Below are 72,089 nucleotides of genomic sequence, written 5' to 3'. Positions count from 1 at the left end.
GGTGGATTTGGTTTGGGGATCGGTGGATTTGATTTCGCGGCGGATGTCTTCGATTGATTTGGAGATGAAGGATGATTCGGCGAGGAGATGGAGGCGCATGGATTTGATGAGATCGTCGAGGGTTCGTTGGAAGAGATTGTCCATGATGGAAGAAGATGAAGAACCCGCCATTAGGGTCTAGCGAGGAGGAAGAAGAAGATGATGAAGAAAGGATTGTTCAGACCGGTGAACCGGTGAACCGGTGGTGATACTGATATCTGTTGTTTGTTGATACTTCCGGGAGAACTTGGATTTTGAAAATGGGCCAATTGATTTTTGGGCCAAAGAAAACTAGTAAGGGAATAACATAATACACCCATATGTCTTCTAAGAGATCTCTGACGAGAAAATGTGTTTACGCATGTGCACTTTCGAAGATACATTTTTTTTAATAAAAGGTGATTTCGGATGTCCATATCTGAAAAGATGTATGGGATAGTAGAAACATAATCCTTATAATCAAAGCAACAAAGCATATATTCATCATAAATAATCGAAATTACCTAGATAGTTCAACAAAAACTTAACGTTACAAATTGTTATAAACGGGTAGTTGAAGACGGCGCAACACTTTGATAACATCTTCTCCTTCCGTGTCAAGTGAAGGTGAACGATACTCAAGCTCGACCACCTTCCTATTTTCTAGATATTGCAAGAGAGAGTTCAATATCAGAATCAACTCGGCGAACGGGGTGTCGTCCGAGAACCTAAATTGAAGCGCCATGGTGTAACCACTGTTGAAGTAGACAAAAACAAGGTGAGGATAAATTTGAGTCATTTTTTTTATTGTGGCTTGTGATATTGATGAAAAGCTTTAGAGACCATATTTATAGACTTTTTTGGAGTAATATGCACCCGAGAAATTTTATCTCGCTATCAGTGCATATTTTGGATATGTGTTGATGCTTTTTTTAATTATTGAAAGTTCCTTCGGATGTGCGTATCCGAATTATTGAAGTCAGCACCTCTATGAAGGGTCCAAGGCAGCAGTGAAGTATGCGACGATACTCGAGGACATGACTTCCTATTCCAAGCAACATGTATGCACTAGACAAAGAGAAGATGATAAACCAAGTGTACCCAGTCATTGAAGGAAATCGAGTTCAAGATAGTTCATCAGATATTTAGTGTTGATAAGATATTGTATTGGAAATGTTGAGTCATCTGAGGGTTAATTGACAGAGGTTTATGCCGAGAGAGAGCAAGCATTTCAGATCCAAGGAAATTCTAGTATAATGATTTAATGATGGAAGCTAAGAGGATTTACTTAGAAGGATAAATCAATACGGATTTGGGAGCAATGTAAAACTTGCAATACAATTATCGCAGGGAGTTTCATTTTGGAAAAATGCACAATGAGATCACTAAAGCTTCATTGATGTTAATATAGGAGCGTGAAGTCAGAGATTGTTCATATATGAAGATTTATAGAGTATGAGGTGAAGTGAATAATAGTTATACCTTGGTATTAAGAAAACATATGTTAGAATTGTCTTGGTTACAAGTATGTATGTTTGATTATATTGTGATGAAGTAAGTTGTGGAGTATCACACTCTTTATTTTGAGCAAATGAATTTGTTGTACTGAGAGTCTAATTCCGTGGAAAGCGACATAGATTAAGCAAAGCTTAAGTATAGAACTAAGTGTGGAACGTGGAATAGACTACATCACGCGAGCTCATAAGTAAACGACAGGGGCTGTCAATTGTAAGTCATCTAGATAAGTAACTCTTGTGAGATGAAGCATGTTGTGGATATTTGGTTCGAAAAGAATCTGAGACATTAAGGGAATATGAATGTCGAGATTGAACTCGAGGGTGTACTGTTAATTGACAGAGAAGTAGGAGTGGCTTATTGAAAATTTGGTTGTTGTTTATATTCTTAAGCATTGTTTGGATTGATTTATCATATAGTATGATGTTCATACCTTATTGGAACTAGGAATATCTCAAATCTCTTTTAGTATACCCTTGTAGATGTGGGAGGTTTAGAATGGAGTTGAAAGTTAAAGCGATTCGGATTGATAGTTTTGAAATTGGAATATTATAAGATGTAGTGCGTAGCCGACCATTTGTAGAAATGACAAAGAAGTTAACATTTGGGGAGTCAATCTAGTGAACCATACTAAGTGTGAGTAAGTCTTGGGTGTGTCACTGTTATTACTAATTAGAACCATAAAGAGTGAAGCTATAAGAGACTTGTTTAACAATGATCTCTTTGAGATCAGTTTAATATCTTGATATGTGATGGTGAGGCGTAAGCAGGTAAATCTTAGTATGACATTGTGGGTTTTCACTCAGATACATCGCTTCGAATGTAGACCCTTATGAGAGTAATATCTGATGTATACGATGCTACCATACTATATCAAAATATTTATAAGATATCCTTTTAGGAAGGATTGGGAACGAGGAATTTTGGAATTTAAGTATGTAATTCGGATTGTGAATGTATAAGGATTGGGAACGAGGACTTGTTTAACAATGATCTCTTTGAGATCAGTTTAATATCTTGATATGTGATGGTGAGGCGTAAGCAGGTAAATCTTAGTATGACATTGTGGGTTTTCACTCAGATACATCGCTTCGAATGTAGACCCTTATGAGAGTAATATCTGATGTATACGATGCTACCATACTATATCAAAATATTTATAAGATATCCTTTTAGGAAGGATTGGGAACGAGGAATTTTGGAATTTAAGTATGTAATTCGGATTGTGAATGTATAAGGACGCGAACTTGATTTATTTTTGTGGGATGAAGTTTAGTGATCAAGATGAATGAGTTGGTTAGGTAATGCCATGTTATTCCAAATGTGTAACTATGTGAGTGATTTGGGAAACTCACAATTTCATCATATATCCATTAAATCTCTTTAGGAGAATTATCTAGTTGACGACTCAAAGTTCCTTGAGGGTGATATTTTGTCAGTTGGTAGCAGTCTCGTGTCTGTGGGAGTAGAGAGTGGGTCAGAACCCTATTTCGTAGTCGCGTGACTCTTGTGTATCTATCTCTTGTCAAGTGTTGGTTATGCTCTCCACCGTCGGTAAGAATATTATTTTACTTGTGGATGATCAGTAAGGTTATAATACTGCTTTAGGGAAAATGTGAACCTCCTATAAATACTCATGATCTAGTCAGTAGATACTGTTGAATGGAAGAGCATAGTGAAGTTTCATGGAGTATTACAAAAGGAACTACTCGCAGAAGTAGAAGTGAGAAAATCGCGAACCTAGTGTATGATAAATTGTAGAGTAATGTGAGGGAAGTGAATCATTAGGCGTGGGCGTATGTAGTCGTATTATTAAGTGCAGTTGATAAGGATATCAATGTGAGAATTATGAAGCTTGTAGAATTGTTAGAGGATTTATGAGAGAAGAGTTAGCAGCATTATGTATAGTCAAATGGTTAGGTTATTTTATGAGGTTTTGGGAGGGTTGGTTGCTCCATTCGAATAAAGTATCGTGACTATAGTTTTGGTTAACGTAATACAAGAAAGGAAGTTGTGGGATCCAGAAGGATCCACAACCAAACAGTTCAAAGCGGTGTGTCAGAAGAGCTGAGTGGGAACATGGTTAGAAGTTAATAAGAGATTTAAATTAAGAGTATGATTGAGTTCAGGAAGTTGAGAGTTCACGAATGAAGGATATTTATCGGTGAAGAGAATATAGAAACATTGAGTATGTCAGAGGTTTGGACCGAAGCAAAGCCAAGTGTTGACCTAAGACGGTGATGTAAGAAGTGTTTTTTTCCTTGAGTGGAAGAAATTCGGGGACAGATTTCAATTTAAGGGGAGAGAATGTAATATCCCGTATATCCTTAAGTACTCTAAATGTTGTTAGTTCAGACCAATAGAGTAACCAATAAACTCATAAGAAACCAATCCTTATTAAAAGAGACTTACTTTTATTAATTAATATTTGAGACTGGCTTTTGGTAACATTAATAATTGGTCATTTTTGTTAGTTCATTAGTTTTATGATTGGCAACAATTTTGCAAAAGCATATTTTGACAAATGATTTTTTATAAAATCTTTTAAAATTAATAATGGAACCTGAAGTCACTAAGTTTTTACTTCATGATTTTATAATTTCACAATATTTTAGCGATATTATATATATATTGGTTTCTCTTTCTAGAATCCTTAATATTTATTTTAAATCATCATAGAAAAGGAAACCAATTCAGTTCATTAAAATCAACAAAATCAAAATTTAATGGTCATGATTCATTGTTCTCATTTCTCATAATAACTTTTTTATATAATATATTAACATTAGTAATAGTCACATCAATACCTTTTTACATTGCTATTTTATATTTTTTATATAATTTCAACGGATTAATTTTATATTATATTTTGAGAGACAAATAATATGTTTTGTATAATCTTTTGAAATTCATTCTGACCAAATAAAAAGTCCTTTGAAGGCATGGATAACAATGTTGTGTCCCAAGCACTACAAACTTTATTTTTAATAGGTTTAATTATAACTGTGATTTTCCTATTTTATCTTTTTACTTTGGTCCCTTATTTTTAACATCACGATTTTGTTTCTTCTTTTGAGTTTTTTTGTTAAAAAATGGACAAAAATATAGATTAATTTTTTTTTAAAAAAAAATAGAACAAAAATTGCACATAAAACTTAAAAAGATGATTTTTTTTTTTATATTTTAAACACAAAAACAAAAAGATGTCATTAAATAAAAGAGGACTACAATAGTGATTTTTAAATAGAAGGATCAAAATCAATAAAAAGACAAAATAGGGAGACTAAAATGGCAATTAAGCATTTTTAATATGATTGAATTAAAAAAGTATAGCGACAACTTGTTGTACGTTTGTCTTTCATTTATGTATACCCCTTGTGTATAAATATTAATATAAATTAACCAAAAAATGGTTCTTTTTGAATTTTCTATGTTCTTTTTATTAGGGGTCAATTTTTAAACTTAAAATATGACATCCAATTTTTGAATACTTGCATACTAAGTTACTAACTTAAAAATATATAAACTTTTAAAAATAAGTATTAACTTAAAAATAAAATAAATATAAAAAATCTCAATACTGGATTTCTGAAGTTAAGATTTTTGATGCAGATCTGAAGGGAATTCGAAGCAGATCTGATGTATTTCTGAACAGGATTGAAAGCAGATCTATTTGCATTTTCATTTTACATTCATAATATCTATGAAGTTTTTGTTTTGTAAAGTGTGTTATGTTGTTGTATTTTATTCTTAGGTGATGAATTGATTTGAAGCCATGAGAGGTGATTCAACTGCTTGAATGAAATGAAGACAACATATGGTTAGTTTTTGTTGATATTTAATTTTTTTTAAGGATCTATAGTTATAATTTTTTAATCTGTATAGTTTTTGAACTGATTTGAAGTTATGTTTGATAAGATTTTGATTTTTGTCTCATTGTTATTTTTTAATATCTATACTCTTATTGCAGCTTGAAAGTTCTCTAAAATTTTCAGATATTATATGGCCTTGAAAAGAGAACTCAAGTTCTAAAAACATAAGGTTTGTGAACTATTGGCTGGAAATCTGATAAGGTTTATTTTATATAATTATATTTTGCTGTTGAGCAATATAATTTGTTGTCTAAATGTTGTAAAATTGAATTTGAAGCTGACTTGCCACCTCTATGCATAATTATTGTTTGCTGAATTAGGACTTGCAAGTGTTGATATAATTTGTAGGAAGAGTTGTGCAATTTTTTTAACTTTGTGAAAGTTTTATCCTTTTCTCACCTTGAACCAGTGGATTTGTTTTTCACTTATTGTTTTGTAAGTTGAGCAAGAAATTTCTGAGGTTCATGTTATTAGTTTCTTATTTTCTATTATGACCATTTGATTTAAAGATTTCATGTTAGTAAATTGACATGTGGTATGATATGGTAGTTTTGTGTAGGTTAATAAATTGACTTATTATAATTTCTTTTGTTTCATATGTGAAATTATGTTTTTATTCTTTAGTAAGAAATTTTTTAATGTTTATAAATGATTATAAAGTGTGTTGTTTGAATTTTTCGGATAATTATAAATAATATTTTAACTTTATTTATTTGTGTGTTTTATGGATGATTTATTAGAGTTTATTAGTTTAAATATTGATAGGGAGTAAAATCAAATATTGATTGTTTGAAATTATATATAAACTTAGTGAAATGCTTTTGAATTTATGAGTTTTAATTTTATGATGTTAATTAAGTTTAAATAGCATTAAATTAATATTATTTCTATTTCTCAATTTTGTATTTTGTGATGTATTAATTATCATTAATAGAAAGATTTTGCTGTTAATATTCAACTTGCAATCTCTAATCTTCTAATTATCTTTGATGTTACAGGATTTAAAATAATTTAAGTTGCTGAAGAATTAATGAACTTAAGTTTTGGAGAATGGAGATAATTTATCATTTGTATTGTTTATGTTATTGTAATATTCTATCATATTTTATTGAATTTTTTATTTTTGTTATTTAGAAATTTAAAGATAAGGAATTATTTAATTTTTAATTGTCTTTAGATAATTTAGCAAAAAACGTAAGTTTAATTTAAAGGATTAAATTTCTTTAAATAATTTAATTTTTTTATAATAAGCTATTTATTCACAATTTATAAAAAATAAAAAATAAAAGTTCATTGTGTTTTAGAGCTGAAATATTTATGGCCCAATAACAAAAAATATTAGTGTTTTGGGTTTTTTTGGTCAAACAGACTCAAACAAAAATATAAAAAATTGTGATTTTAAGATTGGGCTCAACTATCCAAAATAAAACCGATTTTACTAACCGAACCCAGTTTAAACCGAACCCTAAAAAATCGATAATTAATTTGGTCGGAATTGGGCCAATAAATTGCACCCGAGAGTTAGGCTGGATTGGGGTTTTGGGCCCGAACCGATGTTCACCCCTAGTACTACTAATAGAGTGTTATGATTGTACTAGTACTATAGGGGGACGAAAAGACTCGTAGACCTGACAGATTTACTTTCAAATTACTCATTGAAGGTATCTTTATGGGATAGCCTAAAAATGTCATCATTAGAGAAAAGATGTCGGGCCATTATAATTTGGCCAGTTTGTACCAACAAAAAAGATATTATTTAGAAATTATTGAGAAGTGGTTATTGTCTTAAATTTGTACTCCCTCCGTGAGGGATGTCAACTTGCCTCCGTTAGTGGGGATTCTCCCTTTGGGGCCCAAAGACGGGGAATTTTCTCCCCACGGAGATGGGGATGGGGAACAAAGTCTCCCCGTAGACACTTCGGGGATGGGGGTGGCGTAAATATCCCCCGCCCCGTGGAGTCTCCGTCCCGCCTAAAATTGCATAATGTCCTTAATTTATGTATAATTTTAAATTATTATGTAAGTTTATTTTTCATTTCATATAATTAATCTTATACACAAATTTAAAATATATATGTATTGTTTGTAAAAGAGTGGGATCTAAATTATTATTTCAATATTTTTTTAGTTTGAAATTTTTGTGGTCATGACACTCAATATTAAAGATTAAATATTGTTAAAGCAATATATTTATCATAAAGGAATAATTTTTAAATTTTTTGTGGTTAGTTTTTAAAGCTTTTACTATTAATTTGATTTAAAATAATAAATAAAAAATCATGTTTATGAATTTCCGCATGAACCTTGGGGATCCGTGGGGACCCGCGGGGATCCGCGGAGACGGGGATGGGGGAGAAAATTCCCCCGTAGCGGGGACCCGAAGGGGGGATGGGGAATAAATTCGAGGGCGGGGATTGTGATGGGAATGTATCCCCCGTCCCCGCCCCGCCCCATTGACATCCCTTGCTCCGTCCCAAAATAAATGTCGTTTAAGGTTGTTACACACAGATTAAGAAAAGTAATGATTGAGTCAATAAAGATAACATTTTTACAAAATTACCCTTAATTACTATTGGGTGTTATATATTATCATATCTTGAAAAGAGTGTAGATAAGGGGTAAAGTTGATAAAAGTTAGTTAATATTGCATTGGGAAAGTAAAGAGACTATTATTTTGGGACAACTTTTTAGAGCTAAAAAGACACTTATTTTGGGACAGAGGGAGTATTTATATATCTGAACCTTGAAATTTAAGTTTCCAAATCAATTAGAATATCAATTAGTTGAAGCGTTTGGTTGTCTAATAATGGTGCAGAAAAGCTGATCTTGTGAATATGTGGTTCAGACTTCAGTCTATGAAATCAAGCATGATATCGAGGGATTTTTTAATCTCACAAATATGGAAATTTCATTTTGCACATATAATAAGCATAGAAGTTCACTAAGTGCAAAAAGCTTAACAAAAGTGTGCATGAATTAATAACCAAATCAAATTGAATTATATATATATAATTTGATTTGGATCTTAAAACTATTTTATTAAAATTGGTTTATTTTTTTAAAACCGATTTACATATGGATCAATTTGTTTTAAACCGATTTTAAAAAAAAAAAACAGTTTTAAGCTGGTTCTCTCAAAACCAATTTTCATTTTCTTTTAAAAAACAATTTTCATTTTCTTTTAAAAAACAATTTTCAAAACCAGTTTTTTTTAAAAATCAATTTTAAAACCAGTTACGTGCTTCAGTTAGTTCTTCCAAATAAATACAAATTTTAAATGTGATAGTGAGAAAATATGATAATGGTGTGATTGGGAACAAGTAAACTTCAAAGTTAAACTTTAACCAGTAACAAACCCGCATTTCTATGGGTTCTCATACGGGACGCGCATTTGTTTTAGATGTACATTTTTTTAAAAGAAAAATGTTTGATACCCGTGAAAAAATAATAATTAAATATATAGAAAAATGTCTGATACCATAAAAAAAATTGAATGTATAAAAAAATATCGGGTGCCAAAAAAACTGCATACACTAGTTCCATTGAGATAAGTTAAACGTTAAACATATAAAGGTGGATTCAACAGTTGCACATGATTGGAAACAAGCAGTGACAGTGACACTGACACTGACAGGGAAGGGATAAACAAAATTCACATTTGCATTAAAAGGATTAGAATCAATAAACTATCCTATCAATTCTTTTACTTTAGAATTACAACACTCCTCCACCTTTCTCACGCTACACTAACTTAAGTTTTCTTGTTCTTCAAAAATCACAAAATGTAAACCAAAATGGAAAGAACAAATAAAAGACAAAATCACATTGTATGATCATCAATTATAGCATACACTAGTCTGTTACTGTCACCAGTTATCATTAATCACTCTAAATCAAGCCATTACCAAATTTCTGTTTTAGATTTTGTGATGAGACGACGAAGAGGCCACTGGTGTAAAACTGCTGCAGGGCCGGAACACATCGGTAGTTGGTAGGGCTGGACAAAACTTGTTAAATCGGGACTAACCGACCGACCCTACCCTAATTAAATTTTTCGGATCGGATTATTACGGGTTCACAGGTCAAATGGGTTATTAATTCGGTTTTTAGTGGACTAAATCGGTTAGGTTCGGATGCAAATGTTGTCTCTAATATTTCTAAATCTGGATCTATTTTTTTATAAGAATGTATGATTAATTTTGAATTTATGAATTTTAATGTTGAAAGTAAAATCAAATATTGATTATAAGAAATTAGTAATGGTTTTAATACGTTGAATATGAGTTTTAATCTATAATTATAATTAAACTTAAATAGCATTAAAATTGTGGTTATTGTCACAAGTTTTTAATTTTTAATTACACTTAAATAGTCGTTGATTTAAAAGGATGAATTTTTACAAGATTTTGCATGAATCGTAGGAGGAAGAATGGATTTTTTTTAAAGTTTATTGTTTTTGTCATTTTTATCATTTCTTGTCTATTTCCTATTGGTTCTCTACATAAAGGACAAGTTGTCTTTTCTGCTAAACATGGTAATATACATGTTTTGTGAAATATATATCCACATTTTAACTTATGCAATGGTTCGTTATTTACAAACTCTTCTATACATATTGGACAAGCCACTTGAGTAAATGATGAATTAGAAGATTGACCGTATACAATTTTATTCAATACCACCTTAAATGTTGGTTGACTTTCTTCTAAAGGAGCTGCTTAATCATGTTCTACAAGTAATTTGACTTTGTTGTATTGTATATATAATGCTGTTTCTTTTGCTTGTTGTATTGTATATATAATGCTAAGACGCCTACAATATGTTTCTTTTGGATACAGCCTATGATGTTTCTTGCAATTAATTCTCTATAAATGGTGCTGAATATACTTTTGGCTGTAAAATTGGTTTTGTATATTAGCAGCGACTAGCAAGTTAGTCTATATTACAGATATAAATATACATAATCTGTATATTTATCACATAAGCAAAGTAGAATACAAACTCACCAATGAAGCTGAGATTTATGGAAGCGGAATTTGTTATTTGAGGGAAAACTCTTGTTATTATTATCATACAAGGAAGTGCTTATATACAAAGAGAAGGATATTACTTGTAGAACATGTAATCTCACTTAGTTAGATAACTAACTCTTTACTAACTCAAAGTTATGTAACCAATGCAAAGACGTCTTTACAAACACTCCTCTAGTATGAAAATATTAACTATCAGATTACAACATAGTGCAAGTCAACAAATTGACAGATGTGTACCGACTTTATAATGCATTCGACTGCATGCTATGTGTTAGATTAAGAATTTTGGTAAATTAGTAATGACACAAAAAATAATGTGGCAAGAAGAAGAATATCACAAGTTGAATGATCTTGATGTTGCATACTAATATATATCTCGACATAAAACACGCTTGCACGCACGCTTGCACGCGCACACATACTATATACTTTGGTTTCTCCCTTTTCTAATTAATTGCATTTATTTTGTACTATAGGAAGAATAGTGTGATGGGTTCTATTGTAGTGCTTTTTAATACTACATAAGAAACATATTTTTGGAACAAAGAAAGAAAATACATGAAATTTAACTCAAATTGAATCAAATTTTCATTTTCAAGTTCAATAAAAAATTAATTGAAATTGTTAAGTTGAGACCCTTATTTTCCACAAAAATAAATTACAAAATTAAAAACCAAAGGAAATTAGGGCAAGACCTACTGCCTGAGACCTATGAAAAAGTGTTAGATTTTAATAATTATGCTACTACTCTATATTTTATATTATGTCACTATGAAAGATAAATCCTCAAAAAACTAAAATATAGGGACTAAAATTCCAGATTTTAAAATAGGGAGATCAAAACTAAAAAAAATGATAACAGGGGTACCAAAATTGCAGTTAAGCCAAAAAAATATTGTTAGTTTTTATGAAAGACTAAAAAAGATGTTAAAATATTCTAATTTTAAAGTTGTGTAATTTGATATGGGCCTAATATAAGGCCCAATAAATGAGCATTGTAAATAAAACATTTGTGAAATTTGAATTTGGGCCAAACATTTGATATGAACCAACATGCTAACCGAAATAAACCGACTAAGTAAACCGAACCGCTCTAAACCAAACTCGAAAAAACCAACAGGTAAAACGGTCGGAAATAGGGTCCACTCTTTCCACCCGTGGGTTGGTCCGGTTTCAGGTTTTGGGCCCGAACCCGAACTGTTGTCCACCCCTAGTAATTGGTTTTCAAACGGAGGGATTCCAAGCTGGTGTTTGGTGCATTAAGCTGGGATATAACCTGAAACCAACAACATTTGCAAATCATTCTTTATAGTTTTCATATAATCATCTTTCTCTTTTTATATTTACTCTCAAAACCAAAAAAATTATCACCACAATTTATGCAAGAGGTATATACAATGATAATAAAAATAGGTGCCATAGGGGAAAACAAAAAAGAACCAGAAAATAGGAAAGTTATATAGATGATTTTATATGAACTATAATACGACAAATACTATGTAGCAGGAACCATCCTAAATAAAATGGAGGATATTTAACTTAAAGAGAAAATTAACAAAAAATGACATATAATAAAAGGTGCTTGGTTCCTTCATATTGATCACCGTCACCTCCTCCAGATGCCAATAGATTAGCCTGATAAGGACACCAATCCAGTGCCTTCACAGCAGCTATGTGTTCCTCAAACCTATGAAGGCAGCGAGTAGGTGAATTTGAAGAAGCCACCGACCTATCCCATATGTGGACAACATTATCTTTTCCACCACTCACCAATTGTTCTCTTAAGGGTGACCACTGAGTCCACGAACTTGCTGGCTGTGTCCCCTGTAAGTTTGAACAATGTGTGACCTCACTCTAACATCATTGTTTAATATTTTACCATCCATTCCCCCTGTTGTCAGAATATGACTGTTCCAAGCCAAGGAACCAACTTCTGTTGTATGTCCACCCTTTAATGTCCTTAGCTGCAGGCACTAAAAGGAAAGCATACAAACATGAGATTTCAAAACAATTTTAAGTTTAAAACAAAATTAAGAACGGTTGAAAAAGCTATTTATTCCTCTAATGCAATTTGCATATTTATTATGATGATTAACAACAAATATGATATAGGAAATTTTTAGTAAAGGCAACATATAATTTCTCTTTTTAGGTATACAGTAGCAGCATAAGTAACCATGTCATTATAGCTTTGTCACAAACACTAAACAATATAGTATAAGCCAACCACCCCACACAAATCCACAAAGACTACAACGATCTTAGAATAATATATGGCCATAGCTCACACACAATAATCTAAGTAATAACAATCATCATATGAAAAATGTACATGTTAAGGAAGCTTTCATCATCGTATGCACATGAAACAAAACACATATTAGCCAATTGTAATCGGTTAGTGAAATAAGTAAAAATCACTTATCTTCGATGTTGGTGTCGGTACCGACGACTTTGGTTTGTCCCTATTCTCTAGTTTATAACTGACAAACAATCACTAACAGAGCAGCTTCAATCACTGAAGCCGTTATGGATCTGCAACTTCAAGAAAGATCGAAAGGTGGCACATCGGCTGAAATTGATCTCAGGGATGTATGATAAGATGACAGTTCCTGTTACCAATCTGAAACCTCCTATCCTTAATGCACAAGATGGTGATGGCGAGGACACTCCTAATTCAAATGTACACTCACATCTTGCAACAACAAATTAGGATTATCACCAAATTACACTTAATACCCTCATGTTAACAGACTATGAGATCCTCATTCCAATGATTTGGCAAAAATCTTTTGATAGATGGTAGTAATGTTTCCCTGTCAAAAGAGAGAGAACAAAGGTGTCATATAGAAAACAAAATTTCTTTAAAAAGTATTGTCTAGTGTCTACATAATAAAATAGTATTTTGAGTATCTAATCTATAGCTGACTAAAACCTTATTCATAGGCTATTAGAATACAAAGAGGTTGAACGGAGTGAGTCGTTGTCCAGGGCTATTAAAGCTGCCTATAATAGTTGGAGCCCCACTTCAACCGTCCATACTGTCGTGGAATTTGTATATACCTTTACTTAAGGTCCTGGAATATCTTCCTTGTGGATATATAGAGACACTACCACGACAAAGTATGAGCAAAAACTGAGTAAAATATGCAAAACCTTCAAATTCAAATTCTACAATCAACGTAATATTTGATGATTTCAATAGTAATTTTCAGTTAAAAACACTATGGTGAATAGCATGTGAACATGTGATAGATGACTGATTTGCATGCATCGCAAGTTAACTTCATGAAGTTATTAAATCCATATTGAGGAAACTCCAAAACTGATGAATGAGATGCAAAAAAGTGCATATGTTTGAGGATCATACCATGGAGGAAATAAGCATCACTGCATTTTTTGCGACCAAGTTAATCTATGTTGACAAAGATCATAAGAAGAAAATTAAAGATGAATTTTATGTTAACTATCTAGATATTGAAATAGAAAAGTAACTTGCAATATCTTTTGAGAGATCGGCATTGAAATCGTGCAAGAAATTAGAGGAAAACTCACATTGAGACACCGTAAATGTAAGAAATGGAACGACCCTATCAATCTTAACACCAAAAGATAAGAAAGCCATAATCAAGTGAAAGTTCTTTATAATTAAATAACACTCTGAATAAATTTGAACTCAAACAAGGGAGATAAAAAACAGACTACTGTAAGAATAAAAATTTATTGGCTGAATGGCATATCATGGTTCCAAAAGTTGATAGTGTATTATAAAATAAAGAAAAAATGAAATTAAAAATGAATGGAAAGGAATGCCAAGAATACTATTGTTATACTGTCAGCTACTAAAAAGGAATTTAAAAGTTCAGCTTGTCATAAAAGGTGTCGTGAAACTATAAAGAGTAAAGACTCTTAGTTTGATTCAAATAATTCAATTGACTCTCCGGTTTCGCGCCATTTTTATAACTCAATTGACTGTTGGGGGTAAGGATTCAGTAACTAAACCCAACCCTGTACCAAATGCCAGAATTAATCCAGCTCAACTCAAGACAATCCTCTTTCTTCAAACCTAAATGTGGAAATTTATTCCTCAAATTCGCAACCAACTTGTTCGCACCACAGAGAAACAAAGCAACTACATAAATATATAGTCTTTCTTTCTTCTTTCTTTCTCTCTTTCCTTTTTTTAATTTATTCTTTTCTTTTCTTCTCATTTATTCTATCTCACTAACATAGTAATTTATTTAGCTATATATATTAATATAATCCCTGAATCTGATTTACAAATCAAACTTAACTCTGATATATTTCTCTCCTTCCCCTTTTTTTTCCAGAAAAAATGGAAACTCCAACTAATCTGTTTAACCTAAAGGCTATGCTTATAGCCTTGGTGATTCTAATCTTACTCTTTGTTACATTTTACTTCTGTTTTAAAAAAGATATCAAAGATTATTTCACTTGGCTTACTAATGAAGAAACTCAACCCACCCGTAAGGAGGTGGAGATGAATTGAGCGGTGTTCAGGCTATACTACTAGTGTTCTCCCGGGGCTCAATTATTTAATATTGAAGTAATGAGGTGGAGATGAATTTAGCTGCTAAACTACTAGTGTTCTCAATTATGTAATATTAAATAAATGCGCTCAATTATGCACTATACTATCAATCAATCAACTATCTAGCCATTAATAGAAGATACCAACATATTCCCTAAAATACCCTTGTCTGTTTTTAAATTTACAAAGCACAAAAGTTAAAATGGTCTATTCATAATCAACCTATTTTTTCAATCTTCTCATCATTTCTCATGTTGCCACATGTAATAAACCAATGGAGAAATCACCCTCTCATTTCAACCCACTTCCACTTCACTTCTAAATAACTTCTATCTCTCTCTTCAATGAAACCACTTTAGTAAAACCATTATAGTTTGAATTTCACAATAATTTTTTTTTTCAAACATTAAAATTTTCCTTTATTTTCTTTCTTTATCATACAATTTTTTTTATATAACAATTATTCAATACAGTTGAATTTAAATTATTATTATTATTTATTTAAATTTAAATAATTCATTTTAAATTTATATTTGTATTTAAATAGATTTTACACTATATAAAATCATTTCTATTTATTAACTGTTATTAAAAATATTAATTAATATATTTTTAAAATTTACACGAAATTTTTATTTTAAAATATAAAAAATTCTCTTTTTCTCATGAACCATTGTCAGTTAAATTTTTCTTTTTCTCACACCTATTTTATTATAATTAACATATATCTTTATTTGAGACATGAAATTTATATTTTCAAATGTCAAAATATTTTCTTTTTTTTCACGGGCTACTATCAACAAAATACATATTTTATTTTAGTAAACATTTGCCTTTATTTAAAACACAATTCTTATTTTCAAATGTCAAAATTTTTATTTTTCTCACGGGGCATTATCAGCAAAATACTTTTTTTTAATTAACAATTGTTTTTGTTTGAGACACGAAATTCTTATTTTCAATTTGCAACTAAATATATATAAATATAACTTTCAATTTACAGTATAATTTTACACTACTAAATAACTTTTTATCTCTCTCTTCAATAAAACCACTTTAGTAAAACCTTTATAGTTTGAATTTCACAATAATTTTTTTTTCAAACATTAAAGTTTTCCTTTTTTACTTTCTTTATCATACAAATTCTTTTTTTTATATAACATTATAAAATATAGTTGAATTTAAATTATTATTATTATTATTATTATTATTATTATTATTATTATTATTCATTTAAATTTAAATAATTCATTTTAAATTTATATTTGTATTTAAATAGATTTTACATTATATAAAATCATTTCTATTTATTAACTATTATGAAAAATATTAATTAATATATTTTTAAAATTTACACGAAATTTTTATTTTAAAATATCAAAATTTATCTTTTTCTCATGAACCATTGTCAGTTAAATTTTTCTTTTTCTCACACCTATTTTATTATAATGAGCATATATCTTTATTTGAGACATAAAATTTATATTTTCAAATGTCATAATATTTTCTTTTTTCTCACGGGCTACTATCAACAAAATACATATTTTATTTTAATAAACATTTGTCTTTATTTAAAACACAAAAATTCTTATTTTCAAATGTCAAAATTTTAATTTTTCTCACGGGACATTATCAGCAAAATACTTTTTTTTAATTAACAATTGTTTTTATTTGAGACACGAAATTTTTATTTTCAGTTTGCAACTATATATATATATATATATATATATATATATAAATATAACTTTCAATTTACAGTATAATTTTACACTACTAAATAACTTTTACCCGTGCGTGCGCACGGGTATATTACTAGTTTTGTTAATTGTAATATTATTTTTAATAATTAAAGATATTTTAATTATAAAGTAATTTAAACCATTTGTGATAGATTGATTATGAATATATATATATATATATATATATATATATATATATATATATATATATATATATATATATATATATATATATATATATGATGGTGAATGAAAGTAATTTAAATGATTTAGCATACCATACACAGAAGCCGACCATACATTCCCTCCGATCATGGGCGAAGCCAGCACCCGGCGAGGTCGGGCAGCCGCCCATGTTCTTCCTTTCCAGCACAACTATCATTCTCCACAACCTTCGATTTGAGCCCCCGATATCGCTTCCCGTTCCTGCCATCCCAAAGAAACTACCTTCGATTTTGTTAATTTTTTTTGGTTTACTATCTGTATTTGTTTGTGAAGAAAAGGGAAGGGAGATTAAGAAGAATTTTGATTTTGTTTACAGTGAAGAAGAGGGAAGGGAGAGAAAGAAACATGTGAAATTGAAAGGGGAAAAAGGGTTTTTATTCTACTGTATGTTTTTTCTATACTAGAATACATGTGGTTTGGTTTTTCTTTATTATTATCATAATAACTGCCACATGTCAAGCACACATTGGTATTTAGTAAAAGGCTTTGAAAAAGTCAAAATGCCATTCTTTTCTATGGCAACGTTAAAAAAAAAGAAAAAAAATAGATGAATGATAAAGTGGGGTGGGGTGGGGTGAGGTGGATCTCGTTGGTTCTTCCTTTTTTGAATAATGTTTTTTTTTAAATTTTAAATTAATTCTTTTTTAAGGTTTAGAGAAATTTTAGGTTTTAATTTTTTGTTTGTTTGTTTATTTGATTCTATGTATTTTTTATTACATTCCTAATTTATTTAATTCTATTTTTTTTGCAGATGATGCACAACATGTGAAAAATTCATGACTCAAGGGATCTGGCAAGATTGAAGCGTGACTGATACCTCTTTCCTTTTGTTTTTTCTTTAATGGCTACATAGGGATGTTAATAGGGAGGGGTGGGGGAGGGGGATACATTCCCATCACAATCCCCACCCTCGAATCTATTCCCCATACGCGTTATAGGGGGATTTTGTCCCTCATCCCCGACCCTACATATCCCTACGGATCTCCAAGGTTCATGCGGAGATCCTTAAACATGATTGATTAATTTTTATTTTAAATCAAATTAAAAGTAAAATCTTCAAAAATTACCCACTAGAAATTTAGAAATTATTCCTTTATGATAAATATATTGTTTTAATAAGATTTAATCTATAATATTGAGTGTCATGACCACTAAAATTTCAAACTAAAAAAAAATTGAAATAATCATTTAGATCTCACTCTTTTACTAACATTATATATATATATATATATATATATATATATATATATATATATATATATATATATATATATATATATATATATATATATATATATATATAAGATTAATTATATGAAATGAAAAATAAACTTGCATAATAATTTAAAATTGTATATAAAATGAGGATATTATGTTATTTTATGTGGGGCAGGACTCCACGAGCGGGAGATATTTACGCCACCCACGTCCCCGAAGTGTCTTCTAGGAGACTTTGTTCCTGGTCCTCATTCTCATCCCCATTCCCGCAGGAGAAAGTTCCTCGTCTTTAGGACCCCAAACGAGAAATTTCCATGGGAATTTCCACTAACAAAGACATTTTGACATCCCTATTATTACAATGACGGTAAAAAGCGAATGAATACAAAACCAATTGTTTTGTCCATTTTGATGTAACTTTATTTGTGATAGAAGAAACATTTTTTAAAATTCATTTTCTTTTTTCTGATTTTATATAATACTAAAAATAAAAGAGAATAAAGGTAGAAAGTGAATTTGACTCAATTAAATTCTCTCTTAATTAATAATCAAAATTTATTAAATGAATGAGAATTCAAATCAAAAACTTAATTATTTATAAAAGATGTAAGTTCAATCAAACAAATCAAATGCAAAGTTTTAATATGTAAAAATCGGTTAATTTGCTAACAAGAATGAAAAAAACAAAAATTGAATTTTATTAAAACAATATTATAATATTTATTTTCTAATCCTCTATATATAGGATTAAGGATTAACTTGATAATCAAGTAATTAACTAATTTTAGTTTGCTTTTGGGTTACACAACTTTACTTTTAATTAAGATTAATTTTTAAATTAAGAAAAATTGAAATATATAAGTTATTCAAGTTGTCCACCATTTATATATTTTTTTTTTACTTGTAACAATAACTTACCGCTCTACTAATTTATGTATGGTAGACAAGTTTCTTATTTGTCCATATTAAAATTCACTTTAAAGTACAATTTAAAAAATCCCACAAGTTGTTTTTCCATTAATGATTTCAAATACATAATCGAAACATATCATAAATATTATTAACATTCATATTAGAAACAACACTCACTCATAGTAGATATAGTTACCATTTCTTTTAAACCTAGACATTGTTCACTCTATTTCCTATTGGTTCTCTACATAGAGGACAAGTTGACTTTTCTGCTAAACATGGTAATATACATGTTTTGTGAAATATATATCCACATTTTAACTTATGCAATGGTTCGTTATTTACAAACTCTTCTATACATATTGGACAAGCCACTTGAGTAAATGATGAATTAGAAGATTGACTGTATACAATTTTATTCAATACCACCTTAAATGTTGGTTGACTTTGTTCTCAAGGAGCTGCTTAATCATGTTCTACAAGTAATTTGACTTTGTTGTATTGTATATATAATGCTGTTTCTTTTGCTTGTTGTATTGTATATATAATGCTAAGACGCCTACAATATATTTCTTTTGGATACAGCCTATGATGTTTCTTGCAATTAATTCTCTATAAATGGTGCTGAATATACTTTTGGCTGTAAAATTGGTTTTGTATATTAGCAGCAACTAGCAAGTTAGTCTATATTACAGATATAAATATACATAATCTGTATATTTATCACATAAGCAAAGTAGAATACAAACTCACCAATGAAGCTGAGATTTATGGAAGCGGAATTTGTTATTTGAGGAAAACTCTTGTTATTATTATCATACAAGGAAGTGCTTATATACAAAGAGAAGGATATTACTTGTAGAACATGTAATCTCACTTAGTTAGATAACTAACTCTTTACTAACTCAAAGTTATGTAACCAATGCAAAGACGTCTTTACAAACACTCCTCTAGTATGAAAATATTAACTATCAGATTACAACATAGTGCAAGTCAACAAATTGACAGATGTGTACCGACTTTATAATGCATTCGACTGCATGCTATGTGTTAGATTAAGAATTTTGGTAAATTAGTAATGACACAAAAAATAATGTGGCAAGAAGAAGAATATCACGAGTTGAATGATCTTGATGTTGCATACTAATATATGTCTCGGCATAAAACACGCTTGCACGCGCACACATACTATATAATTTGGTTTCTCCCTTTTCTAATTAATTGCATTTATTTTGTACTATAGGAAGAATAGTGTGATGGGTTCTATTGTAGTGCTTTTTAATACTACATAAGAAACATATTTTTGGAACAAAGAAAGAAAATACATGAAATTTAACTCAAATTGAATCAAATTTTCATTTTCAAGTTCAATAAAAAATTAATTGAAATTGTTAAGTTGAGACCCTTATTTTCCACAAAAATAAATTACAAAATTAAAAACCAAAGGAAATTAGGGCAAGACCTACTGCCTGAGACCTATGAAAAAGTGTTAGATTTTAATAATTATGCTACTACTCTATATTTTACATTATGTCACTATGAAAGATAAATGTTTAAAAAACTGACCTAAAACGAGTTTGGCGATGAACGGGTGATGCACAACTTAGACCAAGGAGGCTTGATTGAAAGGACTGGGGAGGGTTGATTGAAATGATTGAGGATGGTTGAATTTATTTATAGATATAAGCATAGATAAAGATGGAATTCTTTAGAGTGTACGATTACAAAAAACGAAAAAAGGGGAAAAGAGGAATGTGTGCAGTATCGTGGATGCGTTGTTGTATGTTTCTTCAATTTCATTATCAAACAATCTCAAACCATTTCAAAGAGAACTGTTGTTTCTGTACTTTGTTGTCAAGGAGTGTAAGTTATGTAATTGTAACTTGTAAGGATTATGTTATGTAGTTGCATAATTTCTGTTTTTGTTTAAAACTAGGGAGCTACAGTTAGAATTAATTGATGTTAATTACATTTTTGAATTCGTGGTGAAATTCTGAGCAACTTTGTTGTTTACATCTTTGCATTTGTTTGCGAAATGAAAAAATTTGAATTTGGTGTCTCAAGGTAGAAGATGAAGTTGTGTATATGCAACTATTTGATTTTTTGAACTTTTTTTTTTTAAATATAATAAAATGGATGCGTTTCAAGAAATGGATGTATTACCACCCCAGTGGTTTAGAACACATGATTTTTTGACCTTTGTCAATATTTTATTTCGTGGAAACATATTCCTGTGGAGGTTGATTTGTTCTAGCATCCTTAGTGACCTGAGTTCAACACTCCTTGACCACTCAAGTTTTTGTCACTTGTTTTCTTATCCATTTTACTCACCATTTTTATTTCTTTTGTAATTATTTTTTATCAATCATCGTTATTTATTTATTTCCACTCAACATATAAAATTATAAAAAAAAATAATATTTTAGAATATTTAATACTTGTATATATATTATCCTTTTTTTAAACATATTCAAAAAACCTTTAAAATATGTCTTTCTTTCAAAATATTTTTCTTGACTTTATACTTTGGTTAAACCAAAACTTCTTGATGTCTTGTTAACACTTACACCATTTATATAAACCAAACCTCGATTATTTCTTTTTTATATATCATTGATTTATTCTTTTAAGTGATTAAAGCTTGATTAATTAGGAATATCACTTAGAAAACTCTAATCCCCCTAAAACCCTAATCCATGTTTGATTCTTGACTTAATACCATTGTATTGATGTCTATATTTATTTACACCATGCTAAGCTCTTAAAATTTTTATCACACAATCTTGTCCTATTTTTTTGATTAAAATTACATGATTACCATGAATAAATATTGTCTTGACCTTTCCATGTTTAAATGCTTGATTCATATTGATATGACATCCTCACTTGATGATTATTTATGATTAATTGCTTGATTGTCCATACTTTGTTTAAGCTCTTATATACATAGTTATAACTACCATGCATACATATATACTTTGTGTAGATTTCTTTGTCTTGATTGGTTTGATATTCATGTTCACATGTTCATATTCTTTGACTAAACCTTACTTGACTTTATGATTCGTCCACGTATTTGTTTGAGTATTTGTTTACCATGATACCATGTTTCACTTTGACTTACCTTGTTGATCATTATCATCACCTATACTTAACATGTTCATACTTATCCATGAGATTACCATGATACACATACACATGTTCACATGTTCACACACATATTCATGTCCATACAGACTTTATGTGATCATGATATTGATGTTTGATTTTGTGGTGGCAAGCCTTCTTTTCCACTCATGATAATTATGGTTGAGTTTACATGTGAACATATTGATACCTTTGTTTGATTGACCAATTGTTTATCTTTAAACCATATATATTGATGTTCCTTTTAGGGTTCCTCCTTTGAGACACTTTACAATTGATGTTTGCTTGAGATGTATGCCATGCTTGCTTGATTCCTCATTGATATTGCTTGTGTCTCTAATCCAAAGGAATTGGGTAATATTAACTAAAATTGTCAAGGTACTCGTCTCTTTTCCTTTATTTACCATTTGCTTTGTACTTTTAAAATTTAGCACCCAAACTCTTTCTTTGCATTTCTAAAGCTTAGCCCCCTTTTAAACATTGCTTTGCATTTCAAAAGCTTAGCCCATTTTCAAATATGCTTTTTAATTCTAAAACTTAGCATTTCAAACTCAATGCTTTGCATTTCTAAATCTTATCAGCCTTTTAAATCTTACTCTGCATTTCTAAAGCTTAGCAATTCAAAAACTTGCTTTGTATTTTTAAAACTTAGCATCCAAAAACAGTTTTGCCACTTTGATCCTTTTTTTACTTTTAGGGGGAACTACAAATGCTTTGACTTCCCTATTACACCAAAGGGGTATGTAGGTACAAGATGCAACGTCTTGCCGAGCATAATGAAACTTTCTTCTCACCACCCCACTCTTTGCACGAACAAGTATAAAAATAATAAACTTTAATATTTATATTTCAAAAAGGTTCCTATAGAGTACTATAGATACGGGTGCTAATATATTCCTTTTGTATAACCAATCCCCGAATGATCATGATATTGCATACTAAGGTATATCTTAGCATAACACACGCTTGCGCGCACGCTTGCACGCACACACATAATATATAATTTGGTCTCTCCCTCTTCTAATTAATTGCATTTATTTGAGGAAGAATAATGTGATGCGTTCTATTGTAGTGCTTTTTAATACTACAGAAGAAACATATTTTTGGAACAAAGAAAGAAAATACATGAAATTTAACTCAAATTGAATCAAGTTTTCATTTTCAAGTTCAATACAAAATTAAATGAAATTTTTAAGTTGAGACCCTTATTTTCCATAAAAATAAATTACAAAATTAAAAACCAAAGGCAAGTAGGGCAAGACCTACTCCCTGAGACCTATGAAAAAGTGTTAGATTTTAATAATTATGCTACTACTCTACATTTTACATTATGACACTATGAACGATAAATGTTTAATAAACTGGCCTAAAAACGAGTTTGGCGATGAACGGGTGATGCACAACTTAGACCCAGGAGGCTTGATTGAAAGGACTTGGGAGGGTTGATTGAAATGATTTAGGATGGTTGAAGTTATTTATAGATATAAGCATAGATAAAGATGGAATTCTTTAGAGTGTACGATTACAAAAAAACGAAAAAAAAGAAGGAGAAGAGGAATGTGAGCAAGTATCGTGGATGCGTTGTTGTATGTTTCTTCAATTTCATTATCAAACAATCTCAAACCATTTCAAAGAGAACTGTCGTTTTTGTACTTTGTTGTCAAGGAGTGTAAGTTATGTAATTGTAACTTGTAAGGATTATGTTATGTAGTTTCATAATTTTTGTTTTTGTTTAAAATTAGGGAGCTACTGTTAGAATAATTGATGTTAGTTATATTTTTGAATTCGTGGTGAAATTCTGAGCAACTTTGTTGTTTACATCTTTGCATTTGGTTGGGAAATGAAGAAATTTGAATTTGGTGTCTCAAGGTTGAAGATGAAGTTGTGTACGTGTAACTATTTGATTTTTTAACCTTTTTTTAAATATAATAAAATGGATGTTTTTCAAGAAATGAATGTATTACCACCCCAGTGACATATCATATGAGAATGCCATATTTATATGAGAATGTGAGAATGAATCTGAACCATTGGATTTTAAAATAAATGGTGGAAATTATGGGTGAATCTTTTTTTCTCTCTCCTAAATAAATGATGTAGGAGAGAGAAAAAAGATTCACTCATAATCTCAACCATTTATTTTAAAATTCAATGGTTCCGATTCATTCTCACATTCTCATATAAATATGTCATTCTCATATGATATGCCCTATATATATTATGTGTTTAGTAGTCTATTTTGTGTATTTTTGCACTTATTTTGAAACATATTTAACTGATTGCATTATATATTATGTGTTCAGTAGTCCTGGGGAGGTTGATTTGTTCTAGCATCCTTAGTGACCTGAGTTCAACACTCCTTGACCACTCAAATTTTTGTCACTTGTTTTCTTATCCATTTTATCACCATTTTGATTTCTTTTGTAATTCTCTTTTATTCTATTTTTTTATCAACCATCATTATTTATTTATTTCCACTCAACATATAAAATTATAAAAAAATTATTTTTATTTTAGTATAATTAATACTTGTATATATATTATCGTTTTCTTAAACATATTCAAAAAAAACTTTAAAACATGTCTTTCTTTCAAAATATTTTGTTTGACTTTAAACTTTGATTAAACCAAAACTTCTTGATGTCTTGTAAATACCTACACCATTTATATAAACCAAGCCTCGATACTTTCTTTTTATATATCATTGATTAATTCTTTTAAGTGATTAAAGCTTGATTAATTAGGAATATCACTTAGAAAACCCTAATCCCCCTAAAACCCTAATCCATGTGTGATTCTTGACTTAATACCATTGTATTGATGTCTATATTTATTTACACCATGCTAAACTCTTAAAATTTTTATCACACAATCTTGTCATATTTTTGTGATTAAATTTACATGGTTACCATGAATAAATGTTGTCTTGACCTCACCATGTTTAAATGCTTGATTCATATTGATATGACATCCTCACCTGTTGATTATTTACGATTGATTGCTTAATTGTCCATAATTTGTTTAAGCTCACGTATACATAGTTATTTCTACCATGCATACATATATACTTTGTATAGATTTCTTTGTCTTGTCGAAATTTATGTTCACATGTTCTTATTATTTGACCATACCTTACTTAACTTTATGATTCGTCCACATATTTGTTTGAGTATTTGTTTACCATGATACCATGTTTCACTTTAACTTACCTTGTTGATCATTATCATCACCTATACTTGACATGTTCATACTTATCCATGAGATTACCATGATACACATACACATGTTCACATGTTCACACGCATATTCATGTCCATACATACTTGATGTGATCATGATATTGATGTTTGATTTTGTGGTGAAAAGCCTTCTTTTCCACTCATGATAATTATGGTTGAGTTTACTTGTGCACATATTGATACCTTTGTTTGATTAACCAATTGTTTATCTTTAAACTATATTGATGCTCCTTTTAGGGTTCCCCCTTTGAGATACTTTACCATTGATGTTTGCTTGAGATGTATGCCATGCTTGCTTGATTTTTCATTGATATTGCTTGTGTCTCTAATCCAAAGGAATTGGGTAGTATTAACTAAAATTGTCAAGATACTCGTCTCTTTTCCTTTATTTACCATTTGCTTTGTACTTTTAAAATTTAGCCCCCAAACTCTTTCTTTGCATTTCTAAAGCTTAACACCCTTTTAAACATTGCTTTGCATTTCTAAAGCTTAGCCCATTTTCAAACTAACTTTTTAATTCTAAAACCTAACATTTCAAACTCAATGCTTTAAATTTCTAAATCTTATCACCCTTTTAAAACTTGCTCTGGATTTCTAAAGCTTAGCAATTCAAAAACTTGCTTTGTATTTTTAAAACTTATCATCCAAAAACAGTTTTGCCACTTCGACCATTTTTTACTTTTAAGGAGAACTACAAATGCTTTGAATTCCCTATTTCACTCAAGGGGTATGTAGGAACAAGATGCAACGTCTTGTCGAGCATAATAAAAACCTCTTCTCAGCACCCCACTCTTTTCACAAACAAGTATAAAAATAATAAACTTTAATATGTATATTTCAAAAAGGTTCCTATAGAGTACTATAGATACGGGTGCTAATATCTTCCCTTTGTATATTCATTCCATGAATCTAAGAACTCTATTTATTTTATTAATTTTGATTTAAAAACGTCTTTGGGATTGGCCTTATTCTTTTTCCATTTTCTTCGGAAACAATAAAGCGCGGTGACGGCTTTCTCTAAAATACAAGTTGAGTTAATAAATGGCTTAGTCTCAATTTTTCACCGTTACACATGGCTTCTTACCGTCATGATAAAAAATTAACCACCATATTATATAATAAACCTACTTAGGCCTCTAAATCTGCATGTCCTTGTAGGAGAAACACACACCTATACTTTTTTAACATTACATGTCTCTTCTTTCAAAATATGATAATAGTAATCTTAATATTAATAATATGTGAAGTATAGTTAATTGAAGTATAGTAATCTTAATATTGAATTTTGAATTTTCTAATCTCTTTGATTATCTACATACATCTTATTTTCTTTTTTATTTAAATTTTTATACTTGATTATTTTATTATGTCTAGTTAAGAGTTGTTTTAATACTTGAATTGAAATTATGAATATGGAATGATTAACCCACTTGAAATTCTATATGAAATTTGAATCACATTTTTATCAATCAAATTTGCCAATACAATCATATCCCACATTTTCGTACACCAGGCCCACCATAAAGAAATGCTTGCCTAAAGACAAGTCTTTCATAACCATGGTATCCCAAGTCATAACAATTTGAACTAGTATCTTTATATGGCTTCATATCATCGGATTTTATGTCTACTTCATTATGTTTTGAATTAATAATTTGAAGTCTTTCTATGGGAGCTGAATTTTTTAGTTGAAATATCATATTTTGGGTTATATCAAGGGATACAGTATAGAAACTCAGAAATATAATACTTAAAATATAGAATATTTAATTTTATATATAAATATTATAATGAGCACACATAATACTAAATTAAAATTTTAAATTTTATTTCTTATATAACTCTAGTAATGAGCCGTCATTCTCCAGGTTTAACTATTAAACATTCAATTGGTGACTATGATTTTTGGTCTATCACAACTTAATAATATTGATATATACATAATAGTATAATAATTTATAAAACCTTTATGGATGAACAAATCAACTTACATAGTAGTCTGGGGAATTTTTGAAATCATGTTGAAAACCATTATTTTGTAATTTGAAAAAGGAATAGTAACATTTTGATGTCTTATTGTCCACTTGTAGATAGGCACTTTTTCTGCTGGATATTTAGGCAATAAAACCCAAATCCGCGGTTACTCATCCGAATCCGCCCCGAAGTTGACGGGGAAAATTCGCTTTGATTAGATTTGGATTCGGGTTTGGGTTTTTCCCGATTATAAATTATAGAGACGGATCGGGTAATGGGGACACTAGTACCCACCCCAAACCCGCCTCGTTTATTTCAAGATGTACATTATTATTTATATTAATGAATATGTGAATGATGTTTGATAATTTGATTTGTATTTATTATTTTAAATATTTGAAATGTATGTATGAATTTTTTTGAGATTGTTTTATTTTGTTATTTATAATGTAATTTGATTTTGAAAAAGTAAATATTTTTATTTAAAAAATTGATTTTACGAAATAGATGGTGACGGGGCGGGGATACCCGAATCCATTTGGGACGGGTTTGAGTTTTAATTCTCCATCCACGTTTGGGTTTGGGGCGGGGAACGGTGATTGATTGGGGTTTCGGGTTTGGGTTTGGGGAATGTAAAAACCGTCCCCGCCCCGCCCCGTTGCCATGTCTATGGATATTTGTAGCGGAGAAAATTTGAGATCAAAGAGCATGAGTCCAAATTTGTCCCACCTTTCATATATTTTGCAGTGTTATTTTATTTCAACTAAGTAATCTAGTTCAATTGGCAAAAGAGCATGTGTAAGGAGGAACAAGTGAGAAGTCTTGAGTTCGAATCCCCCTTTCCTTGATTTTTCGTCCTTTGCGTTATTATTTTAACTATTATAATTATCATTAATTATTAATTTATTTTTCGTCTTTTGCGTTATTATTTTTCTAACTATTATTTTAGTTATTATAATTATCATTAATTATTAATTTATTTGAATTTTTAATATTAGACTTTAAGTATTAATCTAGCTATTAATATGATACATAGATTTATTTTGGTTTTGGCTTATCAGATTAATTATTAAGCTTATTTTAAAATGTTTTATATTACCTATAATATTATTATTAGGGTTAATACCTATTTTGCCCCCTGTTATATAGGCGTCATTTGAAAAACCCCCTGCAAAAAAAAAAAGTTGCAAGAATTTCCCTAACATTTCAAGATTCTCTCATTTTTTACCTTCATCACATCTAGTCACCAAAAAAGCTAAGTGGAAGTTGAACTCACTCCCTTCCATTTGAAAATACACACGCCTAACCACTAAGCCAAGTGGTTTGTTTTATTCATTAAATACTTTGAATGGTAGTAATAGCATACTGCATTTTAATTTAAATAAGTTTTACTAGTTTTAGTTTAACTATATTAATATAATTAATTTAGTTTAATTTTGTTCTGGACTGAGCCGAGCAGGCCCAACCCTTGTTACTAGCCGAGCAGGCCCAAATCCCTTGGGCTCAATCACTAGCCAACCGTCAAGGGCTGCTCCCGTGCGAAGACTCTAGACGAGCAGGCCCAAATCATTTGGGCCCCCTTACTGGATAACCGCCGAGAGTTATCCATGCGTGAAGACCATGCGTCACGTCTCAGCGAAGGATTCGGTCAACCATCTTCGAACCCTACGCTATGTGCATCCAAAACGTGAGTCTCCTGCTGACTCAGCCCTAGCACGAGACGTTCTGGCAGTTCCCTAGCACGTGGGCCTCCAATTGGACCTGGCCCAATTAGGGAACCTTGGCCCAGCGCTGGGGGCTATAAATACCCTCTTTCACTAGAGGGTCAGGTATTCTATTCTTCACTCTAAACCTCCTTCTCTGATAGCTACTGACTTAAGCATCGGAGGACCTTGCAGGTACCCCCCCCCCACCTTGCTCTTCAAGCCAGATATTGCGCCTTGACGATTCTCCTGATCAGGTACGGTCACTAGCTAGGAAAGCCCTCAGAGCCGGCTATTACTGGCCGACCATGCAGCAGGACGCCAAAGAATATGTCAAGAAATGCGACAAATGCCAGCGTCACGCCGACATGCACCTGGCACCCCCGAACGAGCTCAAATCTCTCTCCTCACCTTGGCCTTTCTCCACGTGGGGAATGGACCTCCTCGGACCTTTCCCGGTCGGATCCTACCAAAACAAATACCTGGTGGTCGCTGTAGATTACTTCACAAAATGGATAGAAGCTGAAGCGCTCGCTAAAATCACATCCCAAAACGTACTCCGATTTTACAAGAGGAACATACTCGCTCGATTCGGGGTACCACAGGCGATAATAACCGACAACGGCACCTAGTTCACGGACAGAAAATTCCAGGAATTCGTGGCCAAACTCGGGACGAAGCAGCACTTCACTTCGGTCGAGCATCCCCAAACCAACGGACAGGCTGAAGCCGCCAACCGGGTCATTCTCCGTGGATTGAAGAGAAGGTTGGGCGAGGCCAAAAAAGCTTGGGTCGAAGAGCTGCACAGCGTCCTCTGGGCATACAGAACGACCCCATAGTCGAGCACTGGGGAAACTCCGTTCAGGTTGACCTATGGCACAGAAGTCGTGATCCCCGTGGAAATCCGAGAACCATCTCGTCGGACCGAATCACCCCTCGAGGAAGAACTTAATGACGAAGCTATGAGGGAAGAGCTCGACATGGTCGAGGAAATCCGCACAGGATCTTCCCTCCCAAAAGCGAAATTGAAACAACAAATAGCGTTAAGACATAACGCCAAAGTTATCAAGCGCTCCTTCGAAGTCGGAGACTTAGTGCTCCGTAGGAACATGAAAGATTCACGCGAGGGCAAACTAGCCCCGAACTGGGAAGGCCCATACCGAGTTTACGACAAAACCGAAAACGGTGCGTATTACCTCGAGAACCTTTGTAACGCCCGTATAATTTTAATATTAATTTAATTTTATTATTGAATTAATAATTAAAATTATTAAAGAAAATGTGGAAATAATGAATAAATGAGGTTTTTGGTTTTTGGGCCATATGTGGAAATAGAGAAAGAAGGGGGGGGTGATTCTGTAGACCTTTTACTAATTTTATTATTATTTCATAACCATTGGGAATTGGGATTAAAGAAAGAGCGTGAAAGAAAGAAGTCTGAAGAACGAAGAACGTGAAGGAGAACGATAGAGGGAGAGACCAAGAATCCAGAAATTATCTAAGGTAAGGGGGGACTTGTCTGATTACCATCTATTATCGGGTTAGGGGTTGATAATGGTGAATAGATGTAGAATTCGGATCAATTGAGTCATATGATAGGTTTAGGGATTGTGTCAATTGTATGATATTTGACCCCTGTGTTTGAATCTATGATGTATGTGTTGTTATAGTCTCAATTGATGTATATTTGGTGCATTACGAGACGTAATTTGTGTTGTTTGTGCATTCTAATTCTCCATGTTCGCACTGGTATGTGTTGGGGTGTTTGGGATACATGGAATGCTGTTTTTTCTACAGATTGGGGTTTTTAGAATCGCGGTTCGCGCCGCGTACATAGGGGAGGCGCCGCGAACCTGAAGGCAGAAGGTCAGGAAGTTTTGTTGCGTTCAGTACGCGCCGCGAACAGGTGACCGCGCCGCGAAGGCGTTGTTCCGATTCGTTCCGCGCCGCGAACATATGGCCGCGCCGCGAAGGCGTTGTTTCGATTCGTTCCGCGCCGCGAATGTGTGATGGCGCCGCGTGCTATTGATTGTTTTGTGATATTTTAAGAAAGTTCAAAGAGGCATAACTTTCTAACCGTTGGTTCATTTGATGCGCCGTTTTGGGCTAAATGAACCTTATTAAACGATCTATGTGATGATGATTTGACTGGTTTTAGAATGATGATAATATATGTTGCTATTTCTTGATGATGATGATGATTGTAGCAAATATGTGCATGTTTTCGACATGATGATGATAGAATTGTGGTTGAATGATGTTAATATATATGAACATACTTGAATGATGATGATGATTATTGAGGATGATGATGATAATGATATAAGTATGTTATATATGTTGCATTCATTCATGTGCATTGTTGATACTGTATCCATAAGGGATGTGTTGGATCAGTGAAGGGCATGATTCCCATTGTGTGGAATCTGTGCTGGCAGGGCCGTATCTGGATGATGATAGATCGGTCATGGGTTATTCCCATTGGATGACGTTGGTACCACATGCATAGTGTCAGTTCATTCATATGCATGATTTATAACATGATTGGAGGTATTCCAGTGTTGTAAATGTTGATGATGCGTTGGTTGTTATTTGTTTTGTTTTGATTGTCTGTTTATGAAACAATTGGGTGAATGATGCAACTGTGACGTGTTATTGCTTTATAACCTTATAACATTTGTTAATTATGACGAGACTCACCCTTACATGTTGTCATTTTCAGATTGAGGATAGCGGCTGTTCGACTCGGTGAGGATTAGCTCATGAGTCAGTGTTTTAGTTAGCGTCAGGTGTCATGCTCTGGTAGTTGTAACACTGGGAACGTTTGTTTGGAGTTTTGATTGTAACTCTATATTTATCTGTTTTGGTTGAAGTCTGATACATTTAGTAATGATGTAGACTTGATGAGGTATTTTTCCGCTGCGTAGAACATGGTTTGGATAATGAGTTATGATTTTCAGGTTTTCCAATGATGCATGACTTATGTGACGTGTATTTTTGTTATTTATGAATTGTGATACCTCTCTACATGTTACTCTGATTTAATAATTTGTTTAATTGCCGCGGGTTATTTAGAGGGGTGTTACAATAGTGGTATCAGAGCATAGTCGGTCGTTGTGACCAGAGTCTTAGTGTCAGTGTCAGTTTTCATGTGTATACGACTAATACGAGTTATTTGTCGATACTTTGTTCTGACTGGATTGTTGTATTTAAGCAGAACAGATGGCTGGAAGAGGAGGAAGAAACGATGATGCTCTTGCTGAGGCTCTGGGCATGATTGCTGGTGTGCTTGGAGGAGGGACTGTAGGAGCAGGGATTGGTGCTGATAGGCAACTGGGGAATTTTCAGAGGAACAATCCTCCATTGTTTAAAGGCACGCACGATCCTGAGGGTGCTCAGAAATGGCTCAAAGAGATCGAGAGGATTTTCCGAGTCATAGATTGTGCTGAGAATCTCAAGGTGAGGTTTGGTACTCACATGTTGTCTGAGGAGGTTGATGACTGGTGGTTGACAACCAAAGCTGAACTGGATGCCGGCGGTACAGCGGTTACTTGGGCTATATTCAAAAGGGAGTTTCTGAGGAGGTATTTTCCTGAGGATATCAGGGGCAGAAAAGAAGTGGAATTTTTGGAGTTGGTTCAAGGTAACATGACTGTACCAGAGTATGCTGCCAAGTTTATGGAACTGGCAAAGTACTATGTGCACTACAACAACGACGAAGCCAGTGAATTCTCGAAATGTGTCAAGTTTGAGAATGGCCTTCGTGATGAGATCAAACAGGGTATCAGGTACCAGAGAATCCGGAGATTTGTTGATCTGGTGGATTGTAGCAGGATTTTTGAGGAAGATAGCATCAAGCTGAAGTCATCTCACTCTCGCGAGTTGGTTGACAGAAAAGGGAAGAAGCCTATGGACAGAGGTAAACCATATGGTAGAGGTAAACCTGTTGATTGGAAGAAACCCAGTGGGGGAGATTCCAGTGCTCGTATCAGATGCTACAATTGTGGTGAGATGGGACATCGTAGGAATGAGTGTAAGCTGAACCAGAAGAAGTGCTTCAAGTGTGAGGAAGTGGGTCATGTCGCGGCTGATTGTAAGAAGAGGGTTGTGACTTGTTACAACTGTGGTGAAGAGGGTCACATTAGTCCTAATTGTCCTAAGCCAAAGAAGAACCAATCGGGAGGAAAAGTTTTTGCTTTGACCGGGTCAGAGACTACTCCAGAGGACAGATTGATTAAAGGTACGTGTTTCATTCATGGCACACCTTTAGTTGCGATTATTGATACTGGAGCAACTCATTCTTTTATTTCTTTGGACTGTGCTACGAGGTTAAATCTTGAGATATCTGACATAAATGGAAGTATGATTATTGACACTCCTGCGTCGGGTTCAGTAACTACTTCGTCTGCATGCTTAAATTGTCCGGTTGACATTTTTGGTAGAGAATTCGGAATGGACTTAGTGTGCCTTCCGTTGAAAGAACTTGATGTAATCCTGGGAATGAACTGGTTGGAGTTCAACCGTGTTCATATCAACTGTTTTGAGAAGACGGTAATTTTTCCTGAAGAGGTTAGTGCTGATAATCTGGAAATGACAGCTAGGCAGGTGAATGAGGCTATCAGAGATGGTGCAACAGTATTTATGTTGTTCGCATTGATGAATGTGAAAGAAAATGTGGCTAGTAGCGAATTACCTGTGGTGTGTGAATTTCCAGAAGTTTTTCCCGAAGATGTGAATGAATTACCACCGGAAAGAGAAGTGGAGTTTTCTATTGATTTAATTCCGGGAACTAGTCCAGTGTCGATGGCACCGTATCGTATGTCGCCATCTGAGTTGGCCGAACTGAAGAAGCAGTTAGAAGAATTGCTGGAGAAGAAATTTATTCGTCCTAGTGTTTCTCCGTGGGGTGCGCCTGTGTTACTAGTAAAGAAGAAAGAGGGTTCGATGAGACTGTGCGTAGATTACAGACAATTGAACAAGGTTACTATCAAGAATCGGTATCCATTGCCGAGGATTGATGATTTGATGGATCAGTTGGTTGGGGCGCGGGTATTTAGTAAAATTGATTTGAGGTCTGGGTATCACCAGATACGTGTGAAAGATGATGACATTCAGAAGACTGCTTTTAGAACAAGGTATGGACATTATGAGTATTCTGTAATGCCGTTTGGAGTTACTAATGCACCTGGTGTTTTTATGGAGTATATGAACAGAATATTTCATCCTTATCTCGACAAGTTTGTGGTGGTATTTATCGACGATATCCTGATATATTCTAAGAATGAGGAAGAACATGCCGAACACCTCAGAACTGTGTTAGAACTGTTGAAGGAGAAGCAACTTTTTGCCAAACTGTCGAAGTGTGAATTCTGGTTAGAAGAAGTTAGTTTTCTTGGACATGTGATTTCTAAGAATGGTATTGTTGTTGATCCTACAAAGATAGAAGCCGTGTCTCAGTGGGAAGCTCCGAAGTCAGTATCAGAGATTCGTAGTTTTCTTGGCCTTGCAGGTTATTACAGGAAGTTTATTGAAGGATTTGCAAAGTTAGCATTGCCGTTAACTAAACTAACCAGGAAGGGACAAGCTTTTATTTGGGATGCAAAGTGTGAAGAGGGATTCCAAGAGCTGAAGAGAAGGTTGACTAGTGCTCCTATCTTGATTTTGCCGAATCCGACAAAATCATTTGTGATTTATTGTGATGCGTCACTAATGGGTTTAGGTGGTGTGTTAATGCAAAATCAGCAAGTAGTTGCTTATGCGTCGAGACAACTTAAAGTACATGAGAGGAATTATCCGACTCATGATTTGGAGTTGGCAGCTGTAGTGTTCGTTTTGAAGTTGTGGCGACACTATTTGTATGGTTCGAGATTTGAGGTATTCAGTGATCATAAGAGCCTGAAGTATCTTTTTGACCAGAAAGAGTTGAATATGAGGCAGAGAAGATGGTTAGAATTCCTGAAAGATTATGATTTTGGTTTGAATTACCATCCGGGTAAGGCAAACGTTGTTGCTGATGCATTGAGTAGGAAAACCTTGCATATGTCTATGCTAATGGTGAAAGAATTGGATTTGATTGAACAATTCAGAGACTTGAGTTTGGTATGTGAAGGTACTCCTACTAGTGTCAAATTGGGTATGTTGAAGCTGACTAGTGGCATTCTTGAAGAGATCAGAGAGGGTCAGAAAGATGATGTTGAGTTAATAGATAAGTTGACTTTGATTAATCAAGGCAAGGGTGGTGAATTTAGAATTGATGAAAATGGTATACTGAGGTTTGGTGATCGAGTGCGTGTCCCTGATATTGTTGAACTCCGGAAACGTATTTTAGAGGAAGGACACCGTAGTGGGTTGAGTATTCATCCTGGTGCTACCAAGATGTATCATGATTTGAAAAAGTTGTTTTGGTGGCCGAGAATGAAGAAAGAAATTGCCGAGTTTGTGTACTCTTGTTTAATTTGCCAGAAGTCAAAGATTGAGCATCAGAAACCGTCTGGGTTTATGCAACCGATGTTTATTCCTGAGTGGAAGTGGGATAGCATAGCAATGGATTTTGTGTCGGGTTTGCCGAGGACTGGCAAGAATTGTGAAGCTATCTGGGTCGTGGTAGACAGGTTGACGAAATCTGCACATTTTATACCAGTGAGAATGGATTATCCGATGGAGAAGCTAGCTCAGTTGTATATCGAGAAGATAGTTAGTCTTCATGGTATTCCTTCAAGTATCATGTCAGACAGAGATCCGAGGTTTACGTCTAAGTTCTGGGAAGGTTTGCAGAAGGCTTTAGGTACTAAACTGAGGTTGAGTTCTGCTTATCATCCGCAGACGGATGGACAGACTGAGAGGACAATACAGTCGTTAGAAGATTTGTTACGTGCTTGTGTGCTGGAAAAAGGAGGTACTTGGGATAGCTATCTGCCTTTGATCGAGTTTACTTACAACAATAGTTATCATTCGAGTATTAGTATGGCTCCGTTTGAGGCTTTGTATGGTAGGAGATGTAGGACGCCGTTGTGTTGGTATGAATCTGGTGAGAGTGCTGTGATTGGGCCAGAAATTGTACAACAGACTACGGAGAAGATTAAGATGATTCAGGAGAAGATGAGAGCTTCTCAGAGTCGTCAGAAGAGTTACTATGATAAAAGAAGGAAGACACTTGAGTTTCAAGAGGGAGATCATGTGTTTATGAGAGTTACTCCTATGACAGGAATTGGTCGGGCATTGAAGTCAAGGAAGTTGACTCCGCGTTTTATTGGACCGTTCCAAATTTCTGAAAAGGTGGGAGAATTGGCATATCGTGTCGCTTTGCCGCCGATGCTTGCAAACTTGCACGACGTGTTTCATGTGTCTCAATTGAGGAAGTACATTTCAGATCCGTCCCATGTGATCCAAGTAGACGATGTACAGGTAAAAGACAACTTAACGGTTGAAACATTGCCTGTGAGGATTGAAGATAGAAGACTGAAGCAATTGCGTGGCAAGGAAATAACTTTAGTCAGAGTAGCTTGGGGAGGACCAGCTGAAGGGAATGTTACCTGGGAGCTAGAGAGCCAGATGAAAGATTCCTATCCGGAACTCTTTGCTTAAGGTATGTTTTTGAGGACGAAAACTATTTTAGTGGGGGAGAGTTGTAACGCCCGTATAATTTTAATATTAATTTAATTTTATTATTGAATTAATAATTAAAATTATTAAAGAAAATGTGGAAATAATGAATAAATGAGGTTTTTGGTTTTTGGGCCATATGTGGAAATAGAGAAAGAAGGGGGGTGATTCTGTAGACCTTTTACTAATTTTATTATTATTTCATAACCATTGGGAATTGGGATTAAAGAAAGAGCGTGAAAGAAAGAAGTCTGAAGAACGAAGAACGTGAAGGAGAACGATAGAGGGAGAGACCAAGAATCCAGAAATTATCTAAGGTAAGGGGGGACTTGTCTGATTATCATCTATTATCGGGTTAGGGGTTGATAATGCTGAATAGATGTAGAATTCGGATCAATTGAGTCATATGATAGGTTTAGGGATTGTGTCAATTGTATGATATTTGACCCCTGTGTTTGAATCTATGATGTATGTGTTGTTATAGTCTCAATTGATGTATATTTGGTGCATTACGAGACGTAATTTGTGTTGTTTGTGCATTCTAATTCTCCATGTTCGCACTGGTATGTGTTGGGGTGTTTGGGATACATGGAATGCTGTTTTTTCTACAGATTGGGGTTTTTAGAATCGCGGTTCGCGCCGCGTACATAGGGGAGGCGCCGCGAACCTGAAGGCAGAAGGTCAGGAAGTTTTGTTGCGTTCAGTACGCGCCGCGAACAGGTGACCGCGCCGCGAAGGCGTTGTTCCGATTCGTTCCGCGCTGCGAACATGTGGCCGCGCCGCGAAGGCGTTGTTTCGATTCGTTCCGCGCCGCGAATGTGTGATGGCGCCGCGTGCTATTGATTGTTTTGTGATATTTTAAGAAAGTTCAAAGAGGCATAACTTTCTAACCGTTGGTTCATTTGATGCGCCGTTTTGGGCTAAATGAACCTTATTAAACGATCTATGTGATGATGATTTGACTGGTTTTAGAATGATGATAATATATGTTGCTATTTCTTGATGATGATGATGATTGTAGCAAATATGTGCATGTTTTCGACATGATGATGATAGAATTGTGGTTGAATGATGTTAATATATATGAACATACTTGAATGATGATGATGATTATTGAGGATGATGATGATAATGATATAAGTATGTTATATATGTTGCATTCATTCATGTGCATTGTTGATACTGTATCCATAAGGGATGTGTTGGATCAGTGAAGGGCATGATTCCCATTGTGTGGAATCTGTGCTGGCAGGGCCGTATCTGGATGATGATAGATCGGTCATGGGTTATTCCCATTGGATGACGTTGGTACCACATGCATAGTGTCAGTTCATTCATATGCATGATTTATAACATGATTGGAGGTATTCCAGTGTTGTAAATGTTGATGATGCGTTGGTTGTTATTTGTTTTGTTTTGATTGTCTGTTTATGAAACAATTGGGTGAATGATGCAACTGTGACGTGTTATTGCTTTATAACCTTATAACATTTGTTAATTATGACGAGACTCACCCTTACATGTTGTCATTTTCAGATTGAGGATAGCGGCTGTTCGACTCGGTGAGGATTAGCTCATGAGTCAGTGTTTTAGTTAGCGTCAGGTGTCATGCTCTGGTAGTTGTAACACTGGGAACGTTTGTTTGGAGTTTTGATTGTAACTCTATATTTATCTGTTTTGGTTGAAGTCTGATACATTTAGTAATGATGTAGACTTGATGAGGTATTTTTCCGCTGCGTAGAACATGGTTTGGATAATGAGTTATGATTTTCAGGTTTTCCAATGATGCATGACTTATGTGACGTGTATTTTTGTTATTTATGAATTGTGATACCTCTCTACATGTTACTCTGATTTAATAATTTGTTTAATTGCCGCGGGTTATTTAGAGGGGTGTTACAACCTTCTCGGCGAAAAACTTGCTCGACCTTGGAACGCTGAAAAACTCAGACGCTACTACAGTTAGAAACACCCTAACACCACCCGGCCGCCCGCGTCGAACACGAGACAAGGCCGGGCAAGGACTCGCGCCCTGGTACGAGCGTGCATGCTCCACGACAGCATCGGTCAGGTAACCCTAACAAAGGGCAGCGCCGACCACGCGACGGGCCTATCACACAGACCCTTCGCGGAAGTACCAGCACGGTAGAACCCCAGCTCGCGATGGGATCGTTCATGCCGCGAGCACGCGGCCCCAACCGCGGCCTCGAGCTCGTTTACAGTGCACACCTGCTCTGCGCACCCGGACCGTACAATACATGCCCGGGCTATAAACCTCGGTCGAGCACAAACATAATTCGAGCATAAACATAAAACATACATATTCAATGATAAAATCAGATAAGCACAAATAAACATTGGAGCATAAAACACAGAATATTAAAAACCGACCAAATTGGCCGGAGATATCCAAATGTTACAAAAATCATCCGGGCATCGCCCAACTAGCTACTTTGGCGCGCAGGCCACAAAACATTGGCACGCAGGCCACAATAAAAAAGAAACTGGTCAGACGCCGCCATCCTCATCCTCGGCACCGTTGTCCTCACCCTGGGGCTCCTGCTCATCTTCCCAGTCCTCGAACTCCGGGTTTGATTCAATTCGCCCGTCCACGACCTTATGATATGGACCAATGCCCTTCGTCACCAGGCGCGGGTTGAGGACTTTCAGCTGATCCACTGCAGCTTTGAAACCGACCCCCAAGGTAGCAACACAGTCGACCTCCAGCTCCCTCACCTTGCCCAGAAGCTGAGAACGCGTCACCAAGGCTTTCTCGTCTTCATCCTCCTCGGCCGCAGGGAGATGAGACCTCTCCAACTCAGCAATTCGCTCACGGAGCCTTTTTCCCTCGGCCTCCAACTCCACGACCTTGTTCTGCTCTTTGACGAGGTCCTCCACTATGCCGCTCTGGACCTCATACTTATCCTTGTACTGTTCGAACTCGTGCTCTAGCTCATCATATTTGGTCTGAAGAGCATCATAGTCCTTCTGAGGACAGACATTTTGAGCATTGAGAGCCAAGGCCAAGGCGGCCACCCTCATCATCCCTTCGAGGTCCTCGGACAAGTCCTTGTCCCGAGCCACCCGGTCCCGCCTGACGATGTGCCTCACCTCCTCGCGCTCGAGGAGCACATTCTTCTTTGAGAAGATTCCCCTGTGCAGAGTACAAGAGGGCAGCACTATGTCTTCCTCAGAGGGGTTGTCAATGATAAGAGGACGAAGCTCCGTGGTCCCTTCATTCTTTTGCTTTTTCCCGGCTGGAGAACCACGCGAGGTCGTCCCAACTGACGAAGGGGAGCCACTGTCAGGGACACCCGCGGCAGCCGCCTTGACCTCCTCGACCCGCGTTCGTTTCACGGACACCTTGATGGCCCCCTTGTTCTTTGCCCGCATCTTCGTAACTTTGTCATGCAAATCGGCCATTTTTCCTGCAAAATAAAGAGTTAGAACCAAAAAGATATTGCTCGAACAAATAATAGCTATCTCACCTAACAAAATCATAGCGTCCCCGTAACTTCCGCACTCGAGGACAACTTTGGTGTTGATGTACCGAGGCTCCATCATAGGGCCTCCATCTTCCTCGAATAGGGGATCCCCGTTGGGATACGTACATATTGCCGGTCTAAACCCGTCCACGAAAGAAGCGAGCCGCTGATACCCCCCCGTATCACGCTCATTGAGATCCTCGTCCCGGAAGATGTAATAGTCGGTCCTGTGCTCGAAGTGGTCAGGCTGCCACTCCAACGGGAACCGAGCAGATGGACCCACCTTCTTCACTCCATCCTCGATATACTCGCGCTCCTCGAACAAGTGGTTCTCGGCCTCGGGGGTAAGTGACTTAACCAAAAAGTATCGACTCTTGAAATGCTTGATAGAGTCCAGATAAATTGCGAACAGCTTCTTCGGCTGCTTAAACGACACCCAACTCCACTTGTCGTCCGGATCACGCAACCTCTGCAAGTGAAACACCCTGAAGAAAAGAGGCAGGGTCGCTTCCACATCCAAGTACCCACATACGATTTAGAAGGCTCTTAAGAACGCTAAAGCGTTGGGATGAAGCTGAGACGGGCACAAGCGCAGCCAACTGAAGACACTCCGCTGCAAATGAGTGAAGGGAAGACGGAGACCAGCCTCCTTAAAGACGAACTCATACATTGCGAAACGAGGACCAGGGAATTGCGAGCAGATCCTCTGATGAGATTTAGGCACAAAGGCGCCCCAAGAAGGCTCCTCGTCCTGGTCAAGGTCCTCGATCACGTTAAAAGCTTCCTTAGGACGTGTCGTGAAGCGCGATGCAATCATCCTCGGAGCAACGGCCACCCATTCTTCAAGTGCCCTGGGGGAGGTCTCGACGACGGGAATGTCCCCTTGCGACCCAACAGCTTCATCCCCATCTGAAATGTCGAAGACGACATCGTCCTTGTTCTCGTCGGCCATTTACCTGAAAAGCAGAGGAAACCGTGAATTCGACTGGTCAAATCCACCCTTCCACCGCAAGTCAAGTGAAAGGGCGAGGAAAAGGGACGAAGAAAACTCCCCCAATCATCAAATGGCCGACGAGCTAAAGCGCCCTCAGAGCATAGTCGTCGCACGCAGCGGAGGTCGGCAAACTCATGTCCTCACCGAGACATGCAACCTCCATTGCTCGTGGCCTTCAAACTACTCCTTATTAATCCTAAAAGCTGGGCGTCTCATTCAAACGTTCTAGCTCCGTTCACTCAAAACTCACTCGGCAAACGCATGGAAGAAACGATTATCTTCTAGGTCTACACGGTTAATTCATAAACCTTGCTCGTCGCACTCATCAAATCGTGCCCGCCATACTCAAAACTAATACATAAAACTTAAATAAAGACATGAAGGAGACGAAAAACTTACTTGAAGAAAACGAAGAAGATATGAACGAGACGAGGGGGAGAGCAGTGAGCGAATCTTGAAGGCGTGAAAAATGTTAAGTGACAAATGAGTGATCTCCTCACTCCTTATATAGGGAAAGAAGGCCAAAGGGTGTCATGATGGCCTAGGCAGCCTAGGAGGCGCCATCATTGCCTACACCCCAAAGGCGGCTCCCTCCATGAAAGGTTGCCACGCGTCCCAAAACGTCTTGGGAACTCCAAAAGGCGCTATCTGCTTTATCCCTCAAAACGACGCATCAATAATTACAGCCTGTACAGCTGACACCTATCAATCACGCTGACAAGTGACAACCAAAGCATTAAAAACCAAGACAACGTCTCCCCGGCTCCCTTGGACATCGGTCGACCTAAACCCGCGAGAAGCCCGACATTGGAGACCGTTGCTCGTGCTCGGCTAACCTCCTGGTTTAATTCATCACCCTTACAAGACTAATGACTTGGGGGGCTCCTGTTCTGGACTGAGCCGAGCAGGCCCAACCCTTGTTACTAGCCGAGCAGGCCCAAATCCCTTGGGCTCAATCACTAGCCAACCGTCAAGGGCTGCTCCCGCGCGAAGACTCTAGACGAGCAGGCCCAAATCATTTGGGCCCCCTTACTGGATAACCGCCGAGAGTTATCCACGCGCGAAGACCACGCGTCACGTCTCAGCGAAGGATTCGGTCAACCATCTCCGAACCCTACGCTATGTGCATCCAGAACGTGAGTCTCCTGCTGACTCAGCCCTAGCACGGGACGTTCTGGCAGTTCCCTAGCACGTGGGCCTCCAATTGGACCTGGCCCAATTAGGGAACCTTGGCCCAGCGCTGGGGGCTATAAATACCCTCTGTCACTAGAGGGTCGGGTATTCTATTCTTCACTCTAAACCTCCTTCTCTGATAGCTACTGACTTAAGCATCGGAGGACCTTGCAGGTACCCCCCCACCTTGCTCTTCAAGCCAGATATTGCGCCTTGACGATTCTCCTGATCAGGTACGATCAAATTTTAATTTGGTTTATTTTTTATTACATAAATTAGTTTAAATATTAATGTTAATACATTAATGTTTAAAAAATATCAAATATTATTTATATTTAAAACGTTATTATAAACTTTAAAAAATATTATAACTTTAATATTTAAATTACAATCTAAAAATAATGTTCATGTACAGTAATATATTAGTTAATAGTTAATATTTAAATTAATAATTATTAGTTAATATTTATTAGTTAATAGTTAACGTTATTAATTAATATTAGTTAAATAATAATATAGTAATTAATATTTATTTTACTGTTAACGTTAAATAAATTATAAAATATAAACTAAATTAAATTACTATAACCTAAATTAATTTATTTTTAATTTAAATAATTTTAACTAGTTCAATCAGAACTATTAACTCACATTAAGAATTATCATGAAACTCACATTAAGAATTATCATGCTGTTCCTCCTATTACTTACAATGTCAAACCCAAGTTCAATCAGAACTTGAGAAAATCTAACAAGAAAGGACCCAAGAAAATGTGGGTACCTAAGGATAAGATTATTCCTATTGCAGATATCCTTGGCTGCAAAAATGACATAGCACAACATGTCATGGTACCTGGACTCTGGATGCTCACGACACATGACAGGAAGAAGGTCTATGTTCCAAGACCTGGTGCTTAAGTCTGGAGGAGAAGTCAAGTTTGGAGGAGATCAGAAGGGCAAGATAATTGGCTCTGGAACTATAAAGTCTGGTAACTCTCCTTCCATTTCTAATGTACTTCTTGTAGAAGGATTAACACATAACCTCTTATCTATCAGTCAATTAAGTGACAATGGTTATGATATGATCTTTAATCAAAAGTCTTGCAAGGCTGTAAATCAGAAGGATGGCTCAATCCTATTTACAGGCAAGAGGAAGAATAACATTTATAAGACAGATCTGCAAGATCTTATGAGTCAGAAGGTGACTTGTCTTTTGTCTGTTTCTGAAGAGCAGTGGGTCTGGCACAGAAGATTAGGTCATGCTAGTTTGAGAAAGATTTCTCAGATTAACAAACTGGATCTTGTCAGAGGACTCCCTAATCTGAAATTCAAATCAGATGCTCTTTGTGAAGCATGTCAGAAGGGCAAGTTCTCCAAACCTGCATTCAAGTCCAAGAATGTTGTTTCTACCTCAAGGCCATTAGAACTCCTGCACATTGATCTGTTTGGCCCAGTCAAAACAGCATCTGTCAGAGGGAAGAAATATGGATTAGTCATCGTAGATGATTATAGTCGCTGGACGTGGGTAAAATTCTTGAAACACAAGGATGAGACTCATTCAGTGTTCTTTGACTTCTGCATTCAGATTCAATCTGAAAAAGAGTGTAAAATCATAAAGGTCAGAAGTGATCATGGTGGTGAATTTGAGAACAGATCCTTTGAAGAATTCTTCAAAGAGAATGGTATTGCCCATGATTTCTCTTGTCCTAGAACTCCACAGCAAAATGGAGTTGTAGAACGAAAGAATAGGACTCTGCAAGAAATGGCCAGAACCATGATCAATGAAACCAATATGGCTAAGCATTTCTGGGCAGAAGCAATAAACACTGCATGCTATATTCAGAATAGAATCTCTATCAGACCTATTCTAAATAAGACTCCCTATGAATTGTGGAAGAATAAAAAGCCCAACATTTCTTATTTCCATCCTTTTGGATGTGTATGCTTTATTCTGAACACTAAAGATCATCTTGGTAAGTTTGATTCCAAAGCTCAAAAATGTTTCCTTCTTGGATATTCTGAACGCTCAAAAGGCTACAGAGTATACAATACTGAAACATTGATTGTGGAAGAATCAATCAATATCAGGTTTGATGATAAGCTTGGTTCTGAAAAACCAAAGCAGTTTGATAATTTTGCAGATTGTGATATTGACATATCAGAAGTTGTTGAGCCAAGAAGCAACGCATCAGAAGCAGAGCTTCTCAGAAGCAAAGAATCTGAAGATCAAGTATGAGCTTCTCTGGACAATCTAAGCATTTCTGAAGAACCATCTGTCAGAAGATCATCCAGACTCACTTCTGGTCATTCAGAAGATGTCATTCTTGGAAAGAAGGATGATCCAATAAGAACAAGAGCATTCCTTAAGAACAATGCAAACTGTCAATTAGGTCTTGTATCTTTGATCGAGCCAACTTCTGTTGATCATGCTCTAGAAGATCCAGACTGGACAATTGTTATGCAAGAAGAACTGAATCAGTTTACAAGGAATGATGTTTGGGATCTTGTTCCTAGACCAGATGAATTCAATATAGTCAGTACAAAATGGGTCTTCAGAAACAAGTCCAGAATGAGAAGATGAGAAGTTCTTATGTATGAGTATATTCTGAAATGGAATCTCTTTTATAAGAAGTTCTGATTGAAATCAATTAGAAATTGTGATTCAGTTATTACTAACGTTTTATTGTCTAAGTTGATTCAGAATCTCTTTAAAAGCAAAACAGCTGTAACTGGCTATCCAGATGGTAAACACGTGTTCACTATTCCTGGACGAGCGTGCGTGCAGTTGAGGGGACGTCTACTTAGGTAACTGTGCAAATCACGTCTTTTGTCATTATTATCTCTCCTCACGTCACGTAACATTAAATGCTTTTCATCATTTACTCTCTTTCAGTTTTCTTTTTATATTCTTCAAACGGTTCTTTTCCCTCTTATATTTCTCTCACTTTGCATTCAGTTTCTTTTTCGTTCTCTCTCTCTGCATTCATATCATAAACCCTAGCAGTTTCCAATATCTGCAACTTCATCATGAATCCATCGTCAAGCTCTGGGAATCAAGATAATGATCGGAAACAAAAGAGAAAGGCAACTGCTGAACCAGAAACCAAACCCAAAAAGATAAAGATCACCTATGACCCTCTCAAGGTGAATTCAATCGAAGCAAAGTTATCTGGAAACTATTCTAGACGTGTGTTTCAACCCCCTGGTGAAAGCCCTCCATCATCTCCATCGTCTTCCTCATCTTTTTACCTTCAAGACTCAACTTCTTCCTCATCTAACCTTTCCTCTCCCTCAACCCATCCATCAGATATTTCTTCACCTCTCTCACAACCTTTTCCCACCAGAACACCTAATCCCTATAGTATTGTTTTTCCCGACTCCAGGTTCACTGTCAACCCTCCAACCCCTACCACTCAATCACTTCTGGAGCTTTTACATTCTGATGTAAATGGCTGGTTGGAGATTCTGGGTGCTGCTCACCTTAACCATCTGGATGAGTATGCTACAAACAACCTTTGGGATACCTTTCGTCAGGATTTTCTGGTTAGGGCTACAGACACTCAGAGAAGGATCATGTCTGAAGCTCCTGGTACTCATGGTCTTCGGTTGGAAGTTGGTGAAAGCAGCTATCACCATCTCATCAGGAACAGAAGTGTTCTTGAGAAGAAGATACCTGCAGAAGAGTTGGAAGAAGAAAATCTCTGCAGAGACATCGTGGTGTGGAAACCATGGTTTCCTGTGCTGACTGGAGATTTTCAGTGGCTGTTCAACTGGTTCAGAATGAACCCTTCTGAAAAAGCACCTCACATGGTCTTTCCAGTAGTGGTCTATCGTGCTGAAGTTGCTGGTCCTACTCCTCCAACAAACCTAGCAGCTATTCTTCAAGCGTTGGAAGTTGGAACTTCTGAGCTGCCTGAACCAGAATATGCTAAGGCTACTTCTGAGTCAGACTCAGATGAGGAAATGGAAGATGCACAAGCTGACGATCTCCCAAAAGATCACCCTGCTGAGATTGCTGTCCCGTTTGGCAGAAATTCAGGTGCTTCTTCTTCTGGTGAAAACTCAGCTCTGTTGGAGACCTTGGAAGCTCTTCATCAGAATCAAGCTAGGCTGGCTTCTCGATTGGACGCGCAAGAAGTAGCCAATGCTGAGTTTCGCTCCTTCATGGCAAGGCAAACTACAAGCACCGACGGGATTCATGATGTTCTGGCGCGGATTTTGCGTAGGCTAGGATCTTAGTCCTTTGGTCTTAGTAGTTTTCTTTTCTTGTTGCATCTGTTTTCCTGCATCCACCTTATGTAACTTTTCTTTTTGAGTATCAATGAAAAGTTTCTTTGTTTTCACATTCCAGTGTTTTTATTTGTCGTTTTATACATCTGAATCTTTTGAAATATTCTTTTTGATGTTATGACAAAAAGGGGGAGAAGATAAATGATAAATGATTTGATTAATCTATCAGTTGCTGGGTAAAGCTCCCACACATTTACTAACAAGAACTGCAAGTTCTATATGGTTTAAGTGGTTTGCAGGTATAAAGAAGTGAAGAGAATCTTCAGAAGCAAACACAAGAAGCAAAACCATAAGAAGTGTTATTCTGTAAAAAGAATAAGCTCATGGGAACTGAAGCAAGCTAAGTGCTATCAAGCTTCAGATATCAGAAGCAAGAAAGAAGAATGAATCAGAAGCACTGATAATAGAATTTGATCCATATTTGTCTATTTGTTCTGACAAAATTCTATTTGCTCTGATACATTATTTTAGCCTATATGGCTCTGATATATATGGCTCTGATACATATCATGTATTCTAATATACATTTTATGTTCTGACTCGTTCATGCTGACTTTTGTCGTTTAGTTTTTGTTCTGTAACATTTCAGGATGTAGAGATGCTCTGAAGATGCTCTGGTACATTCAACAATGTTCTGATACAAATCTAGCATGAAGTGATGTTGGTAGAAATTCAAAGCTCTGAAGCTATCTGAGGGAAGCAGAAATCAGAAGCTGTGAATGATTTAAAGATCCAGAAAACTCAAGTTCTGAAGCTGTCCTAAATGGAAGCAGAAATCAGAAGCTGTGAATGTTCTGAAGATCAAAGAAATTCAAGTTCTGAAGCTGTCCTAGATGGAAGCAGAAATCAGAAGCTGTGAATGTTCTGAAGATCAAAGAAATTCAAGTTCTGAAGCTGTCCTAGATAGAAGAAGGAATCAGAAGCTGTGAGTGTTCTAAGGATCTAAAGAAATTCTAGTTCTGAAGCTGTCCAATGGAAGCAGAAGTCAGAAGCTATGAATTCTCTGAAGACAGAAGCTTATGTGATCGTCTCTACCGAAATAATCAGGGAAGTCTTTTATTAAAGTTCTTCGAGTATTTAGTTCAGGGGGAGATTATTTATCTCAGGGGGAGATTGTTAATCTCAGGGGGAGACATATTCATATGCTTATGCTATAGCTGTGTAATTTGTCTTTTGCCGTCTGCTCTTTCTGATCGCAAATTCATATCATCTATATATGTTTTTGTCATCATCAAAAAGGGGGAGATTGTTAGAACAAGATTTGTTCTGATCAATTATCTTAGTTTTGATGATAACAATAATATGAATTTTGCTTAAGATAATATGGTACTCTAATCCAATGCAATTTCCTTTTCAGGAAATATATAAAGAGTATGCATAATTCAGCGCTCAGAAGCTTTGTCTCAAAGGGTTCAGCATGCAACATCAGAACATGGTCTGGCAAGACATCAGAAGATGGTCGAAGCAGAATCAGAACATGGGTCTATGGAAGCATCAGAAGAACATGAGATCAGAAGCACTGAAGCTCAGAAGATGGTATCACGCAACAGAAGCACTTCAAGGTCAGAAGATCAGAAGATGCTATGCACCAAGCTGTTTGACTCTGATGATATTCAAACGTTGTATTCACAAACATCAGATCAGAAGGAAGTACAAGTGGCAGGCTACGCTGACTGACAAAAGGAACGTTAAAAGCTATTAAAGGCAACGTCAGTAGACACAGCGTGAACAAGGCTCGAGGTAGTTGACAAAAGCGTATAACATTAAATGCGATGCTGTACGGAACACGCAAAGCATTAAATGCACTCAACGGTCATCTTCTCAACGCCTATAAATATGAAGTTCTGATGAGAAGCAAGGTTAACGATTCTACACCTATTCTGTGAATATCAACTTGCTGAAACGCTGTTCAAATCAAAGCTCAGAATCTTCATCTTCATCAAAGCTCACTACATTGCTGTTGTAATATATTAGTGAGATTAAGCTTAAACGTTAAGAGAAATATCACAGTTTGTGATTATAGCTTTTAAGAAGCATTTGTAATACTCTTAGAATTGATTACATTAAGTTGTAAGGAACTAGAGTGATCGTGTGGATCAGAATACTCTAGGAAGTCTTAGAAGTTTTCTAAGCAGGTTGTAACTAGAGTGATCGTGTGGATCAGTATACTCTAGAAAGTCTTAGAGGGTATCTAAGCAGTTGTTCCTGGAGTGATCAGTGTGTGATCAGAAGACTCTGGAAGACTTAGTTGCTGACTAAGTGGAAAACCATTGTAATCCGTGCGATTAGTGGATTAAATCCTCAGTTGAGGTAAATCATCTCTGCGGGGGTGGACTGGAGTAGTTTAGTTAACAACGAACCAGGATAAAAATAACTGTGCAATTTATTTTTATCTGTCAAGTTTTTAAAGCTACACTTATTCAAACCCCCCCTTTCTAAGTGTTTTTCTATCCTTCATTATCCCATTCAAATTTTCTTTATATGAGCATTATTTTTAAATAGCAATTAAGTATCTATTCTTAATTATGATGCTTTAGTTTATAATAACGTTTTAAATAGCAATTAACTATGATTCTTTGGTTTATAATAACGTTTTAAGTATTAGCAAAGACAACAAAATGTCATGAACAAAGCTGAGCTTAGTGGTAATGTAGTGATTCTTGTAAATTTTGGGTCTTGGGTTCAACTCCCATTGAGACCATGTTTTTAAGCTTTAATATTTAGCATCTTAACAACTTGACAATAGAATAATAATAAAAATTGTCAAGGAATCTTGGAATTTTTTTTTTACAGGGGGCAAAATATATATTAACCTTTATTATTAAATAGAGTCCATTACTATTTCATTATTTAATTTATTATTATCATTATTTCATATTATTATTATCATTATTCTCTTTATTCTATTTATAGTTGTTATTAATCTTTTATTAAACAGAAAATTAAAATGTCAAAGATCTCAAAAGAAATAAACTCTTCACCATCTTTAAAACTTTCCAAAACAATGAACAGGATCCGTAAGAGTTAACAGAAATCAAACATATGGACAATTAAACGGTTTGTTCAATACCATTTGTATCACAGTCCTAAGGCTATAAGAACAAGAGGACTGTGGCGGATCCACCGTACGGCCAGGGTGGGCTTATGCCCGAGCTCCACCTGGCCCAAAATTTTTTTTAGTTAGGTTTTATTATTAAAATTTAGTAAAAAAATTAAAAAAAGTAAAAGAAAAAAGAAACTGAAACACAAAGAGGAAAAAGCACCACATCATCTCCCTTCTCCGTCGCCTCCGCCAAACTGCACCTCCCCGCACAACCCTAACTAAAGCATCACTTCACTATCCGTAACGATTCGTCTACTATTCATGGCGATTAATTCGAATAAGATGGGAATCAAATACAGAGAGTCTAGGTTTCCTGTCATGTACCGTAGAACTCCGTTGGGAAAAGCTCCGGTTCCAGGATTTTATCAAGATGCGCATAGTGTAAGTAAGACAAGTTGTGGCTACGATTGGGTTTGATAGGGTTAATTTGTTGCAAGTTAATGCAGTGATGCTGCTGATTTGATTAGAGATGTTTCGTTGAATGACCGGGTCGAACTTCGCGTCTTGGGTGATGTTGGTGCTAAGATCTGGGTCATGAATTTTGATTCTCATGGTGTTCAGGTACTCTTTCTATTCATTTTTAGAGATGTTGAAATGAGAGTAATGGTTCATTTTCTTTTTGTTTTTCTTCTTGAGGCTAATGTGCGCTTTCTAGTGGTAGAGTTTTGTTTTTGATAATGTGCGCAGAAAGTTATTTTGTTTTGGTTCAAAGATTTGTGTGTGTATTCTATGATATATCTCTCTATATCTCTCTTTTAGTTTTGTTTGATTTTATTTTCATTTTAGTTTTGTTTTGTGATTTCCGTAATTGTGCGATTCTTTGTGAAATAATCATTTTATGTGAGGAATTTTTTGGACCTAGAAATGATAATTTGGTTATGTTAGGGTGTGCATAATTAGAGTGTAAACGGATTTGGATGGTTACAATTGTTTCCAATTTTGTAAGATTTGTTGATCAATTCTAAAAATATAATTGATGTTTACTACTTGATCATATCTAAAAGTACTATTTAGAATAGTTCAGTTGTGTTTTATTTGTTACAAATAATAGTTTTCATGTTAATTATTGAATAAAGAAAATTTCTTTACCCACCTCCCTATGGGTGGTCACCTCCTGCGAAAAACCAAAACTACCCCTGCTTCGGAAGTTCATTTCCGAAAGCGTGTTTTTTAAAAAAAATTGACTTACTTCGGAAGTTCATTTCCGAAACAATTATTTCGGAAGTGAACTTCCGAAATACTGCGATTTCTGCAGATTTATCAAAACACTCCCCCTCCCCCAATCATTTACCCTAAATCAAAACAAAAAGTGGCAGAGGCGAAAATTTGTGCAAACAGAATTCCAAAGCTGCATCAAGGCTCCAATCACACTGCTAAACAACAATCAAAAGCCCTCAATCCTAACACTTTGTAAGTTTTGAAATTTTTAGATCTATTATTCAAATGCATGTTATTTAGGGTTTTAATTGCATAAATGATATATGGCTAGGTTGTTAGTAGTATTTAGGTTGTTTAGAAGCATTTTGATTTGGTTTGAAGCTTGATTTAGGGGTCTGCCATGGAAGTTGAAGAAAATTGCATCGCAGGGGTGTTTGGGAAGTTCATTTCCGAAAACACCTCCATCCCAGTTTTCGGAAATGAACTTCCGAAATATATCAGAAGTTCAAATTTTTTTGTTTTTTATTTTGCCTCGCATATTAATCGATTTCAATTGTTTACAGGAACATGTCTTCTAGAGAGGGCTCTAAGGGAAGAAAGGATTCTTCAAAGAAAGAGGTGAAAGAGGTGAAGGAGGTGAAGAAGGTGAAAGAGGTGAAGGAGAAGAAGAAGGTTTCGACCGGCTCTACTTCTCGTTCCCAAGGGGCCCGGGGCCCGGATGCTCAAGCTCAGTCTTTAGGCGCGAGAGTCGTGATAAACGCTGATGGTTCTGAGACTGAGTGGGATGCGGATTGGTATAATTATCTTCATTCGGAGGAGTTCGCTCGTCGAGAAGAATAACGTGTTTTTTTTTTGTTTGATGTGTATTTTGTAACGCTCGTCGGGCCGAATAACATGTTTTTGTTTTGTTTGACGTGTTTTGTTTTGTTTTGTTCGGATTTCGGATTGTATCGCAGTGTTTTGTATTGGATTTATCATGTTAATAAAAATAATACGTACTACTGTAAGTAACAAATGACGGAGGAGGTGTAACCGGAGCCGGAACATATGACGGAGGAGGTGGATGTCCGGATGAAGAAGAACCGGAGGTACGTCCACCGCGAGACAAAGGAGCCAAGTAAGCTATAGTTTATCATTATCATCTGGGGACGTCATTTCTAAAAAATCAAGATTAAAAATAATAAGATTTTTTTCTTGATTTTTTGTAATGACGTCCCCTGATGATAATGATAAATTATAACTTACATTGATTGGCTCCTTTATCTCGCGGTGGACGTACCTCCGGTTCTTCTTCCTCCGGACATCCACCTCCTCCGTCATATGTTCCGGCCCCGGTTACACCTCCTCCGTCATTTGTTACTCACAGTAGTACACCTTTTGAAATTTGGAAGCCTTTTTTTCTCCCCACCACTCTCTCATCCCCACCTACCCGTGTTCAACAATATGTAACTTTAATTTTATGTAATATTGTCGTTGTAAACTTCACCCGATTAAATAAAGCGAATTGTTGTTGTTTTTAATTTTATTCTGTCCAGACATATTTTCGGAGGTTCATTTCCGAATTCTCCAAGGGGGGTGCGTCCGGAGATGAACTTCCGGGGGTTGGCAAGAAGGTTAAGAGGTGGGTGAAGAAATTTTCTTGAATAAATACATAATTTATTCTCTAAATTATCACTCTAATCAATCTCTTAACAATTAAAATCAATTAATCACTCAACTGGTCTTTCATCCAACTAGTTTGTTCCCTAAATAGTTGGATGATAGAATAGTTTAGAATTTTTTTAGTTAAATTTAATAGCTTAGAGATAAAATTAAATAATAGAGTAATTTAAAGATAAAATTGACTGCTTAATCATTAATTATTTTAATTTTAATGATAATTAACTAATGGAATGATTAAGGGAGCTTCTATGGTGCAGTCATCAATTTGACTTCAGTGGCGAAGTCACTGCAATTGACCAATAGAATTAAAGTCTTAATCAACCCTAATTAATTCTAAGTTAAACTAAGCCATATCAGCTCTATGGTAAAATAACTTTACTGTGGGACCCATTTTTTAAAAAAACTTTTGATTATTGCATATAAGTCCCCATTCATTTAATAATATCTTACAAATTAAAATTAACTTTTATTAGATTACAATTTTTTTAAACTCATATTATCATTCTTCTTCTTCTTCATCCTTCACCCTTCTCCCAACTTCCCTTCAAAACCCTAAATCCCTAAATTCCACCCATCTGTTCTTCTTCTGCAACCTTCTCCCAAATTTGACATACTCCGTAATTCTTCAAATCATATGTTCTTATATCTTCTTCCACTTTCGATTTTTGTTTACTCTCTCTACGAACCTGCGAACAGGTAAACACTGCGAACAGATGAACATGACTTCGACCTCTTCGGCGCCAACGAAATCATATTCTCAAGGTTGGTGAAGGCAATGAGATCGATAAATATGGACGAAAGATGAAGCTGCTCAAGATGAAGTATGGGACACTCCACCCATTTTTTAACCGTGTTCATGTTTGATATTGAGCTTTCAGAGTAAATTTGCGTAAATTTGGTCGAAAAAAGACCAAATTTTGCTTATATTTGAGACCAGAATGTGTATATATGTATATACATGCTTTTTGAATTGTAGTTATCAGCAGGGGCGGATCTATGGCCCAGCCAGCCCAGGCACGCGCCCGGGCTCAACCCCTCCTTTCGTTGTATACTCCCCCACCTAATAGTCGATTTTTAGACAATACCAGGGGCAAAATTAATAATTTTTAGACAAAATATAGGGCAAAATTAGTAAAAACAGGGGCAAAATTTCTAGAAAAAATCAATGGCAAATTTTTTAGACAAAATCAAGGGCAAAATTAGTAGAAACAGGGTATAAAATTAGTAAAAATAAAGTGTAAAATTTTTGCCCAGGCTCCCTAAAATTTCTGGCTCCGCCACTGGTTATCAGGGCCGTTAAGTTTTCAGAGGCTCAATTTACTAAAGTTTTTTTAATGTATGCAGATCTTTGCATGAGAAAGATGAAGATCCTCACAAATTTTCGAGGGCAAAGTTTTTCTTCATAGCACTAGTATGTAGTTTCTTATGGTATATCAGCCCTGGATACTTATTCACAACGCTTACAAGCATATCATGGGTATGTTGGGTATTCTCCAAGTCAGTGACAGCTCAACAATTAGGTTCAGGCATGAGCGGTTTAGGATTCGGTGCCCTTACGCTTGATTGGGCTGCAGTTGCTTCCTTCTTGTTTAGTCCTCTTATCTCACCTTTCTTTGCCATTGTCAATGTTTTCGTTGGCTATGCGGTGATTGTTTATGCTGTGATTCCTATAGCGTATTGGATGTGTATGATGCAAATAAGTTTTCCATTTTCTCATCTGATTTGTTCACAGGAGATGGTCAACAATACAACATATCTGCTATTGTTAATGACAAATTTCAGATCGATCTAGCGAAGTATCAAGAACAAGGTGAAATTCATTTAAGTGTGTTTTTCTCTCTTACTTATGGATTTGGATTCGCCACTATAGCTTCCACCATTACACACGTTGTTTGCTTCCATGGAAGGTACAATGCTCAAGACTCATTACTCAATGTCAAACTATTTAAAAGACATGTAATTGTTTATGATATCGTGTTGTCACTTGTCAGGGAGATTATGGAGCGGTATCGGGCTTCTAAAGAAGGCAAAGAAGATATTCACACAAGATTGATGAAAAACTACAAAGACATTCCTTCTTTGTGGTTTTATTTGTTGTTAGGAGTGACACTTGTTGTTTCTTTACTGATCTGCATTTTTCTAAATCATGAGATTCAGATGCCTTGGTGGGGACTTCTCTTTGCTTCAGCAATGGCTTTTATGTTTACCCTCCCAATTAGCATCATAACTGCTACCACAAACCAGGTTAATTAACATCTTGAAACTTTTGCTTAAAAAGAAACAGAGTTTGTTTTTAAACTAAATAACTTAATGCTCTGAAATCTGAATACAAACACCGGGGTTGAATATCATCGCCGAGTATATATTCGGTATCATTTACCCTGGAAGACCGATTGCAAATGTATGCTTCAAAACGTATGGTTACATAAGCATGGCACAGGCTGTTTCGTTCCTTAGCGATTTCAAGCTCGGAGACTACATGAAAATTCCTCCAAGGTCTATGTTCTTAGTGCAGGTATATCTATTTATTCAGCTGTTATAATTGTGTTTTGAAAGGTTTTACTAGCATTTACCTTTCTTATAGGGTATCTAACCTAATGTACTTTTTGTGTTAGAAATTATTTAGTTCATTGGGACAATGCTTGCTGGAACTATCAACATTTGTGTAGCATGGTGGTTGCTAGAATTTGTCAAAAACATATGTCATGTAGATCTTCTTCCCGAAGGCAGTCCATGGACATGTCCAACTGACCGTGTTTTCTTCGATGCATCGGTTATTTGGGGTCTAATAGGACCTAAGATGATCTTTGGTACTCTTGGAGAGTACTCAGCATTGAACTGGTTTTTCCTTGGAGGTGCCATAGGACCGATACTAGTTTGGCTATTGCACAAGGCGTTTCCACAACAGTCATGGATTCCATTGATCAATCTTCCAGTACTCTTGGGTGCAACCGGAATGATGCCGCCAGCAACAGCGTTGAACTACAATGCATGGATTATAGTCGGAACCATTTTCAACTTCTTTATCTTCCGTTACAGAAAGCAATGGTGGCAGAGATACAACTATGTTTTATCAGCAGCACTTGATGCAAGAGTGGAATTTATGGCGGTGCTGCTTTACTTTGCACTAGGACTGGAAAATGTGAGTCTGAATTGGTGGGGAACTGCTAGTGAGCATTGTCCTTTGGCAACTTGTCCAACTGCAAAGGGTATAGAGGTTGATGGTTGTCCTGTCTTCTGATAACATTGCTTCTTTTTATGGTTTTTTTTTCAATTGCAAAACTTCATTATCTAGTATTAAAAATTCATTTTGTAATTATGGAGACACTGTTTTATCAGTAAACAGTGTTATTATGTTCTGTTTTTATTTGGTTTATAATTTGTTTTTCGGATGAACAAATATTAATATATATCAGTCGTTATGTTGGAATTTTCTTATTTATCAGATACTTTAATTCCTTTTACACTTAGCTAGATGAAGTTGAGCTATCCAATTGCCTCATGCAGTGAAGGACTCATTTAAGGGAATTTGTATCAGTGAAAACATCAAATAAACCACACCACCAATCCAGGGGTGAAATTCAATTTTGCTCTCTTGGTTTTGGAGCAGGACAAAACATCCAACTTTCAAACTAAAAATAAGTATATATGCATTAAGGAAGCAAGTATAAGAAGTGAAGAGAACAAGGATAATAGTCAAAGAAATTAATAATTGAATACGACTTAAATATGTTTATTTTCAGGTTAGCACTGAAAATGGAATGAGACTATGTAAAGAACACTGGTGGAAGAAAATCTAACTAAAAGTTGTAAAGTTGGCAATAGCCGAGTATTAGACCCTTGAAACTCAACAGAAAATAGACATTGGGAATGTTATTTCCTTTTCATCTTCTTCAACATCTTTGTCCTTGAAATCAACCTCCTAAACAGTAGCTTGTTTACTCCTAAGGTGAGTGCTTTGTTCCTCAACTCATATCAGAGGCATCATCAATTATCATGACAGCCAACCGATAAGTTACGAAAACACTAATGTCATACTCCATGTCAGACGGGGAATGCAAAGTGTTCCACAGTCATCACATCTCAACTGCCACCTGCATTATCAATGAATTGCTTTTAGTATAGCTTCATGAAATACAACAAAATGAAATTTATTAGAAAAGTCAATAGGATCACTCTTCCTTTACTTTTATACCTGAGCAAATGCATAGGGTAATGCAGAATACAACCCTGCTGCTCTTTCTCGATAAAAGACAGTTCTTGTAATAGAAACAACAGGCTGCACTGCTGAAGAATTCGTTGCGCCAAGAAAAAGCACGGCAGAGTACATGGCTCCCAAAAGATTCAGTAAATCTTGTTGTGTTTTGCTGCCAAAATATTTGTTCAGCAAAAAGTAAGATTAACATATTAATGAAGTGCAATATAACTTGTTAGAATACCAAACCAAACTATTGATAAATAAAAACTGAATAAATATGACTTACATCTTTTGGGCTTGCTGCCAAAATATTAGACCAAACAGTACTCCAATGAGTATGGTCATGAAAAATCGAACAACATTGTATTGAGGATTTCTCCAATAAGACAAATTTTGTTTCCAAAAGTTAACTCTGCATTGAACAAAAAATGATTGCGAATATTTGGTTGGGAAGTACAAGTCCTTCGAATCCGGTGCAGGAGTACTGGGCTCCTTTACAAGTTCTTGATTCCTCCTAAAGAAGGTACAAAGAAAACAAGATATATAAAGCTAGAATTATTGTCGCTTGTAATTTAGGAAAACATAGTTGCAACAAAAAAAAACTTACTGGTGAAGGGTAGAGTTGTTATAAATCTCTCCAAAATCTACATCTAATTGAGCCTCAACTGAAGCAGAGCTGACCTCACGCATCCATGTGGCCGGATTATAACCATCCTTGATCTTTTGTACCCCTGAGATAGCCTGAAGTTTGTGTAAATTAGATGAAGCATTTAAGATCAATAATAAACGCTTCAAAGATAGTAGACATGTAAAAACTTCAAAATTTCCAATACTCACTTCAAAATATTCTACAAGCTTTTGTGAGTGGCGACCTAGAGGTCCGACACATATTACACGTCCTCCTATTTTCATCAACAATAGCTATATTAGCAAAGAAATCAAAAATTTATTCAATTATAGTCAATCAAGGAAATGAATAACATAAAACTCTTGAGTCTAGAGAGTCTAGACTTGCCTCATCAAAAGCTTCAAAAATGTCTATGCTTGGTTGATGAATTGTGCACACAACTGTTCTCCCTGTGTCTACTGTGTTTCTCACGGTACGCATAACGATAGCAGCGGCTCGAGCATCGAGGCCTGAAGTTGGTTCATCCATGAAGATGATTGAAGGCTTGGCAACCAGTTCCACAACAATAGTAAGCCTTTAACTTTGTTCTGTTGACAGACCACCCACACCTGGAAGGCCCACAAGAGCATCTCTAAGTGGTTTAAGCTCTACCAACTCCATAACTTCTTCCACAAACATCTACATTAGCAATAGAAATAAAAAACGAAATCAAATTTATATTGAAAAAGAATTTCATGTTAGACTTAAAATGGCAAAGCTTGCACCAACACACCTTTCGAGTTTGTGTCTTTACATCTGAAGGAAGACAAAGCCAGGCCGAGAACAGTAGTGATTCATAGACAGTAACATATGGAGAATGAATATTGTTCTGTTCGCAGTAACCGCTTATTCGAGCAAATGTTGTTTGGTTCTTTTTGTAACCTGATATGTTGATACTTCCTTCAATATACCCACCTGTTTTTCTTCCAGCTAATACATCCATGAGGGTTGTCTTTCCAGCACCGCTAACACCTACAAGTGCTGTTAATATTCCTGGTCTGAAAGCACCACTAACATCTTGTAGTAGTTGAAGTTTATCCTTATTCACTCCTTGACTCTTCATTTCCTATTGTGATAAAAGTCATAAAACATAAGCTCATATCTTCAGTGAAAAATCCAAAAAATCTGTTAAAGATATACTAAATGAAAATGCTTACATGATCAAAGTGAAAAACAAGAAAAATTAATATCTATACTCTAGTTAGTGTTAAGCTTCTACTTAGTTCAAAATGGTAGTTTACATAATTAATAGACTTACTGCTGGCATGTCTACATAGTAGTTTATACGATTGAATGCCATTGAAAGAGGTTGAAATGGTAGAACCATTCCTCTTTTAGATTCATGGTTTGATGAATTCATAGTATCCGAAGAATTTCTTACTGTCATGTCGGTACCTGTTCTTAAACAGAAACAATTAGCAGTGTTAAATAACATATTTCCATTTAATACATGAGAACTATTTGCAACTATTGAACAAAAAAGAGAACTTTGATCAACTAATGTTTCCTGAAAATATTGCTGCAACTAACTAACTAAAACATGTTTATGAAAAAAATTAATGCTGCTAAGTATTAAGTTATACGCACACTTCTATAAATGATAACAAGATACACTTAGAATCATCAAAATATTATTAAAGGGGGGAAGTATACAAATATTTAGGTTCAAACCTTCAAGGGGATGGTGCCTAGAGGATGAACTTTCATTCTTCTTATGGTCTTCATCCGTAGTTGCTGCTTTGGAATCACCGAACGCTGAAATTTATGGGTAAAATTATAACTCTTTAGCAACCGTAAAAAACTGTTGAATTATAGGCATTGAAAATCAAAAGAAGAATTTTAACTTACGATTCAAATAAGCTAATGCGAGAATGAAGAAAAGGTTGAAGAGAAGAGAAAACCCAAGCAAGGCTCCAATGCATATCCAATGTGCCAAAATTAAATCATTTTAATTTGTACTTCCACTCAATTCAAAAACAGCATATCGGATGTTCCATAGGCCTATAAAAATGATTTTAATTTTAACTGTCTATGTCTTAAAAGCACATAAAAATTAGAATAAACTGAGTTGTGAACTGAAAACTAATGCCTTATCACGAGATTTTAACCAGCTAGCAACATAGAGTTCAGTTGTTCCTTGCGTTTCTTTCTTCATTGGAATTGGGTACTATGTGCAAAACAAAGGTAATTTAATCAGAAACATAAACCTCGCCAGTTATTCTTCATATGGCATGTGAAGCACGCGGTAGCAGAACAAAATAAAAGTGAAGTAGATTGCAAAAGTAGCCTACAGGGCTAAGCTCTTACCACTGAGCAAATACCACATTCGCACAACAAAAAAGTAACTATTACATCAAGAACAAATTACAATTGGGTTCTTATTTACCCAAAGAGTGAAACAAACAAGCATAATATCAAACATCGCATCTGCAACAAACAATTAAACTCAATAGAGTTGAAAACAAAATAGCCATTACTTCTAATGACAAAAAAAACAATACCAAACATCACATCCAAATACTTGAATTTCATCAAATACATATTAAGATTCAAAGAACTTACAGCCTCATCAGTATCCAGAGCATTAATGCCATGTTCAAACGTATAACTCAGCATTTCATGAGCTTCTTTCTCCGAGTTTTGCTCCCCAAATGTCATATGAAACATTACATAAATCAATCAACAACATGTCAAAATACTCAAATCATAAGTACTGCCAAGAGTGAATGTGAGAAGTAGGCAGCACTGAATCTTTGCACATGATGTAGTATGGATTCACTGTTCTCATCAATCTTCCTTGAGCCCATAACGTTTTCAGCAATAGTGACCAGGCTCCCATTGAGCTGGATTAAAGGGTCAAGTCACAAATATCAGCCGCTATCTTATCAACCCTAATCCCAAATCAATGTCCAAAAAAACACCTAGAAAATACAACAAGAATGGTTCAAGAAAGGAATAAACCTGATACAAGTGAGAAAGGGTACACAAGTTGGGACGATGATTGAGAGTCCATTGATGAGAAATCGCAAACAATGAAAATGAGATAGAGATGGCTAGCCAACATTTTGAGAGGAATAACAAAAAGAGACGCTCAATTTTTTTCTTTTTAGGGTTTTAGTGTAATAGAGGGAACGATACAATTGTAGAATTTTTAGTGAAAATTAATGGAGGGAACATACAATTGGGAAATATTTTGTGAAAATTAATAGAGGGAAAAATTGGAGCGCTCAAATTGATGGAATTTTTTTTTTTTCAGATTTGTATAACAAATTTTTATTAAGTCAAATAATTAAAAAATGATGAAAATATATTTCGATTCTTTTGAAGTACAATTTGAAAAAAAAAATCGATTTGTTAATGATTAACATAGATGAGTATCATATATTTTTTTACACATAGATGAGTATCATCTATTGTAAAACTATTTTATTGGGGTTAGGGTTAGGGTTATTGTTTGAGACATAAATGATTATCCTTTATTCTGTGAGACATAGACGAGTATCTTCTATTATTTGAGACATGGATTAGTATCCTATATTGTTTGACACATGGATGAGTGTCATCTATTGTTTGACACATAGATGAGCATTGTCTATGTGTGACACATAGATGAGCATCATCTATTCTTTTAGACATGGATGAGTATTATCAATTGCAAAACTATTATATTAGGGTTGGGGTTAGAGATAGATGCTTGATAGTTGACAGTCATCTATTGACTATCATTTGCTGAATATCTAACATAGTTCACACTTAGTTGACCATCTTCTATTGACTGTCTTACACGGTGCACACATAGTTGACCATCATTTATGAATCTCTGACATGGTTCACACATAGTTAATTGACTGTCTTACATGGTACACACATTTTTTACCATAATTTATGCATCTCTAACATAGTTCAGACATAGTTTACCATCATTTGTTGACTATTTTCCATGGTTCACACATAATTGACCATCATCAGTGCATTTCTATCATGGTTCACACATAGTTGGCCACCATCAATGCATCTCTGACATGGTTCATCATCATCTACTACCTATTTTTCATGGTTCACACATAGTTGACCATCATCAATGCATTTCTGACATGGTTCACACATAGTTGACCATCATAAATGCATCTCTGACATGGTTCACCATCATCTACTGACTATTTTCTATGATTCGCACATAGTTAACCATCAAAGTGAATTTTTGACATGGTTCACACATAGTTGACCATCATCTATGCATCTCTAACATAATTCACACACAATTTAACATCTTCTATAAACTATCGTTCATGGTTCACATATATTTGACCTTCATCTATGCTTTTATGACATAGTTCACATATAGTTGACCTTCATATATGCATCTATTACATAGTTCACACATAGTTAACAATCATCTATGCATCTACTACATGGTTCACATATAGTCGACCATCTTCCATGCGTCCCTAAAATGGTTCACACATAGGTTAACCATCATAAATGCATCTCTACCATGGTTCATGCATAGTCGTACATCATCAGTTGACTGTATGACATGGTGCACACATAGTTTACCATCATCAATGCATCACTGACATGGTTCACACATAGTAGGACATCATCAGTTGATTTCCTGACATGGTTCACACATAGTTGACCATCATCAATACATCCTTGACATGGTTCACACATAGGACATCATCAGCTGAGTGTAGTTGACATGGTTCACACATAGTTGGCCATCGTCTATTGACTATCGTCTATTGAATCTCTAACATAGTTCATATATAGTTGACTATCTTCTGTTGACTATCTTCCATGGTTCATGTTGACTATTAACTGTCTTACATGGTGCACACATATTTGACCATCATTTATGAATCTCTGACATGGTTCACACATAGTTAACCATCTTATGTTAACTATCTATAACAAAATTCACACATAGTTGCCCATCATCAATGCATTTCTAACATGATTCACATATAGTTGACTGTCATCAATGCATTTTTGACACAATTCACACATAGTTGACTATCGTCTATTACCTATCTTTCATGGTTCACACATAGTTGATTGTGATCTATGTATCTCTCACATAATTCACACATAGTTTATCATCTTCTATTGACTATCTTCCATGCTTCACACATAGTTGACCATAATATATGCATTTGTCACACATTTCTCACATAGTTGACCATCTTTTGTTGACTATCTTCCATTATTCATACATAGTTGACCATCATATATGCATCTTTGACATAATTCCTGCATAGTTTACCATCTTTTGTTGATTATCTTCCAATGTTCACACATATTTGACCATCATTTATGCATCTTTGACATAGTTCACACGTAGTTGACCATCAACAGTTGACTCCCTGACATGGTTCAATAGTCGATCATCATCAGTGCATCCCTGCCATGGTTCACACATATTCGAACATCATCAGTTGATTCCCTAATATGGTTCACACATAGTTGATCATCATCTACGCATCTCTGACATAATTCACACATAGTTGACCATCATCTGTTGACTATCTTCCATGGTTCACACATAGTTAATCATCATTTATGTATCTCAGACATTGTTCACACATAGTTGACCATCCTCTATTGACTATATTCCACGGCTCACACATAGTTCACCATTATATATGCACCTCTGACATAGTTCACACATAGTTGACCATCATCTATTGAATCTCTTTCATAGTTCACACACATTTGACCATCATTTATGCATTTCTGTAATAGTTCAAACATAGCTGACCATCATCAGTTGACTCCTTGACATGGTTCACACTAGGGGTGTTCGTGGTTCAAGAACTGCACTGAACTGAACCAAATTAGTGGTTCAGTTCAATTTTTAAAAACCACTTTAATAAAAAACCAATTAACTGTTAAAGCAGTTTCAATTCAGTTTTAAATTGGTTTTGAACCATATTGTATCTATAAACTGGTTTACAATCAATTTCTAATTATAAACTGGTTTAAAACCAGTTTATATTTAAAAGTCAAATTTATTTTAAAAATTGTTTTTTTTTAATTTGTCTCCCTCTCTTTTATATATATATATATATATATATATATATATATATATATATATATATATATATATATATATATATATATATATATATTACTGTATAAATAATTATTGTCATATGCTTTGTTATACTTTATGGGCTCCAGAGTCCAGACAGTGCCTCTGTATTTATGGCGTGATTTTTGTTTTGAAACAAACAAGAGTTCTTAGTTCGAAACATATCTTAAGAATATTTGTTTTTTATTTTATCAACCTATGCAATGAACATTAGGGCATACGTGAAGAGCTACTCCAGTGATATGTCCAATTATAAATTGTTTTTTTCTTTTTTAACTAAATAATTAAAATTTATTATGGGTTCAAAAGGTAACCATTCTTTGTAGACCTTCCATTTTAACAGTTAAATGGATTTAAAGTTTTAAGTAAACATAATTTATTGAATCATAAAAAATATTACAAACAGTGAATATATTTTTACAGATTTTTTTTTTATTTTTTAGGAAAAAATAATTTTTAGATTTTTTTAATTTTCAGGAAAATAAATATCTATTAATTTTTTAGGAAAAAATTATTTTTAAATTTTCAGGAAAATAAATATTTTTAAATTTTCCAGGAAACTTTTTTTTTAGATTTTTTAAATTTTCAGAAAAATAAATATTTTTTAATTTTTTTTGGTGCTAAATCATTATTTTTGGTTTAGGAAAAAAAATTATTTTCGAACCAGTTTATAAAACGAAACTGGTTCTAAACCGGTTTTAAACTGAAATTGAATTGTTTAAATTAAATGGTTCAGTTCATTAACCATTTAAGTGGTTCAGTTTTTTAATGGTGCAAAACAATTTAGTTCTAGTATACAATTCAGTTAACCATATTTTTGAACACCCCTAGTTCACACATAGTTGACCATCATCTATTGAATCTCTTTCATAGTTCACACACATTTGACCATCATTTATGCATTTCTGTAATAGTTCACACATAGCTGACCATCATCAGTTGACTCCTTGACATGGTTCACACTAGGCGTGTTCGTGGTTCAAGAACTGCACTGAACTGAACCAAATTAGTGGTTCAGTTCAGTTTTTAAAAACCACTTTAATAAAAAACCAATTAACTGTTAAAGCAGTTTCAATTCAGTTTTAAATTGGTTTTGAACCATATTGTATCTATAAACTGGTTTACAATCAATTTCTAATTATAAACTGGTTTAAAACCAGTTTATATTTAAAAGTCAAATTTATTTTAAAAATTGTTTTTTTTTAATTTGTCTCCCTCTCTTATATATATATATATATATATATATATATATATATATATATATATATATATATTACTGTATAAATAATTATTGTCATATGCTTTGTTATACTTTATGGGCTCCAGAGTCCAGACAGTGCCTCTGTATTTATGGCGTGATTTTTGTTTTGAAACAAACAAGAGTTCTTAGTTCGAAACTTATCTTAAGAATATTTGTTTTTTATTTTATCAACCTATGCAATGAACATTAGGGCATACGTGAACAGCTACTCCAGTGATATGTCCAATTATAAATTGTTTTTTTCTTTTTTAACTAAATAATTAAAATTTATTATGGGTTCAAAAGGTAACCATTCTTTGTAGTAACCTTCCATTTTAACAGTTAAATGGATTTAAAGTTTTAAGTAAACATAATTTATTGAATCATAAAAAATATTACAAACAGTGAATATATTTTTACAGATTTTTTTTTTTATTTTTTAGGAAAAAATAATTTTTAGATTTTTTTAATTTTCAGGAAAATAAATATCTATTAATTTTTTAGGAAAAAATTATTTTTAAATTTTCAGGAAAATAAATATTTTTAAATTTTCCAGGAAACTTTTTTTTTAGATTTTTTAAATTTTCAGAAAAATAAATATTTTTTAATTTTTTTTGGTGCTAAATCATTATTTTTGGTTTAGGAAAAAAAAATTATTTTCGAACCAGTTTATAAAACGAAACTGGTTCTAAACCGGTTTTAAACTGAAATTGAATTGTTTAAATTAAATGGTTCAGTTCATTAACCATTTAAGTGGTTCAGTTTTTTAATGGTGCAAAACAATTTAGTTCTAGTATACAATTCAGTTAACCATATTTTTGAACACCCCTAGTTCACACATAGTCGACCATCATCAGTGCATCCCTGACATGGTTCACACATTGTTGAACATCATCATTGATTCCCTAACATGGTTCATACATAATTGATCATCATCCATCTCTTACATAATTCACACGTAGTCGACCATCATCTGTTGACTATCTTCCACGGTTCACACGTAGTGATCATCATCTATGTATTTCAGACATAGTTCACACATAGTTGACCATCCTCTATTGACTATATTCCATGGTTCACACATGGTTGACCATCTGTAGCAACATGCCCTAAAAATAAAGACTTAGAGTCACCACCTATTCTGAAGGGCGAATAGAAAACCCTACGCAGATTAGAGATCGGGGTAAGTTATTATAATCAGGTCGAGGGAAGGTGTTAGGCACCCTCAACCCTTTCCTAAGGTTTTATGTTAAGGCAAAAGTTTTATGGCTAAAAGTTAAGGTTTAATAGCTAAGGAAATGAACAGGGTGAAAATTGAGATTTAGAACTGAATCGAGATTTTAAGGGGGGAGACTCGCCTTGTTACCAAGTGCCTACGTATCTCCTTATGGAGAATCAGAGTCAACGTAGTTCAGGCACAAGGTTGTACGCCCTTGAATTTGATTTGATATGGTTTGAAGGCTTTTTGAATTGCCTATCGTAGTTTTTGAAATGCGAAGTTCGAAGGTATTTTGAATTACCTTATCGTAGTTTTGAACATCGCAGTGTTGAAGAGATGAATTTTCGTAGTGTCGTGGTTTAGTGTGTTTGATGCTTGGACGTACAACCCTAATTTAGTATGTCACCGTTAGTTGCGATGATCAATAGGTTTGATCATTATAGTTAACGAATTAAATAATGTATTGATGGTTGCTCTGATCGATAGATTCGATCGACACGGGCAGCAAATAAAATGTATTTTAAAGTTTGTATATATTTTTTATTATTTTATCTCTCGTCGTTGCGACTAATAGATTTAGTTGGGTCGAGGAGAGAATTAAGCCAAAATTAGTTAAATTAACAAAAGTAAATTAATTCGATTAAATTTATTTCTCGCTAATGCGACTAATAGGTTTAGTCGGATTGAGGAGAAAATTATATTAATCAAGAATCAATTAGATAGGAATTAGTGTTTTTGGGCAGTAGGATTGGGCAAACCTTTAATGCGTTGATGGTCATTCTAGGGTTTTTGTGATTTAATAGTTAAAACTAATTAAATAGATTAAATCAAATATTCGAAATAATCAGGAAAAATCCTAAATCCTAATCATTAACCTAATCCTAATTTTATCACTTAAATCCTAAATTAAATTTATAAAAGAAAACCTTAAATTCAATTCTAAAATAAAAAATTGAAAATACAAAATAAAACAAATTTATAAAACTAATAAAAGAATAATTATAAAAAACCTGAATAGAAATCCTGTGTGGTACTCCCTTGATGATCCATGGTGAACCTTCAGCAATGATGCGTTGGATCCTTGCTTGGTACGGATCTGATGATAGAGAACCAAGGTACATCGTGGACGCATGAAGGCTCATTGCACTGAATCTGGAAACAACATCCTTTAAAAAAAAGGCAAAGAAAATTTGCAGGAGGCTGGAATCGAACCCACACCCCTTTACTTTATGACCTTAAAGCTCTCCCATTGCCGCTACGCCGTCCTTGCTTCGCTGTAAGTAAACGAAAATTATACACTATATATGGCTTGAAAGCGTTTAAAAATCTGGAAAAAAAAGCTTGCGCCGGTACTGTTCCTCCATTGTTCTCACCATGCTTTTCCCGGACCTGCAGATTTCATACTCATATAACACAGCAAATAAATATTAAAAAATCGCATGATTCAATTGGAAATTATATTATGATTCATAAATAAATTATGATTCATATGTGGTACTCACGGTGGGCGCCATATGTGGTACTCACGGTGGTGGGCACCATAGAATTCAGTGGAAGATGATTTCACCACCGAATCATCACCGCCCACCACCGTGAGTACCACATATGGCGCCATGCTTTGGTGACGACAACATTCGCGACCACCAGAAGGCTTGTGTTTCCGGCCACTCGAAGGTACGGATCTGGTTTTGTGTTCCACTGTGTATGTCTTTCATATTTTTGTTTGAAATTTTGACAGAATAATGTTTTGATTTGGCATAACTTTGAAGTAGTAAAAAAAAAACTGTGGAGTCATTTGCTGCCACGTGAGAGAGAGGAAGTTCTATCCCTTACTAATTTCTAAATTTATTTTCTAAATCACATGAAGTAAATAGTAATGATTGTTTAAATTTTGACTAAGTCCATTTGCTTTTTTCATCTTTTTTGAAGTTATTAAGTTTATTAATTTTTCTTTTATGCTATAGTTTGAAATAGATAAACATGAGATTGTGGGCATATATGTGAGCGTATCACTCCTGTTGCTGTGCTTTTTATTTTTTTATTATTTATAAATTGTTTATTTTAATTATGATTAGTAATGTTTAAATTATGTTCACTTTTGCTTTTGGGCTTAGTTTAAACATTAGTCTAAACCTATTAGCCCATCACTAATTTTACATCCCATTTCCAACTTCTCACCCTTTGTTTTTTATTTGAGTATTTTAATTGATAGAATAGTTATTAATTATTAATATCAAATATTAAAAACACAAAATTATGTTTTTATTTCTTTAATTCTTAATTAACTTGTACAATCTAACATGATAATCTTTTCAAATAAAATAATTTACATTTGTATATAAATAAATCATTAACTAAGGATCAAAAAGGCAAAAATATTAATCTTTAATATATTAAAACAGAATACATGTTTAGGCGCCAACTTTAGACCAAAATCCCGCCTAAACACGTGCATCGCACGGGGTAAAGTACTAGTTTACACTCTAAAACTCATGTCTCACGCTCAAATCAATTTTCTCCACTCTGTGTGACAATCACTTCTCTTCGCTCCACGTGATCAATTCACTCTCGCTTCCGTGCGACTAATTCAAACTCAAACAACTTTTCATAATCTAAAATTAACCAACAAAAATTATGAACTACGGTACTCTGACTTTCTCATTGCACTAGAGGATACGTAGGGATAGGGTTTTGAAACCCTAGCGAGTATAACTATAAAAAACACCAACATATTTCTTTTTTATATTAATATAATTATTTTTGATATAGGTAAATGTACGTTTACCGTATCTCATGTTTAAAACCATAGAAAATAAACATTTAACCTAATTCCCTTTAAATATCAATAAAACCATTTTTATGATATAGGTGAACGTACGTTTCATGTATCCTCAATTTAAATATATAAAGAACCTAAACCTAAAAGGGGTCCCCTTGAATACAAGGGAGACGAAGGGTGCCTAACACCTTCCCTCTGTTTAACTGACTCACGAACGTAGAATCTCTGAACATTAGGGTAATCCGTTTAATTCCCTTCCTTTAGGATAAAAATAATTGGTGGCGACTCTTTTCCTTAAAATTTTAGGCCAGTTGCTACAAGAATACTCAGCCAATTATCTTGAACATGAGAATAAATAGACCATATGCATCACAAATGAAAGAAATGTTCCAACTTGAATAAAATAACAAGTGTGCCACTTACTCTCTCAAGTGGAAAATGTTCTATCATATCAATCAATATTAAGACTTTGGGGTTTTACATATCACCACAACAATTAATCATGTATAAACTTTTAAAGAAAAGCCACTTAGGGCAACATATATTTTGAAAGAAAGTTTATAAAATAGTTTGCAAACATAAGAAAGTTTTGGAAAAAGGGAGAAGATTTTGAAAATTAAAAAAGGGGGAGGAGAGGAAGGGACTATCCTAAGACATAGAGTAAAAGCTAAGGAGAAAAACAATCTAACCAAATAAGAAGCCAACACTTGACATTAAGAGTCAATGTAGATTTTCCATCCTTTGGACTTAAACCATAACCAAGCAAGCACAATACCAATTATAGGATCCATATGAACATAACATCTCCATGTATCACTTGCACAAAGCCTTGGAAATACACCATAAGATCTTGAAACAAAAATTGGGCAGACTAACAACTGTGTTAAGATGAATTCCTTATCACAATGCCTTGGAATTAATGATCAAGGCCTTTCAAAGAACTGCCTACATACACAAAGAGAAATAACCTAATGCCTTGGAGTAAACTCCAAGGATTTCCAGACAAACAAAATATAATCACAAGAACTCGGATGAATCTCCAAAATGCTCAGGTCAAGATCCTAATTCTAAGTTCATAGACCCATCCTCCAAACTTAGGGTCATGGGAAAAGGCAACATCCGAATGAAAATCGATGGACCATTTGAGGTCATCACCGAGGTATTTTACATTCCCTAACTCAAATCTAATCTTCTTAGCATTGGTCAGCTTCAAGAACAAAATCTATCCATAGTCCATACTATTAAGAATGGATGTTGTAGCATATATCATCATATTAGAGGTTTTATCATACGGACTATGATATCCGCAAATCGTATGTTTGTGCTTTTGGCATCTATTCCATCTGTCCCTGATAATATATCAAAATTAGTGCAACCTCTGAAAATGTAACAAGCTTATGGCATCAAACGTTCGGTCATCTCAACATAAAAGGATTGCGGAATCTTGCCTATAGGAAAATGGTTCAAGGCTTGCCAATATTGAAGAATCAATCTAAGATGTGCACCATATGCATGACAAGAAAGCAGCAACATGATCCCTCTCCATAGACAAGCACAAGTTGGAGAGCATCCAGACCTTACAACTAATTCATTCATACATATGTGGTGCAATTAGTCCTGAATCTCACAGTAATAAAAGGTATATCATTACTTTTATAGATGATTATAGTCAGAAAATGTGGTCCTACTTTCTACATGTGAAGTCCGAAGCTTTTGATACATTCAAAAGATTCAAGTCATCAGTTGAGAAGGAAACATGATACAACATAATTTGCTTGCGCACCGACAGACATGGAGAGTTCACTTCATCAGAATTCAATGACTACAGTAGCTCTTCTTTTCCCACATTATCAATGAGCACACAAGACTGACTAGACTCTACTTTATTCATGCTAAAGGAGGACACAATGACATCATGCATTGCAATCAACTATTAAGAGAAAAGTTGTGTATCTTGTGAAAAAAATTATTCATGAGAAATATACATCAACTTTCTGATTTAAGGCACCCACTTCTTTAATTTAATCAATTTGCCCATTATACTCAAGGTTTTCCCAATGCTTCTTATTCTTTTTTATTTGATGATAAAGTGGTTTTTAAACATTACATTGTAGTTAGGAACATGGTTGTTGAAACACCAAGACTAGTTAGATTTGAAGCTTAGACTTTTTCTATACAAGAGTTAGATTTGAATCTTCAAGATATGCATTGTTTTGAATTGATTGCTTTTAGTTCTTCATAATGTACACTTTAATATATGACATGTAATATTTATTTATTTATTTAATGATCTTTAAAATTAAATTTTGAATAATCAAAATTTAATCTAAAATTCTTTAACACAGTAACTAATTTTCATCGGTCATTCGTAATCGTGAACACAAAAAATCAATAATTGAGTATACCTTTTCAAAAAATGTTGTAGCATAACACTATGTTTAGAACTTGACATTATCTTATAAAGAAACATGATACATCCTCTAATTAATGCAGTATATACTTGAGCCTCTTACAAAATTAAAAACGCAAATATTACTATTATTTTGATAATAATGAAACCAGAAAGTTTATGCTAAAGCTCCATCTTTTCTTTCAATGTTTATCCTTATTATGTAGATAGAAAGAGGAAATAGATTGATTAAGTGAAGATTAATAAAAGTTTCTTCAAAAGGATAATAGGGTTGAAAACTCTTTCATCATCTAAAATCTTACTGTACTTTTTTCAAAAGACCGAGCTTGTACTCTAGCACCTTTTTAGCACTTTGTTTTGATCTCCCACTCGAACCAAAATTCTTAACTAAGCATTTATTTCCTCTGCAGGTCATATTCATATTTGAAATATTGTATACTGTTTCAAGATGGTTTCAAAAATGTTATCAAAATGCTTAACTTTCTCTAGACTATCACTTGAGAGTGGGTGGTAATAAACTATAAAGGGTGGGTAGATTGTAATTCCAATCTATGGAACTTAAATCTGGAGGCTTGTTTATTAAGGATTTTAGTTTGTAATGAGTTGAATATTCCTTATACTCTTTTAATAAATATTTGCTTATAAAAAAATTGAATGGGATTTGAGATATTGTAGGTTTTTTATTAGTAAATTTCCATATGTTTTTTTTTAATAACTTTAGTTTATTAGTAATTTATCAATTCAATAAATATTTGATATGCTTTTAAATAACTCTTTGAGATGATAATAATTTAAATGAAAAAAATATTATTAAAAAAATATTTAATATGTTTTTCAATAACTCTTTGAGATGATAATATATTGAATA

General features: G+C 34.6%; 1 protein-coding gene and 2 pseudogenes across 1 annotated transcript in view; 1 reads left to right on the top strand and 2 right to left on the bottom strand.

Annotated features, from left to right (window-relative positions):
• The window catches only part of LOC131593189 (AP-3 complex subunit delta), a 3,293-nt gene extending 2,985 nt beyond the window's left edge, over positions 1-308 (bottom strand). Inside the window, exon 1 of the mRNA XM_058865469.1 lies at positions 1-308. This exon is cut by the window's left edge and continues 2,985 nt beyond it. Within this exon, the coding sequence (XP_058721452.1) occupies positions 1-171 (171 nt within the window). The 5' untranslated portion in view covers positions 172-308.
• Positions 309-50,055: 49,747 nt separating this feature from the next.
• LOC131659637 (oligopeptide transporter 4-like) lies at positions 50,056-55,855 on the top strand (annotated as a pseudogene).
• A 527-nt stretch (positions 55,856-56,382) lies between these two features.
• On the bottom strand, positions 56,383-59,400 carry LOC131657068 (pleiotropic drug resistance protein 2-like; annotated as a pseudogene).
• Between the last annotated feature and the right edge of the window lie 12,689 nt (positions 59,401-72,089).

This window comes from Vicia villosa, linkage group LG3 (genome assembly GCF_029867415.1).
Source record: "Vicia villosa cultivar HV-30 ecotype Madison, WI linkage group LG3, Vvil1.0, whole genome shotgun sequence".
In the NCBI taxonomy this organism is placed as follows: domain Eukaryota; kingdom Viridiplantae; phylum Streptophyta; class Magnoliopsida; order Fabales; family Fabaceae; genus Vicia; species Vicia villosa.
This window is presented reverse-complemented; position numbering and strand designations above follow the sequence as displayed.